Genomic DNA, 71,230 nt, shown 5'->3' with positions numbered 1-71,230 from the left:
TTAGGATTAAATCTAGGGTTAGGTCAGGGATAAGGTTAAGGCTACTGTTAGGTCTTGGTTTAGGTTTAGGGTTATGGTTTTGTTTTGTGTTAAGTTTAGGGCTAGAATTACATCTAGGGCAAATGTCAGGTCTAGGATTATGGCTAGGGATAGATTTAGGGTTAAGTTTATGGCTACAACTAGTATAATGGTTAGGTTTAGTGGTAGGGTCAAGATTAGAGCTAGGTATATTATCATGGGGAGGGGCAGAGTTAGAATTTGGGTTGGGTTAAAGTTTAGGGATAGGGCTTGAATTAGCATTAGGGTTGGAGTTAGGGTAATGATAGGGTTAGGTTTAGAAATCAGGTTAGGTTTAGGTTAATGAAATAGGATAGGGTTAGGGATAAGTTTAGGGTTAGGTCTAGGGTTACCATTAGAGTTACGGTTATGGTTAGGGTAATGGATAGGGTTAGAGCTAGTGATAGGGCTAGGGTTATGGTTAAAATTCTGGCTAGTGTTAGGGTAAAGTTTAGGGCTACGTACTTGGTTAGGGTTAGGTTTAGGGTTAGGTTTAAAGCTAGGGTTAAGGATCGAATTAGGGCATGGTTTTGGGTTTGGTTAGGGCTAGGATTAGGGCTATGGTAATGTATGAACTAATGTTGCAATTAGTGCTAGTTTTGGGGTTAGGTTTAGGGCTAGGTCTAGTGTGATGATTAGGTTTAGGGTTAGGGTGATGTTTAGAGCAAGGGTTATGTTAGGGTTAGTGTCAAAGTCAGGGTTAGTTTTCGGGTTAGTGTTAGAACTCGAATTAGGGCAAAAGTTAGTACTAGTTGTATGGTTAGGGTTTGGTTTAGGTTAAGGTTTAGGGACATAGGTTGGTTTTGTTTTAGGGCAAGGGCTATGATTATGGCTAGATTATGGATTAGCATCAGGGTTAGGGCTAGTGTTAGGTTCAGGTTTAGTTTTAGGGTTAGTGTTAGATTTTGAGTTAGGATTGTATCTAGGGTAAGGGCTAGGGATAGGGCTAGGGCTAGGGTTAGGTTTAGGATGAGGGGTAGGGGTATGGTAAGGAATATTGTTAGAACTAGGGATACGGCTAGGTCGAGTATTTTCATTAGTTATAGTAGTAGTCTTAGGATTAGGGTTAGAGTTAGGACTAAATTAGGGCTAGGATTAGGGCTTGGTTTAGGGCTAAATTTGGCCGAGGATTAGGGCTAGGGTTAGTGTTAGAGTTAGGGCTAAATTAGGGCTAGTGTTAGGGTTAGATTTAGGGTTAGGGTTAGAGCTAAATTAGGATTTAGGATTTGGGCTAGTGTTAGTGTTAGGGTTAGGGCTATATTAGGGCTAGTGTTAAGGCTAGGGTTAGTCTTATTGTTAGACTAAGGGGTTGGGCTAGAGTTAGGGTTAGCATTGGTATTAAGGTTAAGTTTAGGGGAATGGGTGGGGTTATAGCTAGCTTTAGGTATAGGGTGAGCTTTAGAATTAGGGGAGCCTAGAGGTGCAACTTAACAGATGAATCTTGTGCACTATCAAAGAAATTTGATGATAAATTGGGGGAAATATTTTATATTTGTTCATATTAAGTACATTCATATTTTACAGTTTTTTCTTAGAGTGCTCATGGATAAATTGTTTTTCATGCTTCAGCTTAATGTACTTTCACAAAGAAAAACCAAAGAGTTCCCACAGAAAGCTGACTGACTGTGTGAAGTTTCATGCAGCTAGCACCAACCCTGTTTTATTTCTAGCTCCATTGCATTCACACCTATAGGCCATATGAAGTGAAACCTAAAAATTCAAACTATTCCTGGCACTGAACCATTGAAACTTGAAGGCCCAAACTTGGGGAGCCTACTAATCCTGTACAGTATCAAAATAATCCAACCAAAAACTATTTGAAGCTCTTTCAGTACATGGGTATTGTGTATGCTCCTAAAACCCTCAGAGATAAAGCTGTTACTTTCTACTTCATGTTAGTGCTAATTCCATGGCAAACACCAAATTATGCTCACTGAAAATTGATGGAGTATGTGAAGTTTAAGCAGCTAGCCCAAACCCTATTTGATTACCAGCTTCATTTCCATTCATGCCTATAGGGTAAAAAGAAGGGAAAAATGAAAATTAAAACTGTTCCTGAGGGAAAATCCTTTATGTATGAGGGCCAAACATTTGGAGGACAGTCAAACAGGAAAAAAAATGAATCCTGCACAGTGTCATAGATTTGAAAGTAAAACTAACCTTAACCTGCTTAGAGTTCTTTGATCCTAGAAGTCCCACACTTGGGGAGCCAAGTTGGGTAGGCTAAAACATGAATCTTTCACACTTATCAAATAAATCTGACCAAATAATTGGGGAGGTAGTTCAGTACATGCATATTGTCCTGTTTTATCCTAAAATGCTCTCACATAAAGTTGCTTTGTATGCTTCAGCTTAGGGCTACTTTTACAAGGAATAAACCAGAGAATGTCCATAGAAAACTGATTGAGTGTGTGAGGTTTGAAGTAGCTAGCACCAACTCTGTTGGATTTCCAGCTCCATTTCCATTTACACGCATAGGTCAAAATGAAATGAAAACTTAAAATACAAACTGTTCAGGAGAACAAACCCTTGACCCAAGAGGCCCACACCTAAGGAATACAGTAAAGCTAGGTAAAAGTTGAATCCTGCCTATTATCCAAAAATTTCAACAAAACTAAATCTATCAAACACTAGCTGTAACCCTAGCCCTAATCTAATACTAAATCTAACCTAACCTGTTTAGAAAACCATTGATCAAAGTAGTCCCCAAATAAAGGAGCCCAGTGGGGCAAGCGAACAGATGAATCCTGTGCATTATCAAAGAAATCTGACCAAATAACTGGGGGATGTATTTCAGTACATGCATATTGCCCTGTTTTCATCTAAAGTGCTCTTGGATAAAGTTGCATGCTTCAGCTTATGGACACTTTTACAAGGAAGAATCCAGATAGTGCCCAAAGACAACTGATTGAGAATGTGAAGTTTCAACCAGCTAGCACCAACCCTCTGATTACCAGCTTCATTTGCATTTACCCATGTAGGTCAAAATGAAGTGAGACATTAAAAACAAACTGTTCCAAACAGTGAACCATTAAACCAAGAAGGCCCCAAACTGGGGCACATAGTAAGGATATGAATAATAAATCTTCCCAGTATCAAAGAAATTTGAACAAAACAAACTCTAACCCTAACACTAGCTCTAAAACTAGCCCTAACCCTAACTGTAACACTAACCCTTACTTGTTTTTTTTTTAATTTTTTATTGTTGGCTGTTCAAAACATTACATAGTTCTTGATATATCATATTTCACACTTTGATTCAAGTGGGTTATGAGCTCCCATTTTTACCCCATATACAGATTGCAGAATCACATCTGTTACACATCCATTGATTTACATATTGCCATACTAGTGTCTGTTGTATTCTGCTGCATTTCCTATCCTCTACTATCCCCCCTCCCCTCCCCTCCCCTTTTCTCTCTCTGCCCCCTCTACTGACATTCATTTGTCCCCCTTGTATTATTTTTCCCTTTCCCCTCACTTCCTCTTGTATGTACTTTTGTATAACTCTGAGGGTCTCCTTACATTTCCATGCAATTTCCCTTCTCTCTCCCTTTCCCTCCCACCTCTCATCCCTGTTTAATGTTAATCTTCTTCTCATGCTCTTCGACCCTACTCTGTTCTTAGTTACTCTCCTTATATCAAAGAAGACATTTGGCATTTGTTTTTTAGGGATTGGCTAGCTTCACTTAGCATAATCTGCTCTAATGCCATCCATTTCCCTGTAAATTCTATGATTTTGTCATTTTTTAATGCAGAGTAATACTCCATTGTGTATAAATGCCACATTTTTTTTTATCGATTCATCTATTGAAGGGCATCTAGGTTGGTTCCACAGTCTTGCTATTGTGAATTGTGCTGCTATGAACATCGATGTAGCAGTGTCCCTGTAGCATGCTCTTTTTAGGTCTTTAGGGAATAGACCGAGAAGGGGAATAGCTGGGTCAAATGGTGGCTCCATTCCCAGCTTTCCAAGAAATCACCATACTGCTTTCCAAATTGGCTGCACCAATTTGCAGTCCCACCAGAAATGTACAAGTGTACCCTTTTCCCCACATCCTCACCAGCACTTGTTGTTGTTTGACTTCATCATGGCTGCCAATCTAACTGGAGTGAGATGGTATCTTAGGGTGGTTTTGATTTGCATTTCTCTGACTGCTAGAGATGGTGAGCATTTTTTCATGTACTTGTTGATTGATTGTATGTCCTCCTCTGAGAAGTGTCTGTTCAGGTCCTTGGCCCATTTGTTGATTGGGTTGTTTGTTCTCTTATTGTCTAATTTTTTTGAGTTCTTTGTATACTCTGGATATTAGGGCTCTATCTGAAGTGTGAGGAGTAAATATTTGTTACCAGGGTGTAGGCTCTCTATTTACCTGTCTTATTGTTTCTTTTGCTGAGAAAAAAACTTTTTAGTTTGAGTAAGTCCCATTTGTTGATTCTAGTTATTAACTTTTGTGCTATGGGTGTCCTATTGAGGAATTTGGAGCCCGACCCCACAGTATGTAGATCGTAGCCAACTTTTTCTTCTATCAGATGGCGTGTCTGTGATTTGATATCAAGCTCCTTGATCCATTTTGAATTCACTTTTGTGCATGGCGAGAGAAAGGGATTCAGTTTCATTTTGTTGCATATGGATTTCCAGTTTTCCCAGCACCATTTGTTGAAGATGCTATCCTTCCTCCATTGCATGCTTTTAGCCCCTTTATCAAATATAAGATAGTTGTAGTTTTGTGGATTGGTTTCTGTGTCCTCTATTCTGTACCATTTGTCCACCCTCCTGTTTTGGTACCAGTACCATGCTGTTTTTGTTACTATTGCTCTGTAGTATAGTTTGAAGTCTGGTATCGCATTACCGCCTGATTCACACTTCCTGCTTAGCATTGTTTTTGCTATTCTGGCTCGTTTATTTTTCCATATGAATTTCATGATTGCTTTCTCTATTTCTACAAGAAATGCCGTTGGGATTTTGATTGGCATTGTATTAAACCTATAGAGAACTTTTGGTAATATCGCCATTTTGATGATGTTAGTTCTGCCTATCCATGAACAGGAACCTAACCCTTACCTGTTTAGAGAACCATTGATCTTAGAAGTGCCAACCTTGGGGAGCCTAGTGCAGCAAGCTAAAAGATGAATACTGTGCAGTATCAAAGAAATCTGATCAAATTGTTGGGAGTCTTATTTCAGTACATACCTGTTTCTCTGTTTTCTGCTTAAGGGCTCTCGGATACAATTTCTTTTGCATGCTTTATCTTTGGCCTACCTTCAAAAGAAAGAAACCTGAGAGTGCCCACTGAGAACTGATTGTGTGAAGTTTCAAGCACCTCCTGCCAACCCTGTTGGCCAGCTCAATTTTCATTCACATCAATAAGCCAAAATGAAGGGAAACCTTAAAATACAAATTGCTCCTGACAGTGAACCATTGAACCGAGAAGGCCTAAACCTGTGGAGCATAGTAAGGCTAAGTAAAAAAGTTAATCCTGCCCAGTATTATAGAAATTTGAAGAAAACTAGGGCCCCATGGGTGCTCTCAGCTCAGATGGAAGGCTCGGCTGTGCAGTTTCTCTGGGCGCAGATAGCAATCTCAGCCGCATTGGCACTCACTTCGCAGACAGAAGGCAGCACAGAACACAGAGACTTTGCTTGAGAATCACCAGAACAAGCTCTGGACACAGCACAAGGTCAATCCAGAACCACCCACTTCACCAAACACCATACATGCGTAACATATGGAATCCATCTTTCAAAACCTTACTCCACATCTATCACTGGGCGTGGCTACCAGCTGGGTTCTGCAGCTTATCAGGTAAGCAGTTTCCAACTCTCCTGCCTCCAGCTGTGATAACTCAAGATTTTTCTCACAAGCTTTTGGGGGTGCAGCTATCAATGAGAAACAGCAACTGTACAGGCACCTGGTTTCCAATTCAGAGACTAAGAGGAGGAAGGCTCCAGGAAGAAGCTCAAGCTCTCTCACCCTGGTTACCTCCACCACCCTGAGCACAGAGACTCAAGCTAGGAATAGACAACTCCACCTACTGCAAGAAAAGAAAACAGAGTTCTGAGAGCCTATTTTTTCTTACTTTTCTCATCCATTCTCCTCTACTCTTCCCCTCTGGTCCTCACAAACTCAACATATGTGAAAACAAGAACTTTCCATGAAATTGGACTTTAAGAACTGAATCAATATAATAGTATAATATAGAGGAATTACATAGGCCCCACATAACCACCTCGTTATTTGCTCTTATTTTCTTTCTCCCTCTATTTACTTGTTATTTTTCTTCTTTTTTCTTTCTCCCTCTATCCCACTTTCAGCCTCCTAACTTTTACTATTTATACATAGGGTAATTTTATGAATACAGATAAGGAGTTTGAATTTATACCTTCTTCCATAAATTCCCCCTGTGTATTCATTAGAGTTCTCCTTCAAAGTTACTAAGTTACATTAATCACACTCCCTCATTCCTTTCCCCCTTAACATAGTATCCTTCCCCTGACCCTCAGTTCTGTATACACCACCAGAAATGGTATGCATTTTATGTAACTAATGACTATATTCTAAATAATAATTTAAGCCAACACTTGTAGACACAGTGTTTAAATATAAATATCTTTATAATGCTTAGGCTTAGGCTTCGTGTTAGGGTTAGATTTAGCGTGAGATTTTGATCTATGGTTAGTGCTAGGGCTAAAGATAGGGCAAGGGTTAGGACTAACATTTGGATTAGGTTTAGTATTATGGTAATTTATAGGGTTAGAACTAGTGATAGGGCTAGTATGAGAGTTAGAGTTAGTCTTAGGGCTAGGGTTAGGATTAGGGTTAGGGATAGGACTAAATTAGGGTTAGTGTTAGTATTAGGTTTAGGCCTTGGGTTAGGGTTAGGGTTAGAGTTAGGGATACGTTTAGGGTAAGGTATTGTGTTATATCTAGGCTGAGTGCTAGGGCAAAGGTTAGTATTTGGGTTAGGGCTAGGGTTATGTTTAGGGTTAAGATTAAAGCTAGGTTTAGGTCTAATATGAGGGCTAATGTTTGTGTTAGGGTTAGGGCTAGTATTAGGGTTAGGGCTAATGTCAGGTCTGGGGTTACAGTTAGGGATAGATTTAGTGTTAGGTTTATGGCTTGGTCCAGTGTAGGCGTTAGGTTTATACTAAGGGTCCATTTAAGAACGAGGGTTATTATTAGGGTCAGGATCAATGTGAGGGTTTGAGTTAAGTTAGTGTTTAGGTTTAAGGCTTGAATTATCATTAGGGTTTATGGTTAAGGTAATTAAAGTGTTAGGTTTAGGATTTAGATGTGTTTTAATGTAATGGATAGGGTTAGGGTTAGGCCTAGGGTTAGCATAAGAGTTATTATTAGGGTAATAGATAGGGTTAGACCTATGATTAGGGGTAGGGTTATGTATAGGATTAAGGCTTTTTTTTGGATTAGGGTTAGGATTAAGGTGTGGTTTAGTTTAATGGATAGGGTTAGGGTTAGGCCTAGTGTTAGCATAATGGGTTATCATTAGGGTAATGGATAGGGTTAGAACTATGATTAGGGGTATGTTTATGTATAGGATTAGGGCTGTTGTTTGGGTTAATGTTAGATTTATGTTTAGGGTTATAGCTAGGTTTAGCGGCTGGGGATGTGGCTCAAGAAGTAGCGTGCTCGTCTGGCATGTACAGCGGACTGGATTTGATCCTCAGCACTACATACCAATAAAATAAAGATGTTGTGTCCACCAAAAATTAAAAAAAAATAAATCTTAAAAAAAGGCTAGGTTTTGGGTTAGGTTAGGGCTAGGGTTAAGGCTACAGCTAATGTACAAAGTAGTGATATGATTAGAGCTATTGATAGGGTCAGGATTAGGGCTAAGTCTACTGTTAGGGTTAAGTTTATGGTTATGATGATGTTTAGAGCTAGGTTTAATGTTAGAGTCAGAGTCAGAGTCCAGATTAGTTTTCAGGTTAGGTTTAGGACTTGAATTAGAGATAGGTTTAGGGCTAGATGTAGGGTTAGGGTTTGGTTTCGGTTAAGTGTTAGGGTTAGGGTTATGATTCAGTTTTGTTTTAGGGCTAGGGGTAGAGTTAGGGCTAGTTTTAGGATTAATTTTAGGATTAGGGCTACTGTTAGTGTGAGGTTTAGGAGTAGGTTTAGGGTTAGATTTAGAGTTAGGGTTAGATCTAGGCTTTGAGCTAGTGGTAAGGGTAGGACTAGGATTAGGGCTAAGTTTAGGGCTAGGTATAGGGTGATGGTAAGGGATAGGTTTAGAACTAGGTATAAGGCTAGCATGAGAGTTTGAATTAGTCTTGTGGTTGGGTTATGGATGAGTTAGGGATAGGGGTAAATTAGGGCTGGGATTAGGACTAGGGTTAGTGTTAGGGGTAGGCCTAGATTTAGGGCTAGGTTTAGTGTTAGAGTTAGGGTTTGTGTTAGGTTTAGGTTAAGGGATGGGATGATAGCTAATTTTAGGACTAGAATGAGGATTCGATTTAGGGTTATAGTTAGGGATAGGTTTATGATTGAGGTGAGGTATATGGCTAGAATGTGGGTTAAGGTTTGTGTTAGGATTTGGACTAGGATTAGAGCTAGAGCTAATGTCAGGTCTAGGGTTACAGTTGGAGAGAGTTTTAGGGTTAGGTTTATAGCTAGATCTATTGTAAGGGTCAGGTTTCTTGTTAGGTTCAGGTATAGAAATATGGGTATTATTAGGGTCAGGGTCAGAGTTAGGGTTTTTATTAGATTAAGCTTCAGGGATAAGGCTCGAGTTATCACTATGGTTAGGGATAGGTTAATGATAGTTTTAGGTTTAGAGTTGAGGTTAGGTGTAGGGTAATGGATAGGGTTAGGGTTAAGAATAAGATTAGGGTTCAGCCTAGGGTTAGCAGAAGTGTTAGGGTTATCATCAGGGTAATGGATAGGCTTAGACCTAGTCATAGGTCTAGTGTTATGCTTAGGATTAGGGCTATGGTTAGTGTTATGGTTAGCTTTAGGGTTAAAGCTAGGGTAGGGCTTGGGTTAGGGCTATGTTTTGCAATAGTTTAGGGCTATGGCAAATTTAAGAACTTTGCTATGATAGGGCTATATTTAGGGTTAATGTTAGACCTAAGTATAGTTTTAGGGTTAAGTTTAGGGTTAGGGTGGTGTTTAGAGCAAGGGTGAGTGTTAGGATGTGAGTCAGAGTTAGGGTTAGTATCAAGCTAAAGATTAGGACTCGAATTAGGGCTAGGTTTAGGTCTAGGTGTAGTGTTAAGGTTTGGTTTAAGTTAAGGTTTAGGATTAGGGCTATTGCTCAGGTTTGTTTTACTGTAAGGGTTAGGGTTAGTACTATTTTTATGATTAGCATTACGGCTAGGGCTAGTGTTAATGTTAGGCTTAGGCTTAGGTTTAGATTTCTAGTTAGGGTTAGATCTAGGGTTAGGAGTAGGAATAAAGATTAGGCCGTGGTTATTGCTAGGTTTAGGGCTAGGGTTAGGGCTAGAGTTAGGATTATGATAATGGATAGGGTTAGAAGTAGAGATAGGGCTAGTGTGAGAGTTAGAGTTAGTCTTAGGGTTAGGGTTAGGGTTAGAGTTAGGGCTAGGATTAGGGTTCTGGTAAGGAATAGGGTTTGAACTAGGGATGGGGCTATGGTGGGAGTTACATTTAGTCTTAGGGCTAGGGTTAGGAATAGGACGAAATTAGGTCTAAGATTACAGCTAGGTTAATTTTGGGGTTAGGCTAAAGTTAGGTTTAGGTTTAGGATTAATGCTTGGTTTCGGGCTAGGATAAGGGCTAGGGTTTGTGTTAGGTTTAGGACTAGGATTAGAGCTATGGCTAATGTCAGGTCTAAGGTTAGGGTTGGGGATAGTTTTAGGATCAGGGTTGTGGCTAGGTCTAGTGTAAGTGTTAGGTTTAATGTAAATTCAGCCTTAGAGCTAGGAGACTTATTAGGTTTACGGTCATTGTTAGAGTTTGCTTGAGGTTAGTGTTTATATTTAGGGTTTGAGTTAGCACTACGGTGTGGGTTAGGTACTGATAGGGTTTTGTTTAGTGTTTACATTAGGTTTAGGGTAATTGATAGGTTTAGGGTTAGTGATAGGCTTAAGATTAGGCCTAGGGTTCGCATTAGGGTAAGGGTTATGGTTAGTATAATGGATGGAATTAGAGCTAAATTTAGGGCTAGGGTTTCTGGTTAGAAATAGGTCTTGAATTAGCATTAGCGTTACAGTTAAAACTAGGGTTAGGCTTAGGTTTATGTTTAGCAATAGGATTAGGTTTTGAGCTAGGGTTAGGTTTAGGGTGAGGGTTAGGTTTAGGGTTACTTCTAGGAATAAGATTATAGTACTCATAGGGTTAGGGTTAGGATTAGGGCTAGGGACATCATTATGGATAGGGTTAGTGTTAGGGTAATGTATATGATTATATGTAGATTTAGGGCTATGTATAACATTAGATTGAGGTTTAGGCTTAGATTTAGGGCTAGGGCTATGGTTATGTTTAGGTTTACAGTAAGGGTTAGGGTTTTAGCTAGGGTTAGGTCTATGGCAAGTGTGAGATATAAGGTTATGTCTAGGGTTAGTTTTCCAGTTAGGTTTAGGTTTAGCATTAAGCCTACAATTATCAATAAGTTTAGGTTTAGGTTTAGGTTTAGGTTTAGAGTAATCGGTAGGTTTAGAGCTAGGTTTAAGGCTAGGGTTAACGTTAGGATTAGGGCTATTGTTAGGGTTAATTTGAGGGATTGGTGTAGGTTTATGTTTAGAATAATATTTAGGCTTTGAGCTAGGATTAGGACTAATGCGAGAGTTAGGTTAGATTTAGGGCTAGGTTTAGGGTTATGGTTACGCTTAAGGCTTGATTTAGGCTTAGGATTAGCTGTAGGTTTTGTGTTAGGTTTAGGGCTAGGGTTAGGGCTCTGGGTAATATACAAGCTATGGTTATGTTGAGGGCTGGTTGTAGGGCTAGGGTTATGGCTAGGTCTAGTGTTAGGTTTAGATTTTCAGGTAGGGTCAGATTTAGAGACAGGTTTATTCTAAAGGCAGAGTTGGTGTTTGGGTTAGAGTTAGTGTTAGGATTACAGCCAGAATTAGGACTATGTTTATGTCTAGGGTTATGTTAGTGTTTGAGTTAGGGTAAGGATTATTGTTAGGGCTAGGGCTAGGTTTATGTTTAGGTCTAGGGGTAGAGTTAAGGCTAGATTTAGGATTTGCTTTAGGTCTAGGGGTGGTTTTAGGGTTTCGTCTAGGGTTGGGGTCAGTTTTAGACCTAGGGTTAAGGTCAGAATACGGTCAGGGTTAGCGTTAGAGTTTGGGATATGGTTAGAGCTAGAATGAGGGCTAGGGTTAAGACTATTAATAGGGTTAGAGTTTTGGTTAACCTAAGAATTAGAGATCGGTCTAGGGTTACCATTAGGGTTAGGATTATTCTTAGGTTAAGGAATAGCCTTAGAGGTAGGGTTAATTCTAGAATTAGGGTTAGGGTTAAATATAAATTTTGAGCTCGGATTAGGGCTAGTTTTTGTATTAGGATTAGGTCTAGATGTTTGCATTGGCTAATGTAAAATCCAGGGTTACAATTAGGGTTAGTTTTAGGGTTAGAGTTAGGGGTAGGTCTAGTGTTAGGTTTAGGTTTAAGGTTAGGGTAATATTTAGAGCTAGGGCTATTGTTAGGATATGAGAAAGCATCAAGTTTAGTTTTAGGGTTAGGATTAGCACTCAAATAAGGGCTAGGGTTACTGTTCAGTTTAAGGTGAGGTCTGTGTTTAGAGCTAGGGTGACTGTTAGGATATCAGTCAGGTCAGGGTTTGCTTTAAGTTTAGGGTTATGACTTGAATTAGGGCTAGGATTACTTTTAGGTTTTGGTTTAAGTTTAGGGTGGCCTTTAGAGCTAGGGTCAATTTTATGATATGAGTTGGGGTCAGGGTAAGTTTTAAGGTTAGGGTTAGGACTCGAATTAGGGCTAAGGATACGACTAGGTGTACTGTTAGGGTTTGGTTTAAGTTAAGGTTTAGTGTTAAGGCTGTTGCTCAGTTTTGTTTTATGTTCTAGGTTTAGGGTTTGGGCTAGTTATAAGATTAGCATTAGGGTTAGGGCTCGTATAAGTGTTAGGCTTAGGCTTTGGGTTAGGTTTAGATTTGGATTTAGCATTAGATCTAGGATTAGGGATAGGCCTAACTATAGGGAAAGGGTCAGGGCTAGGGTTATGGTTACAGTAACAGATAGGTTTAGAACTAAGTCTAGGACTAGGGTGAGGGTTAGAGTTAATCTTAGGCCTAGGGTTCTGGTTATTTTTAAAGATAGGGTTAAGTTACGGCTAGGATTAGGGCTAGGGTTAGTGTTCAGCTTAGGCCTAGTGTTTAGGCTAGGGTATAGTTAATTTTAGGGTATGGTATATTGTTATAGCTACGTTTAGAGGTAGGGTGAGGGTTAGAATTTGGGTTAGGACTAGGGTTAGGTTTAGGGTATGATTAAGGCTCAGTTTAGGGCTACAATGGGTCCTAGGGTTAGTTGTACTGTTAGATCTAGAATTAGGGCTAGGGCTTATGTCAGGTCTAGTGTTACAGATTGGGGTAGATTTAGGGTTAGATTTGTGTCTAGGTCTAGGGTAAGTTTTATTCTTAGGGTGAGGGTCAGGTTTAGAGCTAGGTGTAATTTTAGGGTCAGGATCAGTTTAGGGTTTGTTTTAGGTTAAGGTTTAGGGATAGGGCTCAAATGAGCATTAGGGTTAGGGTTAGGGTTAGGGCAATTGATTGTGTTAGGTTTAGGTTTCAGGGAAGTTTTAGGGCAATGGAGAGCTTTAGAGTTAGCAAAAAGGTTAGGGTTATGCCTAGGGTTAGCATTAGAATTAGGGTTATCATAAGAATAATATATAGTGTTAGAGCTATGGTTAGGGCTAGGGTTAGGTTATGATTAGGGCTAGAGTTAGGTTAGGTTTTGAGTTAGGGCTAGTAACCCTAGCTTCGGGTAGGGTTAGGGTTTGATTTAGGGTAAAAATTAGGTTTTGTGCTAGGGTTCGGTCTAGGATGAGGGTTAGGCTTAGTGTTATGCTCAGTGCTTTGTTTAGGGTTATTGTAGTGTTTTCATTAGGGTTAGCATTAGGTTAAGGGTAATAGATTTGGTTAGATGTAAGGTTAGCTTTATGGTTAAGGTTAGGTTTAGATTTAAGTTTAGTTTTAGGGCTAGGTTTACTGTTGGTTATAAGGTAAAATTTAGGTTTTGAGTTAGGGCTAAGGCTATGGCAAGTTGTAGGTTTAGTATTAGGTCTAAGGATCTGTTTATGGTTTCGGTTAGCGTTATGGTTAGGGTGATTGAAAGGGTTATTATTAGGGTTAGGGTTAGAGTTAGGCTAATGCTTAGGATTAGAACTAGTGTTAGGTTTAGGGTTAATGTTAGGTTTAGGGCTATGGTTAGGTTTATGTTTAGGAATAGTGCTAGGGTCATGTTTGGGCTAAGGGTTAGTCTTTGAGTTAGGGATAGGACTAAGGTGAGGGTTAGGGTTAGGGTTAGGACTAGAGTTAGGGTTAGGGTGAGTGTTATGCTTAGGGTAGGTTTAGGCCTTGATTAGGGTTAGGGTTATTTAAGTTTTGTGTTAGATTTAGGCGTAGGGTTAGTGCTATGTGTAATGTAAGATCTAGGGTTCTGATTAGAGCTAGTTTTAGGGTTAGGCTTAACTCTAGGTCTAGTGTTAGGTTTAAGTTTTGGGTTATAGCTAGGTTTTGTTAGTGTCAGGGCCAGTGTTCAAGTTAAAGTTAGGGTTAGGGTGAAAGCCAGAATAGGACTAGGGTTTGGTCTAGTGGTAGGTTTAGTGTTTGGTTTAGGTTAAGGGTTATGGTTAGGCATAGGACTATGTTTTTTTTTTTTAGATCACGGGCTAGAGTAATAGCTAGATTTAGGATTACGTTTAGGTATGGGGCTAGTGTTAGAGTTAGGTTCAGGTATAAGTTTACTTGTAGGGCTATTTTCATGTTTCGGTTTCAGTTTAGCGTCAAATTTAGACCTATAATTAGTGTTAGGGTCAGAATAAGAGTGAAGGTTAGGGTGAGGTTTTAGGTTAGGGTTAGATCTAGAATGAGGCTAGTGTTAGGACTAGTAATAAGGTTATTGTTTGGATTTGGCTAAGGATTAGGATAAGGACTAGAGTTAGCATTATGAATAGAGTTTGTTTTGGTGTAATGGATAGGATTAGAGCTAGGGTTAGGGCTAGGATTAGAGTTAGGTTTAGGGCAAGTTTTAGTGTTAGGGTTAGGGTTAAATCTAGTGTTAGGGCTCGGACTTGGACTATTTTTGTGTTAGAGTTACGGATAGGGTTTGGCTAAGGCCAATGTAAGAACCAGGGCTATGATTAGGATTAGTTTTAGGGTTAGGGTTAGGGCTAGGTCTAGTGTTAGCATTAGTTTTAGGGTTAGGGTGATATTTAGAGCTAGGGTTTGTGTTTGGATATAAGTCAGAGTGACAGTTAGTTTTAGGCCTAGACTTGAATTAGAGCTCGGGTTATGGCTAGTTATGGGGTTAGGGTTTGGTTTTGATTAAGATTTAGTGTTAGAACAATGGCTAGGGTTAGGGGTAGGGTTAAGGTTAGGGTTCAAATAGGGCTAGGATTAGCGCTATGATTAGGGTGAGGGTTAGGTGTATGGTTAGGGCTAAGGTTAGGGTTAGTTTTAGGGGAAGGATTGTGGTTATAAAGATAGGTTAAGTGCTAGGGCAAAGGTTATATTTAGGGATAGAGCTAGGTGAGGGTTTCATTTAGGATTAAGTCTAGGTTTAGGGATAGGATGAGGGCTAGTGTTTGTGTTAGGGTTAGGGCTAGCATAAGGGCTAGGGCTACTGTCAGGTCTAGGGTTATGGTTAGGGATAGAGTTAGGGATAGGTTTATGGGCAGGTCTAGTGTAAGGGTTAGGTTTAGCATAGGGGTCAGATATATGGCTAGGTTATTATTATTATGGTCAGAGTATGGGTTAAGGATTGGTTTGGGTTAAGGTTTAAGGTTAGGGCTCAAATTAGCCTTAGGGTTAGGGTTAGGGCTAGAGTAATGGATAAAGTTAGGTTTACAGTTTAGGTTAGGTTTAGAGTAATATATAGGGTAGTGTTAGGTATAGGGTTCGGGTTAGGCCTAGAGCTAGTATTTGGTTTAGGCTTATATGTAGAGTAATGAATATGTTTAGTGCTAGTGTTAGGGCTTAGGTTAAGGTTAGGATTAGGGATAGGGTTTGGGTTCCAACTTGGGCTAGTGTAAGGGTTAGTTTTAGTGTAAGTGTTAGGGTTTGAGTTAGGGTTAGGGCTAGGGCGAGGGTTATTTTTAGAATCATGGGTACAGTTAGGGTTAGGGTTAGAGTTAGGGCTAGGTTTAGCATTAGGTTTAAGTTTATGTTTAAGGTAATGGATAAAGTTAGAGCTAGGATTTGGGCTATGGTTTCAGTTAGGAAGAGCGATAGGGTTAGAGTTAGTGTTAGAGCTAGGGTTATGTTTAGAGTAAGGGTTAGAGATTGAGCTAGGGTTTGATCTAGGGCAGGCATTAGGTTTTGGGTTTGTGCTAGGGTTAGGGTTAAGGTTATGCTTAGGTCTAGGTTTAGGGCTTGTTTTAGGGCTAGGTTTTGTGTGAGGTTTATGGGTAGTGTTAAAGCTATGGGTAATGTAAGAGCTAGCGTTATGGTTATGGCTAGTTTTTTGTGTTAGGGCTATACATATGTCTTGTGTTAGGTTTAAGTATTCAGTTAGGATAGGGTTTAGAGCTAGGGTTTATGTTAGCTTAAGCATCATTGTTCGGGCTAGCATTGGGTTTTGGTTAGGGTCAGAATTAGAACTAGGTTTAAGTCTAGAGCTAGGGTTAGTCTTTGCTTTAGGTTAATGGTTATTTTAGGGCTAGGGCTAGGTTTTTGTTTAGGACTAGGGCTAGAGTTATGGCTATATTTAGGATTAAGTTTAGGTCTAGTGCTAGTGTTATGGTTAGTTTTAGGTATATGTTTACTGGTAGGGCTAGTGTTAGGGTTTGGTTTATTGTTAAGTTCAGGCTTTGACCTATTGTTAGTGTTAGGGTCAGAATAAGGGAAGGGTTAGGTTTAGGCATCATGTTAGGGTTATTCACAGAATTAGGTCTAGGGTTAGGAATAGTAATTGAGTTAGAGTTTGGGGTAAGCTAAGGGTTATGGTTAGAACTATGGTAGCCTTAGGGTGAGAGTTTGGCTTCGGGTAATATTTTAGAGCTAGGTTTTGGGTTAGTGTTAGGGTTAGGGTTAGGGTTAGTGTTAAAGATAGAGTTGAGGATCAGATTAGCGCTAGGTTTTGTGTTAGGTTTAGGGCTCTGGCTAATATAAGAAATAGCTTTACACTTAGAGTGAGTTTTAGGGTTAGGATTATGGCTAGGTCTAGTGTTAGGGTTAGGTTTATGGTTAGGGTGATGTTTAGAGGTAGAGTTAGTTTTAGGGTCAGAGTCAGGGTCAGTATTAGTTGTAGGGATAGGGTTAGCACTAGGTGTAGAATAAGGATTAGATTTAGGTTAAGTGTTAGGATTAGGGCTATAGTTCCGTTTTGTTTGTGGGCTATGGCTAGGGTTAGGGCTAGTTTTCTAATTAGAATTAGGTTTAGGGCGAGTGTTAGGGTGAGGTTTAGGATTATACTTAGGGTAGATTTAGACTTAGGGTTAGTTCTAGGTTTAGGACTATGGCTAAGTTTAGGGATATGGTTAGGGCTAGTGTTAGGATTAAGTAATAGATAGGTCTTGGGCAACAGTTAGGTTTAGTCTTAGTGCTAAGGTTAGAGTTAGGATTCGAGTTAGTAAAAAATTAGGGCTAGGATTAGAGCTATGGTTAGTGTTATGATTAGGCCTAGAGTTAGGGCTAGTTTTAGTGTTAGTTATAGTGTTAGGGTTAGGGATAGGGGAAAGGATGTGGTTATACCTAGATTGAGAACTAGGGCGAGGGTTGAAATTAGGGTTTAGGCTACGGTTAGGGTTCAGGTTAGGGTTAAGGCTAGGTTTAGGGCTACGATGAGGGCTCTGCTTTGTGTTAGGTTTAAGGCAAGAATTAGGTAGAGTGCTAATATCAGGTCTAGGGATACGGTTAGGCATAATGTTAGTGTTAATTTTATGGCTAGGACTAGTTTAAGGGTTATGTTTAGGGTAAGGATCAGGTTTAGAGCTAGGTGTGTTATTAGAGTAAGTGTCTTGTTCAGAGTTTGAGTTAAATTTTGGTGTAGTTTTAGGGCTCGAATTAGCAATAGGATTAGGGTTAGGGTTCGACAAATTGATAAGGTTAGGTTTAGTGTACAGGTTAGGTTTAGGTAAGAATAAGGTTAGTGTTAGCTATAGGTTTAGGGTTAAGCCTAAATGAATAGGGTTAGATTTAGGTTTAGGATTAGGGTTAGTGTTAGGTTTAGTGTAACTGTTAGGATTTGAGCTAGGATTAGGACTACGGCAAGGGTTAGGTTTACCGTTCGGTCTGGGATTAGGTTTACAGTTAGGGTTAGTGTAGGTTTAGAGTTAGGACAAGGGTTAAGTTTACAGTTAGGGTTAGAATAGTTTTAGGGTTAGGGTTAGTGTTATCATGACATTTATAATTATGGTTAGAGTAATGGGTGAGGTTAGAACTATATTAAGCGCTTTGTTTGGGTTAGTCTTATGTTTAGGGTAATGGATAGGTTAGGGCTAGGTTTATATTAGGATTAGGGCTAGGGTTAGAATTAGGGTTAGGTCTAGGGTTACTGCTAGGGTTAGGTTTAGCATAAGTTTTAGGGTTTGAGCTATGGTTATGGCTAGCATGACAGTTAGGTTTAGTGTCAGGTCTAGGTTTAGGATTAGGGTTCGGTTTAGGGCTAGGGTTAGCATTAGGATTAGGGTTATGTTTAGGGTAATGGATAGGATTAGAGATAGAGTTAGGGCTAGGATTATGGTTAGGATTAAGTCTATGGTTAGGCTTAGGTTTAGGGCCAGTTTTAGGGTTAGGAGTAGGTTTAGGGTAATGATTCGGGTTAGGGTTAAAACGAGGTGTAGGGCTCAGTTTAGGGCTAGGTTTTGGGTTAGGTTAGGGCTAGGATTAGGGCTGAGGCTAATGTAAGAACTAGAGTTATGATTAGGGCTACTTGTAGTGTTACTATTAGGGCTAGATCTAGTTTTAGGGTTAGGTATACCTTTATTTGATGTTTGAGCTAGGGTTAGAGTAAGGTCAGAGTCAGGCCCAAGGTTAGTTTTAGGGTTAGGTTAGGACTGGAATTAGGGCTAATGTTACAGCTAGGTGTAGGGTTAGGTTTTGGTTTAGTTTAAGGTTTAGGGTTAGGGCTATGGCTTGGTTTTGTTTTAGGGCTTGAACTAGATTACGGCTAGTTTTAGGATTAGTGTTAGTGTTAGGGCTAGTGTTAGTGTGATGTTTAGGCTTAGGGTTAGGTTGGACTTAAAGTTATGGCTAGACAAGGGTTAGGGCTATGGCTACCGTTGGGGCTAAAGTTAGGGCAAGTGTTATGGTTATGTTAAGGAATAGGGTTAGATTGAGGAATAGGGCTAGGGTGAGAGTGAGAATTAGTCTCAGTGCTAGAGGTAGGGCTAGGGCTAAATTAGGGCTAGGATCAGGTCTAGCATTAGTGCAAGGGTTAAGTCTAGAGTCTGATTTAGGTTTAGATTTGGGTGAAGGGATGGGGTTATAGCAAGGTTCAGAACTAGGGCGAGGGATAGAATTAGGGATAGGGCTAGAGTTAGGGTTTGGGTTAGGATCAAGGTTAGTTATAGGGCTAGGATGAGGGCTAGCGTTTGTGTTAGGGTTATGGCAAGAATTAGGGCTAGGGTTAATATCAGATCTAGGGTTATGGTTATGAATAGTTTTTTGGGTAAGATTTATGGCTAGGTTTAGTGTCAGAGTTAGGTTTAGGGTGAGGTTCAAGTTGAGAGCTAGGGGTATTATAATAGTCGGAGTCAGGTTTTGGGTTTGGGTTAGGCTGAGGTTTAGTGTTTTGGCTCAAATTAGCATTAGGTTTGAGTTAGAGTTAGGATAATAGATAAGGTTATGTTTAGGCTTCAGGTTAGGTTTAGGGCTCAGGTTAGGTTTAAGGTAATGGATAGGGTTAGGGTTAGGCCTAGGGTTAGAATTAGGTTTATGGTTATCATTAGAGTAATGGATAGGTTTAGAGCTAGGGTTACGGCTAGGGTTATGTTTAGGATTACGGCTAGATTTAGGGTTAAGGTTAGGGTTAATGATAGGGTTAGGTTTAGGGTATGGGTTATGGTTTGAGCTACGTTTAGTGCTAAGGATAGGGTTAGGCTTAGGATTAGGTCTAGGATTAGGGTTACCATTAGGGTTAAGTGTATGAACAGGTTTAGATGTCGCATTAGGGGGGGTTAGGGTTAGGTTTAGATTTGGGACTAGGGTTACTGTTATGCTTAGCATAATTTTTAGGTTTTGAGCTAGGGTTAGGACTATGGGAAGGTTTAGGTTTATGGTTAGGTCTAGGGTTAGGTTTACAGTTAGAGTTAGAGTAGGTTTAGGGTTAGGGCTAAGGTTATCATGAAGTTTATGGTTATTGTCAGATGAATTGACAGGTTTAGAGCTAAGGTTATGTGTAGTTTTAAGTTTAGGATTAGGGCTAGGTCTAGGGCTATTGTTATGGTTAGGGTTAGGCTTATAATTTTCTTATGGTTAGGTTAAGGGTAAGGGTCAGGGATTGAGTAAGTTTTAGGGCTAGGTTGAAGCTTCAGGTTAGAAACAGTGCTAGGGATAGAGTAAGGGTTAGGGTTAAGGTTAGGGCTAGGTTTAGCATTAGGTTTAGTGTTATGATTAGGGTAATGGCTAGAGTTAGAGCTAGAGTTTGGGCTACTGTTACAGTTAGGATTAGGGCTAGGATTGGGGTTAGGGTTTGGGCTAGGGTTATGTTTAGGGTAACAGCTAGGGTTTGAGCTAGTGTTAGTGCTAGGGCTAGATTGAGGATTAGGTTCAGCCATAGGTCTAGGGACAGGATTATGTTAGGTGTAGGGTTAGAGTTAAGTTTAGGGCTAGGGTTAACTTTAGAGTTAGGATAAGGGTTAGGGTAATGGATATGGTGAGATGTAGGTTTATGTTTAAGTTTAGGGTTAGATTTAATTTTAAGATTAATGCTAAGGCTATGGTTATGTTTAGGTTTATAATACGGTTAAGGTTTTGAGCTAGGTTTAGGGCTATGGCGAGTGTTACTTTTAGGGTTAGGTCTATTGTTAGTTTTCTTGTTAGGGTTAGGGTTTCTTTTAGGGTTAAGGCTAGGGTTATCAATACATTTAGGTGTAGGTTTAGGTAAGGTGTAGGTTTAGAGCTAGGTTTAGGGCTAGGGTTAAGTTTAGGTTTAGGGCTAGGGTTAGGATTTAGAGTAAGTTATAGGTTTAAGTTTATATTTATGGTAGGGTTAGGCTTTGAGCAAAGTTTGAGACTAAGGCTAGGTTTAGGGTTAGGGTGAGGGCTAGGGTTAGGGTTGGGGTTTTGCTAAGGACTAAATTTAGGCCTAGAATTTTCTCCAGGTTTTGTGTTAGTTTAAGGCATAGAGTTAGACCTATGGGTAATGTAAGAGCTAGGATTATGATTAGGGCTAGTTGTAGGGTTAGGGTTATGGCTATGTCTATTGTTAGGTTTAATATTTTGGTTAGGGTAAGTTTTGGAGATAGATTTAGTGTTAAAGGCAGGGTCAGTGTTCAGTTTAGAGTTAGAGTTAAGGTTAAAGCCAGAAGTGGGACTAGGTTTCTGTCTAGGGGAGGGTTAGTCATTGCGTTAAGTTAAGGTTTATTGTTAAGGCTAAGGCTAGGTTTTTGTTTAGGTCTAGAGGTAGAATTAAGACTAGATTTAGGATTAGGTTTAGGCCTAGAGTTAGTGATAGGGTCTGGTTTAGGTATAAGTTTACTGGTAGGGCTAGTGTTATGGTTTGGTCTAGCATTAGAGTCAGGTGTAGACCTAGGTTAGTGTTATGGTCAGAATATGGTCAGGGTTATGTTTAAGGTTTGGGATAAGTTTTGAGCTACAATGAGGGCTAGGGTTAAGACTATTAATATGGCGAGAGTTTTCATTATCCTGAGGATTAGGGATAGGTATAGGGTTATCATTAATGTTAGTGTTTTTCTTAGGTTTAGGCATAGGGTTAAACCTAGTGTTAGGGGTAGGAGTAGGGTTAGGTTTAGTGTTAAAGCTAGGTTTAGGGCTCCAATTAGGGCTAGATTTGTGTCAGTGTTAGGGCTAGGTTTAGGGCAACAGCTAAAGTAAGAACCAGGGTTACAATTAGGGTTAGCTTTAGAGTCAGGGTTAGGGGTAGTTCTAGTGTTAGTGTTAGATTTACGGTTAGGGTGATATTTAGAGCTAGAGTTATTTTTAGAATAAGAGTCAGGGTCAGGGTTAGCTTTAGGGTTTGAATTAAGACTCAAATTAGGGCTAGGTTTACTGTTAGGGTTTGGTTTAAGGTTAGCATCATGTTTAGAGCTAGGGTGAGTGTTAGGATATGAATCAGGGTCAGTGTTAGTTTTAAGGTTATGGTTAGGACTCAATTAGGGATAGGATTAGTTCTTATAGTAGTTTCAGGTTTGGTTTAAGTTAAGGTTTAGGGTTAGGTCTATTGCTCGGTTTTGTTTTAGTCTAGGATTAGGGTTAGGGCTAGTGTTAGTTTTAGGCTTAGATTTAGGGTTAAGGTTATATTTATAGTTGGGTTTAGATCTATGATTGGCTAGAATTAATGATATGGCTAGGGTTAGGGCCAGAGTTAGAGTTATGGTAAGGGAAAGGGTTAGATCTAGGGATAGGGCTAGTGTGAGACTTAGAGTTAGTTATAGGGCTAAAATTAGAGTTAGGGATTTGCATAGGGGTAATTAGGGCTAGGATTAGGGCTAGGGTTAGTGTTCAGCTTAGGCCTAGTGATAAGAATAGGGTTAGGTTTAAGTTTAGGATAAAGAATGGTGTTATAGCTAGGTTTAGATGTATGGTGAATTTTAGAGTTACAGTTAGGGTTCGTGTTGAGTTTAGGGTTATGATTAAGGCAAGGTTTAGGGCTAGGATGAGGGCTAGTGTTTATTTTATATTCAGGGCTACGATTAGTGCTAGGGCTAATATCAGGTCTCAGGTTATGGTTAAAGATAGTTTTAGGGTTAGGCTTATGGCTACGACTAGTGAAGGGTTAGGTTTCGGGTAAGGGTTAGGTTTAGAGCTTGGGGAATTATTAGGATAAGTATTTGGCTTAGGTAAGGATTTAGGTTTATGGCTCAAATTAGAATTAAGGTTATGGTTAGGGTATAGTTAGGGTTTGTTTTAAGGTTCAGGTTTGGTTTATGGTAATTGATACGGTTAGCGTTAGTGATAGGGTTAGTTTAAGCTTAGGATTAGCATTAGGGTAAGTATTATGGTTAGGTTAATTTTTATGGTAGAGGTTAGATTAGAACTAGATTTATGGTTAGGAATATGCCTTGAGTTAGTGTTAGAGTTAGTGTTAAATTTAGAGTTAGGGTTAGAGTTAGTGTTATGTTTAGCATAAAGGTTATGTTTTGAGCTAGGATTAGGGCTAGGTTTAGGGATAAGATAATGGTAGGTTTAAGATTAGGGATAGAGTTAGGGCTAGGGTTATCGTTAATATTAGGGTTAGGGTTAAGGTAACGGATAGGGTTAGTTTAGGTTTATATTTGGTTTAGATTTAGAATTAGTGATAGTTTTAGGATTAGAGCTATGGTTATGTTTAGGATTATGGTTAGGTTTATGGTTTGATCTAGATTTAGGGCTATGCTGAATGTTAATTTTAGGGTTATGTCTCTGGTTAGTTTTCCAGTTACGGTTAGGTTTAACATAAGGGTTCTCACCAGTATTGTCAATAAGTTTAGGTTTAGGGTTAAGGTAATGGGTAGGTTTAGAGCTAGGTTTACTGCTTATGATTAGGGCTAGTTTTAGGGTTAGGGTTATGGCTGGGTCTAGAATTAGGTTTAGGTGTTGTTTAGTTTCAGGTTTGGAGGTAGGTTTAGTGTTAAAGGCAGGGTCAGTGTTTGGGTTAGAGGTAAAGTTATGGTTACAGCCAGAATTAGGACTAGGTTTAAGTCTAGGGTTTGAGTTAGTGTTTGGGTGAGGTAAAGGTTTTTATTAGCGGTAGGGCTAGGATTTTGTTTAGGTCTAGAGCTAGAGTTCAGGCTAGATTTAGGATTAGGTTTAGGTCTATAGATAGTGATAGGGTTAGGTTTAGGCATAAGGTTACAAGTAGGGCTAGTGTTAGGGTTTTTTTTAGGGTTAGGGTCAGGATAGACCTAGGGTATATGTTATGTTCAGAATAAAGGTCAGCGTTGGGGTTAGGGTTTGTGATAGTATTAGAGCTAGAATGAGATCTAGGGTTAGGGATATTAATATGGTTAGGATTTGGTTAGCCTAAGGATTAAGGATAGGTCTAGGTTTACCATTAGGTTTAAGGTTTTGCTCAGGGTATGGTATAGTGTTAGGGCTAGGGTTAGGTTTATGGTTAGGGTTAAAGCTAGGTTTAGGGCTCCGATTAGGACTAGTTTTTGTGTGAGGTTTAAGGCTAGGGTTAGGACAATGGCTAATATAAGAACTAGGGTTACCATTAGGGTTAGAGGTAAGGATAAGTCAAGTGTTAGTGTTAGGTTTAAGATTCGGGTGATATTTATAGCTAGTGTTAGTTTTAGGATATCAGTCAGGTCTGGGTTAGTTTTAGGGTTAGGGTTAGAACTCGACTTAGGGCTAGAGTTACTGTTAGGGTTCAGTTTAATTTAGGATGGTGTTTAGAGCTAGGATGAGTGTTAGAATATAATTCAGGTTCAGGGTTGTATTCAAGGTTATGATTAGGACTCGAATTAGGGCTAGGGTTAGAGCTAGGTGTAGTGCTAGGGTTTGTTTTAAGTTAAGGCTAGAGTTAGGCCTGTTGCTCGATTTTGTTTTAGTGCTATGGTTAGTGTTAGAACTAGTTTTATGATTATCTTTAGGGTTAGGGCTAGGGTTATGGTTAGGTTTACGATTAAGGCTAGATTCAAGGTTTGGTGTTAGATATAGGTCAAGAATTAGGGCTAGGACTATTGTCAGGTGAAGGTTTATATTAAGTGATATTTTTAGGTTTAGGTTTATGGCTAGGTAAAATTAATGTGCTAAGTTTAGGGAAAGGGTCAGAATAAAACTGGGGTATTATTAGGGTCAGAGTCAGGCTTCAGCTTTGGGTTAGGTTAAAGTTTAGAGTTAAGGCTCAAATTAGCATTAAGGTTAGAATTAGGGTTAAGGTAATGGATAATGTTAGGTTTAGGGTTCATGTTAGGTTTAAGATAGTGTTAGCTTTAGGGTTAGGCTTAGGATTAGCATTAGGGTTATGGTTATCATTACTGTAATTTATAGGGTTAGACCTAGGATTAGGGCTATGGTTATGGTTAAAATTAAGGCTAGAATTAGGTTTAGGGTCAGGGTTAGTGTGAGGGTTACAGTTAAGATTACGTTTAGGGTACGGTTTAGTTTCTGAGCTACAATTTTTGCTATGGCTAAGGTTTATTTAGAGTTTGGGCTAGGTTTATGGTCATGGTAGTGTTACAGTTAGGGTGAGGGTTATCATTAGGTTTAGGGTAATAGGTTTAGATATCAGTTTAAAGATAAGCTTAGGTTTAGGTTAGCCTTAGGTTTAGGTTTAGTATTAGGGTTAGCATTTGAGCTAACTTAGATTTAGGGTTAGGGTTAGGTTCACTGTTAGTTCTAGGATTAGGTTTTGGTTTAGGGTTAGGGTACGTTTACCTTTAGGTCTAGTGTTATCATAGGGTTAAGTTTAGGGTTAGGGTAATGGGGTGGGTTCAAGCTAGGGTTAGGGCTAGGGTTAAGGTTAGGATTAGGGCTGGGGTTAGAGCTATGGTTAGGCCTTGGGTTAGTTTTAGGGTTGGGTTAAGTGTAATGGTTAGGGATTGAGCTAGGTTTAGGGCTAAGGTGAGGGTTAGGGATACAGTCAGGGCTAGGGTAGGGTTAGGGTTAGGTTTAGGGCTAGGGTTATCATTAGTTTTAGGGTTATGGTTAGTGTAATGGATAGAGTTAGAGCTAGGCTTTGGGCTATGGTTACAGTTAGGATTAGGGCTAGAATTATTGAGGTTTAGGGTTTGTCTAGGGTTATGTTTAGGGTAAGGTTTAGGGTTTGAGCTAGAGTTAGGGCTAGAACAATGGTTAGGGTTACGTTTAGGGTTATCCTATTGTTAGATTTAGGGCTGTAATTATGGTTAGGTTTTGTGTGAGGTTTAGGGCTTGTGTTAGGGATATGGGGAAGGTTAGAGCTAGAGATATGGTTATGGCTAGATTTAGAATTCATCTAGTGTTAGGGTTAGTTTTGGGGTTAGGCTAAGCTTTATAGCTAGGGTTTTTGTTAGGGTAAGTGTCAGGGTTCAGGTTAGGATTAGGTTTAGTGTTAGAACCAGAATGAGGACTAGGGTTAGGTATAGGGTTAGAGTGAGTGTTTGGTTTGGTTAAGAGATATTGTTAGGGCTAAGGCTAGGGTTATGGCTATATTTAGGATTAGGTTTAGGTCTATTGCTAGTGTTAGTGTTAGGTTTAGGGTTAGGGTTACTGGTAGGGCTAGAGTTAGGTTTTGGATAAAATTTAGGTTCAGGTTTAAACCTACGTTTAGAGTTAGGGTCAGAATAAGGGTCAGGGTTAGGATTAGGATTTGGGTTAAGTTTAGAGCTAGAATGAGGGCTAAGGTTAGTACTAGGAATGGAGTTAAGTTTTGGGGTAGGCATAGAATTAGGGTTAGGACTAGGGTAGCAATAGGGTAAGGCTTTGACTAAGTGTAAGAAAATAGGGTTAGAGCTAGGATTAGGACTAGGGATAAGGCTAGGGTTAGGGCCAGGGTTAGGGATAGGGTTAAATTTAGGTTTAAGCTTGAATTAGGGCTAGGTTTTCTGTTAGGTTTAGGGCTATGGCTAATTTAAGTACTGGCATTACTATTAGGGCTAGTTTTAGGGTTAGGTTTAGGGCAAGGTCTAGTGTTAGGATTAGGTTTAGGGATGGGTGATGTGTAGAGCTAGGGTTAGTGTTAAGGTCGGAGTCAGTGTTAGTATTAGTTCTAGAATTAGGGTTAGGACTGAAATTAGGTCTAGGGTTAGGACTAGGTGTAGGGTTATTTTTCGGTTTAGGTTAAGGTTTAGAGTCACCGCTATGACTCTGTTTTGCTTGAGGGCTAGGGCTAGGGTTAGGGCTAATTTTCAAATTAGCATTAGGGTTAGAGCTAGTGTTAGGGTGAGGTTTATGTTTAGGTTTAGGTTTATATTTAAAGTTAGGGTTAGATCTAGGTTTAGGGCTACAGTGAAGGCCAGGGCTAGGGTTAGGTCTAGGGTTTGAATTATCATAAGGGATAGGGTAAGAACTAGGAATAGTGCTAGAGTGAGAGTTAGAGTTAGTCTTATTGCTAGGTTTAGATATAGGGTTAGAATTATGGCTTAATTAGGGTTAGGATTAGAGCTAGGGTTAGTATTAAGGCTGAGCCTAGGTTTATGGCTAGGGTTATGGTTATGTTTATGGTTAGGTATGATGTTATAGGTAGCTTTAGAAGTAGGGCAAGGGTTAAAATAAGGTTTAGGTCTATGGTTAGTTAGCATTAGGTTTAGGATTAAGGCTAAGATTAGGGCTAGGATTCGGGCTAGAGTTTGTTCTAATTTAGGGCTTCATTAGGGCTAGGGTTAATGTCAGGTCTAGGGTTATGGTTAGAGATAGTTTTAGGGTTAAGCTTATTAGTGTTAGGATTAGGTTTATGGATATGGTTCGGTTTAAGGTTCAGATTAGGTTTATGGTATGTATAGGTTTAGGGTTAGGAATAGGTTTAGTGTTATAGTAGGGTTAGCATTAGGGTTAGGATTAGGATTAGGGTAATGGATAGCGTTACAGCTGGGGTTAGGGCTAGGTTTATGGTTAGGATTAAGGCTAGGGTTAGTGTTAGGTTTGGGGTAATGGCAAGGGTTAGTGTTAGGGTTAGGTTTAGGGTAAGTGTTAGGGCTAGAATTAGGATTTTGGTTAGGGTTAAAGTTAGTGTTAGGGCTCTGATTAGGGATAGGTTTTGGGTTTTGGTTAGAGTCAGAATTAGAACTAGGTTTAAGTATAGAGCTAGGGTTAGTCTTTGCTTTAGGTTAATGGTTATTTTAGGGCTAGGGCTAGGTTTTTGTTTAGGACTAGGGCTAGAGTTATGGCTATATTTAGGATTAAGTTTAGGTCTAGTGCTAGTGTTATGGTTAGTTTTAGGTATATGTTTACTGGTAGGGCTAGTGTTAGGGTTTGGTTTAGTGTTAAGTTCAGGCTTTGACCTATTGTTAGTGTTAGGGTCAGAATAAGGGAAGGGTTAGGTTTAGGCTTCGTGTTAGGGTTATTCACATAATTAGTTCTAGGGTTAGGAATAGTAATTGAGTTAGAGTTTGGGGTAAGCTAAGGGTTACGGTTAGAACTACGGTAGCCTTAGGGTGAGAGTTTGGCTTCGGGTAAGGAATATGTTTAGAGCTAGGTTTTGGGTTAGTGTTAGGTTTAGAGTTAGGGTTAGTGTTAAAGATAGAGTTGAGGTTCAGATTAGCGCTAGGATTTGTGTTAGGTTTAGGGCTCTGGCTAATATAAGAACTAGCTTTACACTTAGAGTTTTAGGGTTAGTATTATGGCTAGGTCTAGTGTTAGGGTTAGGTTTAGGGTTAGGGTGATGTTTAGAGGTAGGGTTAGTTTTAGGGTCAGAGTCAGGGTCAGTATTAGTTGTAGGGATAGGGTTAGCACTAGGTGTAGAATAAGGATTAGATTTAGGTTAAGGGTTAGGATTAGGGCTATAGTTCAGTTTTGTTTGTGGGTATGGCTAGTGTTAGGGCTAGTTTTCTAATTAGAATTAGGTTTAGGGCGAGTGTTAAGGTGAGGTTTAGGATTATAGTTAGGGTAGATTTAGAGTTAGGGTTAGTTCTAGGTTTAGGACTATGGCAAGGTTTAGGCTTATTGTTAGGTGTAGGGTTAGGTTTACAGTTAGGGTTAGAGTAGGTTTAGGGTTAGGGTTAAGGTTATCGTGATGTTCATGGTTAGTGTCAGGGTAATTGATGGGTTTAGAGCTAAGGCTAAGTCTAGTTTTAAGTTTAGGAGTAGGGCTAGGGCTAGGGTTAGGTTTAGGGTTAGGCTTATCATTTTCTTATGGTTAGGTTAAGGGTAAGGGTCAGGGATTGAGTAAGTGTTAGGGCTAGGTTGAGGCTTCAGGTTAGAATCAGGACTAGGGATAGAGTAAGGGTTAGGGTTATGGTTAGGGCTAGGTTTAGTGTTATGATTAGGGTAATGGCTAGTGTTAGTGGTGAGTTTGGTCTATGTTTATAGTTAGGATTAGGGCTAGGATTGGGATTAGGGTTTGGGATAGGTTCATGTTTAGGGTAATAGCTAGGGTTTGAGCTAGTGTTAGTGCTAGGGCTAGATCAAGGATTAGGTTCAGCTTTAGGTCTAGGGACAGGATTATGATAGGTTTAGAGTTAGAGTAAAGTTTAGGGCTAGGGTTAACATTAGGTTTAGGATAAGGGTTAGGGTAATTGATATGGTTAGATGTAAGTTTTACATTTAGGTTTATGGTTAGATTTAGTTTTAAGATTAATGTTAAGGCTACATTTATGTTTAGGTTTGTGGTTCAGGTTAGGTTTTGAATGAGGGTTAGGGCCATGGCGAGTGTTACTTTTAGGGTTAGGTCCATTATTAGTTTTCTGTTTAGGGTTTTGTTTTGGGTTAAGGCTAGGGTTATCAATACTGTTAGGTATAGGATTAGGTAAGGTGTATGTTTTGAGCTAGGTTGAGGGCTAGGGTTAAGTTTAGGGTTAGGGCTAGGGTTAGGGTTGGGGTTTCGCTTAGGGCTAGGTTTAGGCCTAGAATTCACTCTAGGTTTTGTGTTAGTTTAAAGCATAGAGTTAGAGCTATGGTTAATGTAAGAGCTAGGATTATGATTAGGGCTAGTTGTAGCGTTAGGGTTATGGCTATGTGTAATGTTAGGTTTAGGTTTTTGGTTAGGGTAAGGTTTAGAGATAGATTTAGTGTTAAAGGCAGGGTCAGTGTTCAGTTTAGAGTTAGAGTTCAGGTTAAAGCCAGAATTGGGACTAGGTTTATGTCTAGGGCAGGGTTAGTCATTGTGTTAAGGGTTATTGTTAGGGCTAAGGCTAGGTTTTTGTGTAGGTCTAGAGCTAGAATTAAGGCTAGATTTAGGATTAGGTTTAGGCCTAGAGCTAGTGATAGGGTCTGGTTTAGGTATAAGTTTACTGGTAGGGCTAGTGTTATGGTTTGGTCTAGCGTTAGAGTCATGTTTAGACCTAGGTTAGTGTTATGGTCAGAATAAGGGTCAGGGTTATGTTTAAGGTTTGGGATAAGTTTTGAGCTACAATGAGGGCTAGGGTTAAGACTATTAATATGGCGAGAGTTTACATTACCCTGAGGATTAGGGATAGGTCTAGTGTTACCATTATTGTTAGAGTTTTTCTTATATTTAGGGATAGGGTTAAACCTAGTGTTAGGGGTAGGGGTAGGGTCAACTTTAGTGTTAAAGCTAGGTTTAGGGCTCCAATTAGGGCTAGATTTGTGTTAGTGTTAGGGCTAGGGTTAGGGCAACAGCTAAAGTAAGAACCAGGGTTACAATTAGGGTTAGCTTTAGAGTCAGGGTTAGGGGTAGTTCTAGTGTTAGTGTTAGATTTACGGTTAGGGTGATATTTAGAGCTAGAGTTATTTTTAGAATAAGAGTCAGGGTCAGGGTTAGCTTTAGTGTTTGAATTAAGACTCGAATTAGGGCTAGGTTTACTGTTAGGGTTTGGTTTAAGGTTAACATCATTTTTAGAGCTAGGGTGAGTGTTAGGATATGAATCAGGGTCAGTGTTAGTTTTAAGGTTATGGTTAGGACTCAATTATGGCTAGGAATAGTTCTTATAGTAGTTTCAGGTTTGGTTTAATTTAAGGTTTAGGGTTAGGTCTATTGCTCGGTTTTGTTTTAGTCTAGGATTAGAGTTAGAGCTAGGTTTACAATTAGTATTAGGATTAGGGCTAGTGTTAGTTTTAGGCTTAGATTTAGTGTTAAGGTTATATTTGTAGTTGGGTTTAGATCTATGATTGGCTAGAATTAATGATAGGGCTAGGGTTAGGGCCAGAGTTAAAGTTATGTTAAGGGATAGGGTTAGATCTAGGGATAGAGCTAGTGTGAGATTTAGAGTTAGTTATAGGGCTAAAATTATATTTAGGGAATTGCATAGGGGTAATTAGGGCTAGGATTAGGGCTAGGGTTAGTGTTCAGCTTAGGCCTAGTGATAAGAATAGGGTTAGGTTTAAGTTTAGGCTAAAGAATGGTGTTATAGCTAGGTTTAGATGTATGGTGAGGGTTAGAGTTAATGTTAGGGTTTGGGTTGAGTTTAGGGTTATGATTAATGCAATGTTTAGGGCTAGGATGAGGGCTAGTGTTTATTTTATATTCATGGCTACGATTAGTGCTAGGGCTAATATCAGGTCTCAGGTTATGGTTAAAGATAGTTTTAGGGTTAGGCTAATGGCTATGACTAGTGAAGGGTTAGGTTTCGGGTAAGGGTCAGGTTTAGAGCTCCGGGAATTATTAGGAAATGTATTTGGCTTAGGTAAGGATTTAGGTTTATGGCTCAAATTAGCATTAATGTTAGGGTTAGGGTATAGTTAGGGTTTGTTTTAAGGTTCATGTTTGGTTTATTGTAATTGATACGGTTATCCTTAGTGATAGGGTTAGTTTAGAATTAGGGTTAGCATTAGGGTAGGGGTTATGGTTAGGTTAATTTTTATGGTAGAGGTTAGATTAGAACTAGAGTTATGGTTAGGAATATGCCTTGAGTTAGTGTTAGAGTTAGTGTTAAATTTAGAGTTAATGTTTTGGTTAGTATTATGTTTAGCATAAAGGTTAGCTTTTGAGCTAGGATTAGGGCTACGTTTAGGGTTAGGTTTAGGGATAAGATAATGGTAGGTTTAAGATTAGGGTTAGTGTTAGGGCTAGGGTTATCATTAATATTAGGGTTATGGTTAAGGTAATGGATAGGGTTAGTTTAGGTTTAGATTAGGTTTATATTTAGAATTAGTGATAGTTTTAGTATTAGAGCTATGTTTATGTTTAGGATTATGGTTAGGTTTATGATTTGATCTAGAGTTAGCGCTATGCTGAATGTTAATTTTAGGGTATGTCTCTTGTTAGTTTTCCAGTTAGGGTTAGGTTTAACATAAGGTTTCTCACCAGGATTGTCAATAAGTTTAGGTTTAGGTTTAGGGTAATGGTTAGTTTTAGAGCTAGGTTTACTGCTTATGATTAGGGCTAGTTTTAGGGTTAGGGTTATGGCTGGGTCTAGAATTAGGTTTAGGTGTTGTTTAGTTTCAGGTTTGGAGGTAGGTTTAGTGTTAAAGGCAGGGTCAGTGTTTGGGTTAGAGGTAAAGTTATGGTTACAGCCAGAATTAGGACTAGGTTTAAGTCTAGGGTTTGAGTTAGTGTTTGGGTGAGGTAAAGGTTTTTATTAGGGGTACGGCTAGGATTTTGTTTAGGTCTAGAGCTAGAGTTCAGGCTAGATTTGGGATTGGGTTTAGGTCTATAGATAGTGGTAGGGTTAGGTTTAGGCATAAGGTTACAAGTTGGGCTAGTGTTAGGGTTTTTTATAGGGTTAGGGTCAGGATAGCCCTAGGGTATATGTTATGTTCAGAATAAGGGTCAGCGTTGGGTTTACGTTTTGTGATAGTATTAGAGCTAGAATGAGATCTAGGGTTAGGGATATTAATATGGTTAGGATTTGGTTAGCCTAAGGATTAAGGATATGTCTAGGTTTACCAATAGGTGTAAGGTTTTGCTCAGGGTAAGGTATAGTGTTAGGGCTAGGGTTAGGTTTATGGTTAGGGTTAAAGCTAGGTTTAGGGCTCCGATTAGGACTAGTTTTTGTGTGAGGTTTAAGGCTAGGGTTAGGGCAATGGCTAATATAAGAACTAAGGTTACAATTAGGGTTAGAGTTAGGGATAGGTCTAATGTTAGGTTTAGGTTTAAGATTCGGGTGATATTTATAGCTAGGCTTATTGTTAGGATATCAGTCAAGTCAGGGTTAGTTTTAGGGTTAGGGTTAGAACCCGAATTAGGGATAGGGTTACTGTTAGGGTTCAGTTTATATTTAGGGTGGTGTTTAGAGCTAGGATGAGTGTTAGAATATAATTCAGGTTCAGAGTTATTTTTAAGGTTATGCTTAGGACTCGAATTAGGGCTAGGGTTAGATCTAGGTGTAGTGCTTGCATTTGTTTTAATTTAAGGTTAGTGTTAGGCCTGTTTCTCGATTTTGTTTTAGTGTTATGGTTAGGGTTAGAGCTAGTTTTATGATTAGCTTTAGGGTTGGGGCTAGGGTTATGGTTAGGTATAGGATAAGGCTAGATTCAAGGATTGGGCTAGATTTTGTGTTAGGTATAGGTCAAGATTTAGGGCTAGAACTAATGTCAGGTCAAGATTTATATTAAGTGATATTTTTAGGGTTACGTTTATGGCTAGGTCAAATTAAAGTGTTAAGTTTAGGGAAAGGGTCAGAATAAGAGCTGGGGTATTATTAGGGTCAGAGTCAGGCTTCGGGTTTGGGTTAGGTTAAAGTTTAGGTTTAAGCCTCAAACTAGCATTAAAGTTAGAATTAGGGTTAAGGTAATGGATAGTGTTAGGTTTAGGGTCCAGATTAGGTTTAAGATAGTGATAGTTTGAGGATTAGTCTTAGGGTTAGCATTAGGGTTATGGTTATCATTAGGGTAATTTATAAGCTTAGACCTAGGGTAGGGCTATGGTTATGGTTAAAATAGGGCTAGAATTAGGGTTAGTGTCAGGGTTAGGGAGAGGGTTACAGTTAGGATTAGGTTTAGGGTTTGAGCTAGGATTTTTGCTATGGCTAAGGTTTATTTAGAGTTTGGTCTAGTTTTATGGTCAGGGTTAGTGTTACAGTTAGGGCGAGGGTTATCATTAGGATAAGGGTAATTTGTTTAGATGTCAGGTTAAAGATAGGTTTATGTTTATGTTAGATTTAGGTTCAGGTTTAGAATTAGGTTTAGGATTTGAGCTAACTTAGATTTAGTGTTAGGGTTTAGGTTCACTATTAGCTCTAGGATTAGGTTTCAGTTTGGGGTTAGGGTACATTTACCTTTAGGTCTAGTGTTATCATTAGGGTTAAGTTTAGGGTTATGGTAATGGGTAGGGTTCGACCTAGGGTTTGGGCTAGGGTTAAGGTTATGTTTAGGGCTGGGGTTAGGGCTATGGTTAGACCTTGGGTTAGTGTTAGGGTTAGGTTAAGTATAATGGTTAGGGATTGAGCTAGGTTTAGGGCTAAGGTGATGGTTAGGGTTAAGGTCAGGGCTAGGGTAGGGTTAGGGTTAGGTTTAGGGCTAGAGTTAGCGTTAGTTTTACGGTTATGGTTAGTGTAATGAATAGAGTTAGAGCTAGGCTTGGGGCTTTGTTTACAGTTAGGATTAGGGCTAGAGTTAGTGAGGTTTAGAGTTTTGGCTAGGGTTATATTTAGGGTACGGTTTAGGGTTTGAGCTAGAGTTAGGGCTAGAACAAGGGTTAGGGTTAGGTTTAGGGTTACGGCTAGTTTTAGGGTTAGGGTTATGCTTAGGGTTAGGTTTAGGCTGTAATTATGGGTAGGTCTTGTGTGAGGTTTAGGGCTTGTGTTAGGTATATGGGTAATGTAAGCGCTACAGTTATGTTTATGACTAGATTTAGAGTTCGTCTAGTGTTAGGGTTAGTTTTTGGGTTAGGATAATTTTTAGAATTAGGGTTTTTGTTAGGGTAAGTGTCGGGGTTCACGTTAGGTTTAGATTTAGTGTTAGTCTAGAATGAGGACTAGGGTAGGTCTATGGATAGAGTGAGTGTTTGGTTTGGTTAAGGGATATTGTTAGGGCTAAGGCTAGGTTTATGGCTACATTTATGATTATGTTTAGTTCTATTGCTAGTGTTAGTGTTAGGTTTAGGTTAGGGTTACTGGTAAGGCTAGTGTTATGTTTTGGATAAATTTAGGGTCAGGATTAAACCTAGGTTTAGTGTTAGGGTCAGAATAAGGGTCAGGGTTAGTGTTTGGGTTAAGTTTAGAGCTAGAATGAGGGCTAAGGTTAGTACAAGGAATGGAGTTAAGATTTGGGGTAGGCATAGAATTAGGGTTAGGACTAGGTTAGCTATAGGTTAAGGGTTTGAATAAGTGTAAGACATAGGGTTAGAACTAGGATTAGGACTATGGATAAGGCTAGGGTTAGGGCCAGGGTTAGGGTTAGGGTTAAAGTTAGGTTTAAGCTTGAATTAGGTTTAGGTTTTGTGTTAGGTTTAGGGCTATGGCTAATTTAAGAACTGGCATTACGATTAGGGCTAGTTTTAGGGTTAGATCTAGGGTGAGGTCTAGTGTTAGGATTAGGTTTAAGGATAGGGTGATGTGTAGAACTAGGTTTAGTTTTAAGGTCGTAGTCAGTGTTAATATTAGTTCTAGAGTTAGGGTTAAGTCTAGGGTTAGGACTAGGTGTAGGGTTAGGTTTTGGTTAAGGTTAAAGTTTAGAGTCACTGCTATGGCTCTGTTTTGCTTGAGGGCTAGGGCTAGGTGTAGGACTAATTTTCAAATTAGCATTAGGGTTAAAGCTAGTGTTAGGGTTTAGTTTAGGTGTAGGTTTAGGGTTATATTTAGAGTTAGGGTTAGATCTATGTTTAGAACTACATGAAGGTTAGGGCTAGGATTAGGTCTAGGGTTTGAAATATCATAAGGGATAGTGTAAGATCTAGGGCTAGTGCTAGAGTGAGAGTTAGAGTTAGTCTTAATGTTAGGTTTAGATATAGGGTTAGAATTATGGGTTAATTAGGGATAGGATTAGAGCTAGGGTTAGTATTAAGGCTGACCCTAGGTGTATGGCTAGGCTAATGTTTATGCTTATGGACAGATATGATGCTATGGCTAGCTTTAGAACTAGGGCAAGGGTTAAAATTAAGTTTAGTTCTATGGTTAGTTAGGGTTAGGTTTAGGATTAAGGCTAAATTTAGCGCTAGGATTCGGGCTAGAGTTTGTTCTGGTATTAGGGCTTCATTAGTGCTAGGGCTAATGTCAAGTCTAGGTTATGGTTAGAGATAGTTTTAGGGTTAAGCTTATTAGTGTTAGGATTAAATTTATGGATATATTTAGGTTTAGGGTTCAGGTTAGTTTTATGGTAATGACAGGTTTATGGTTAGGAATAAGTTCAGGGTTATCCTAGGGTTAGGATTAGGATTAGGGTAATGGATAGGGTTACAGCTGGGGTTAGGGCTAGGTTTATTGTTAGGATTAAGGCTAGGGTTAGGGTTAGATTTTGGGTAATGGCAAGGGTTAGTTTTATGGTTAGGATTAGGGTAAGTGTTAGAGCTAGAATTAGATTTTTGGTTAGGGTTAATGTTAGTGTTAGGTCTCGGATTAGGGATAGGTTTTGGGTTAGATTAGGGCTAGATTTTGGGCTTCAGCTAATGTAAGAACTATGGGTATGAGTAGAACTTGTTTTAGGGTTAGGGTTAGGGCTAGGTATAGGGTTAGGTTTAGGTATAGGTTTTGAGTGATGTTCAGAGCCAGGGTTAGTGTTAGGGTCAGAGTCAGGGTCAGGGTTTGTTTTAGGGTTAGGTGTAGCACTCAAATTAGAGTTAGTTTTAGGTCTAGGTGTAGGTTTAGGTTTTGGTTTACGTTAAAGGTTATGGTTAGGGCTATGGCTTGGTTGTTGATTAGGGCTATTACTAGGTTAAGTAAAGTTTTAGGATTAGCATTATTATTTCAGCTTGTTTTAGTGAGAGGTTTAGCTTAGGGTTAGGGTTTGATTTAGAGTTAGGCTTAGATATAAGATTAGGGCTAGAGCTAGGGTTAGGGCTAATGTAAAGGCAAGTGATAGGAATATGGTATGGGATAGTGTTAGCACTAGAAATATGACTAGGGTGAGAGTTAGAGTTAGTCTTAGGGCTAGGTTTACGTTGGGTTTAGGGGTAAATTAGGGCTAGGATTACGTCTAGCATTTGTATTAGGGTTAGACATAGGTTTAGGTTTGGGGATAGGTTTAGGTTTATAGGAAGGGATGGGGTTAGAGCTAGTTTTAGAGTTAGGTTGAAGGTTAGAATTTTGGTTAGTTCTAGGGTTATGGTTTGGTTTAATAATAAGGCTTGTTTTAGGGCTAGGATGTGGGCTCATGTTTGTTTTATGGTTATGGCAAGAATTAGGGCTAGGGCTCCTATCAGGTCTAGGCTTACATTAGGCATAGATTGAGGGTTAGATTTATGGCTAGGTCTAGTGTAAGGGTTAGGTTTAGGGTAAGGGTGAGGTTTAGAGCTAGGGGTATTATTACAGTTAGAATTAGTTTTCAGGTTTGATTTATGTTAGGGTTTAGGTTTAGACTTGAATTAGCATTAGGTTTTGGTTAGGGTAATGATAGGTTTAGGTTTAGGGTTCATGTTAGGTGTAGGGTAATTGATAGGGTTAGAGTTAGCAAAGGGTTAGGGATAAGCTTTTGGTTATGTTTGTGTTAGGATTGAAGCATGATTTGTGGTTTGGATGAGGGCTAGGTTTTGTGTTAGGGTTAGGGCAAGTTTTAGAGATAGTGATAATATCAGGTTTAGGGTTACAGCTATGGATAGTTATATGGTTAGATTCATGGCTAGGTCTAATATTATGTTTAGGGTAAGGGCCAGGTTAAGGGTAAGGTGTATTTTTAGGGTCAGGGACAGGATTCAGTTTTGTGTTAGGTTAATAATTAGGATTACACCTCAAATTAGCATTAGGGTTAAAATTAGCCTTAGGTTAATGAATAGGTTTAGGTTTAGGATTTAGTTTTAAAATAGGGTAATTGGTAGGGTTAGGGTTAGTGATAGGGTTAGGGTTAGGCCTAGGGTTTGCATTTGGGTTAGGGTTATATTTAGGGTAATGAATAGCAGTAGAGCTAGGGTTAGGCATAGGGTTTTGGATAGAAATAGGGCTAGAGTTAGGGTTAGGGTTAGGGCTAGGGCTATGTTTAGGTTTCAGGGTACAGGATATGTTTTGAAATAAGGTTAGAGCTAGGGTGAGTGTTAGGTTTAGGATTATGTCTAGGGTTAGATTTATGGTTAAGGTTAGGGTTAGTGTTAGGGTTAGGGCTAAGGTTATCTTTAGAGTTAGGTTAATGGATAGGGATAGATATCAGGTTAGGATTAGGCGTAGTTTTAGGTTTAGGGTTAGTGTTAGGGTTAGGGCTAAGATTATCATTAGAATTAGGGTAATGGATAGGTTAGATTTCAGGTTAGGGTTGGGGTAATTTTAGGTTTAGGGTTAGTGTTAGGGTTTGGGCTAGGGTTAGTGTCAGAGTAAGCATTAGCTTTTTATCTAGGGTTAAGTCTACAATGAGGGTTAGGTTTAGGGTTATGTGTAGTATTAGGTTTACAATTAGGATTAGAGCTAAGTTTATCATTAGGGTTAAGGTTTGGTTTAGGCTAATGGATAATTGTAGAATAGTATTAGGGCTAGTGTTAACATTATGATTAGGGCTAGGTTTAGGTTTAGGTTTATGGAAAGGGCTAGGGTTATGTTTAGTGTTTGATTTTGGTTTTACCTAGTGTTAAGATTAAGGCGAGTTTTAAGGTTAGCATGAGGGTTAGGCTTAGGATAAGGAATAAGTTTTGGTTAGGATTAGGGTTACACTTTGGGCTACATTTAGGCCTAGGATTAGGGCTAGGTATTTTGTTAGGTTTAGAGCTAGTTTTAGTGCTGTGGTTAAGTAAGGGTTATGTTTACCATTTTGGCTAGGCCTAATGGTAGATTTAGGTTTCGGTTAGCGTCAGTTTTATAGCTAGGATTAGTGTTAGTGTCTGGGTCTGTCTTTGGTTAGTGTTAGGGTTATTGCCTGAGCCAGAATTAGGATTGGTTAGGTCTAGAGGTAAGGTTGGTGTTTGGCTTAGGTTAAGGGTTATCATTAGAGCTAGGGCTATGTTTTTGTATTGGTCTTTGCTAAAGATATGTCTGGATTTAGGATTAGATTTAATCTAGGTCTAGTATTAGGGTTACCTTTAGATATAGGGTTGTGGATAGGGCTAGTGTTAGGGTTTGGTTTAGATTGAGGGTCAGAATAAGGGTCAGGGATAGGTTTAGAATTTGGGTTATTGTTATAACAAGAATGAGTGCTAGGGTTAGGACTAGTAATAGGGTTAAATTTTGGGTTAGACTAAGCATTAGTTTTAGGACTAGGGTTAGCATTAGGATTGGGGTTTGGCTAGGGTAAAGATAAGGTTAGAGCTAAATTAGAGCTAGGGTTTGGGTTAGGTTTAGGGCTAGTGTTAGGGTTAGGGTTAGGGTGAAAGCTAGGGTTAGGTCTCAGATTTGGGCTAGGTTTTGGTTAGTATTAGTTTTAAGATTATCGTTAGTGTATGATCTAGGGTTTTGATTAGAATTAATTTTAGAATTAGGGTTAGGACTAGGTCGCGTGTTAGAGTAAGTTTTAGGTTTAGGGTGATGTTTAGAGGTAGGGTTAGTGTTAATGTCAGAGACAGGTTCAAAAGTAGTTTTAGGGTTAAGATTATGAGTAGAATTAGGGCTAGTCTTAGGGCTAGAGGTAAAGTTAGGCTTTGGTTTAGGTAAAAGTTTAGGGTTAGTGTTATTGTTCAATTTTGTTTTAGGGATAAGCCTTTGATTAGGGCTTGTTTTAGGATTAGCGTTAGGGTCAGGACTGGTGTTAGGTTGAGGTTTAGGTGTACATGTAGGGTTAGATTTAGTGTGAGGTTTAGATCTAGGGTTAGGGCAAGGTTTAAGGTGAGGGCTAGTGTTATTCTAGACTATGGCTAGGAATAAGGTTATAGTAAGTGATAGGGTTAGAATTAGGGCTAGGGCTATGGCGGAGTAGTCTTGAAACTAGGATTAGGATTAGGTTTAGAATTCGTGGGAGTGTTATTGTTGGGGTTAGTCCTAGAGTTAAGGTTAGGGCTAGAGTTAGTGTTAGGGTTAGGGTTTGGGTTAGGTTTACGGTAAGCAATGGGGTTATAAATAGGTTTAGGGATAGGGAATATGTTAGAATTAGGGTTAGGGTTATGATTAAGGCTAGGTTTTGATCTAGGATGAGAGCTAGTGTTCGTGTTATGGTTAGGGCTACAATTAGGGCTGGGCTAATGTCAGGTCTAGGGTTACAGATAGGAATATATTTTGAGTTATGTTTATGGTTAGGTCTAGTGTAAGGGTTAGATTTAGAGTAAGGGTCAAGTTTAGTGCTATGTGTATTATTAAGGTCAGTGTACAGCTTATTGTTTGGTTTAGGTTAAGGTTTAGGTTTACGGCTCGAATTAGCATTAGTGTTAGAGTTAGGGTTAGGATAATGAATAAGCTTAGGCTTAGGGTTCAGGTTAGTTTTAGGGCAATGGATAGGTTTAGGGATTGTGATAGGCTTAGGGTTAAGCCTAGGCTTAATATTATGGTTAGGATTATAGTTAGGTTAATGGATATGTTTAGAACTAGGATTAGGTCTATGGTTAAGGTTAGGATTAGGGCTAGTGTTAGGTTAGGGTTTGGGATAGGACTTGGGTTATGTTAAGGGTAAAGTTTAGGCTTTGAGCTACGGTTAGGTCTAAAGCAAGGCTTAGGGTTAGGGTTAGGGTAGAGTTAGATTTAGGGTTATGCTTAGGGCTATGTTCAGGCCTAGGATTAGGGCTAGATTTTGTGCTAGTTTAGGCCTAGGGTTAGGGCTATGGGTACTGTAAGACATAGGGTTATGATTAGGGCTATTTTTAGGGTTAGAGTTATGGCTAGGTGTAGTGTTAGGTCTAGGTTTTGGGTGAGTGTCAGGTTTATAGCTAGGTTCAGTGTTAGAATCAGGGTCAAGTCTTGGGATACTGTTAGGGTTAGTGTTAGAGCCAGAATTAGCACTAGGTGTAGGTGTAGGAGTAGGGTAAGTATTTGTTTTATATTAAGAGTTATTGCAGGGCTAGTGCTAGTTTTTTTTTTTTTGTTGTTGTTGTTGTTGTTTGTTTGTTTGTTTTTTAAGTCTAGGGCTAGAGTTAGGGTTAGCTTTGGGTCTAGTTCTTGTGTTAGGCTTATGTATAGGTATAAGGTTACCAGTAGGGCTAGTGTTAGTATTTGGTTTAGGGTTACAGTCATGTTTAGACCTAGGTTTACTCTTAGGGCCAGATGAGGGTCAGGGTTAGGTTTAGAGGAAGAATGAGGGCTAGGGTTAAGACTAGTAATATAGTTAGTGTTTAAGTAAGGTAAGGATTAGGATTAGAACTCACATTAGCCTTTGGGTTAGGGTTTGGCTTAGTGTAAGTAATAGGGTTAGAGTTAGGGATAGGGCTAGTGTTAGGGTTAGAGTTAGGGCTAGTATTAGGGTTAAACCTAGGGTTAGGGCTCGGATTAGGGGTCGAATTTATGTTAGGGTTAATGCTATGGATAGGACAATGACTAATGTATGAACTAGGGTTTTGAATAAGGCTAGTTTTAGGATTAGGTTAAGTCTAGATGTAGTGTTATTAATGTTATTAATGTAAGGGTGATTTTTAGAGCTAGGATTAGTGTTTCGGTCAGTGTCAGAGTCAGGATTAGTTCTAGACTTAGTTTTAGGACTATTTGTAGGGTTAGCATTTGATTTAGGTTAAGGGTTAGGATTAGGGCTGTGGCTTGGTTTTGGTTTATGGGTAGTGCTATGGATAGTGCCAGTTTTACAATTAGCATTATGGATATGGGTAGTGTTAGGGTTTGTTTTAGGCTTATTGTTAAAGTTAAATTTAGAGTTAGGTTTAGATTTAGACTTAGGCTTAGATCTAGGGTTAGGAATAATGCTAAGGGTAGAACTAGGACTAGGGCTAGGGCAAGAGTTAGAGTTAGTCTTATGGCTAGGTTTAGAGTTAGGATAGGATTAAATAAAGGCTAGGATTAGCATTAGGCTTTGAGTTAGGCCTAGGTTTAGGGCAAGGGTTAGAGTTAGGTTCTGTGTTAGGGTTAGGGCTAGGTTTAGGGCAATGGTTAATATAAGAAATAGGGTTACCATTATGGTTAGTTTTAGTGTTAGGATATGTGTTAGATTTAGTGTTAGGGTTAGGTTTAAGGTTAGGGTGATATGTTTAGCTAGGTTTTATATTAGGATAGGATTCAGGGTCAGGTGGAATGTTAGGGTTATTGTTAGGACTCGAATTAGGGCTAGGGTTACTTTTAGGGTTCAGTTTAAGGTGAGGGTGGTGTTTAGAGCTAGGGTGAGTTTTGGGATATGAGTCAAGGTCAGGGTTGGTGTTAAGGTTAGGGTTAGGACTCGAATTAGGGCTAGGGTTAGGTCTAGTTGTAGTGTTAGGGTTTGGTTTAAGTTATGGTTTAGGGTTAAGGCTAAAACTTGGTTTTGTTTTAGTCCTAGTGTTAGATTAGGGCTAGTGTTAGTGTTAGGCTTAGGCTTAGTGACTGGGTTAGGGTTAAATTTGGATATAGAGTTAGATCTAAAGCTAGGGACAGAACTAAGGATAGGGCAAGTGTTATGGCTATGTTTAGGCTTATGGTAAAGGATAGGGTTAAAACTAGGGATAGGGCTACGGTGAGAGTTTGTCTTAGGTCTAAGGTTAGGGTTAGGGTTAGAGATAGGGCTCAATTAGGGCTAGGATTAGGGCTAGATTTAGTGTTTAGTTTAAGCCTAGGGTTAGGGTTAGGGTTAGGGTTTAGAGTTTAGGTTTAGAATTAGGCCAAATTTGGGGTAAGGGATGGCTTTTTAGCTATGTTTAGAGGTAGGGTGAAGAGTATAATTAGGATTAGGATTATGATTATTGTTAGCATTATGATAAAGGCTAGGTTTATGGCTAGGATGAGGGATAGGGTACATTTTTTTTAGGGTTAGGGCTATGATTAGTGCTAGGGCTAATTTCAGGTCCAGAATTATCGTTAAAGATATTTTTAGGGTTAGGATTATGATCACGACTATTTGAAGGGTTAGGTTTATGGTTAGTGTCAGGTTTAGATCTAGGGGTATTATTAGGGTCAAGTTCTGAGTTAGGGTTTGGGATAGGTTAAGGTTTAAATTTAGGGCTCAAATTAGCATTAGGGTTTTGATTATGGTTATGGTTATGGTAATGGATAGAGTTAGAAATCAGTTTAGGGCTTGGGTCATGGTTATGATTAGGGCTAGGTTTGGGTTAAGTAAGTGCTAGGGTTAGGGTTATGGCTTATGTAAGTACTAGGTTCATTATTATGGCTAACTTTAGTGTTTTAGGGCTAAATTTAGTGTTAGGTTTATGGTTAGGATTAGGGTGATGTTTAGACCACGGGTTAGTGTTATAGTCAGAGTAAGGGTCAGGGTTAGCTTTACAGTTTGGCTTAAAACTCGAATTAAGGAAGGGGTTAGGGCTAGGTGTAGGGTTAGGGTTTGGTCTAGGTTAAGGGTTAGGGTTAGAGCTTTAGCTCAGTTCAGTTTTAGGGCTAGGGTTATGGTTAGGGCAAATTTTAGGATTAGTGTTAGGGTTAAGGCTATTCTTAGAATTAGGCTTAGGCTTCAGTTTAGGGTTTAATTAAGAATTAGGTTTTTATCTGAGGTTAGTGCTAGGGCTAAGGATAGGGCAAGGGTTAGGACTAGGATTTGGCATAGGGTTAGTTTTATGGGAAGGGAGAGGATTAGAATGAGTGATAGGGCCATTGTGAGATTTAGAGTTATTCTTAGGGCTAGGATTAGGGTTAGGGTTAGGGATAGGGCTAAATTACAGCTAAGGTTATAATTACAGCTAGGGTTAGAGCTAGTTTTAGAATTAGTATCAGTGTTTGGGTTAGTTTTAGGCATAGGCATCGAGTTAGGGTTAGATTTAAAGTTAGTTTTCAATCTAGTGTTAACGCTAAAGGTAAGTATAGGGCAATTGTGAAAACAAGGGTTAGGGTTAGGGTTACATTTAGGGTAAGGGATGTGATTTTGGCTAGGTTTAGGGCTAGGGCAAGGGTTAGTATTAGGGTTAGGGCAGAGTGTTGGCAGCAGGTCCACCCTGGCCCCTGGAGCCCAACCTCCACTAGTTTGTTCTGCATGCCAGTGTGGCCAGCTCACAAGGCCATGGCGAACTTGCGGTTTTTCTGTTCCTGCTTGTCCGTCTGAGACATATGTGTCCCATGGGAAGGCCTTTACCTTTTCCGGTCTGATGGACTTCTTGTTAAGGGAGGTTTCGGTACCTGACAATAATAGATGTTGAAACTAAATTTCTCCCCCCTCCCTCCTGCTTTTGGGTAGTTTTCCACTTCTGCTGCTTGGGGTATAAAAAAGGTGTGTTAGCAATAAAGGGTATTGACTCCTGGATGAAGAACCTTGGTGTCCTGTGTGTCTTTTAACCTTGCCGTCCCTCTCCGGACTCGGCTCCCTTGGCCGGACGCGGCAATTGGAGGTTCCCACCGAGATCCGGAAAGCAGGGGTAAGCGGACGGGGCTCACCTTCTAAGAAAGAAGGGGGAGGATTGGTTTAAAGATAATTTAAAGAGACAGGGTACGTACCATGGGTAACTCAACAGCGAAGGTTCGTCTGGCCAACGAACTGAAAGAGCTGTTAAATACACAAGGAACAGGAATAAAAACTAAGACTGCAACCGAATTCGTTGAAATTATTGCCCAGGCTTGTCCTTGGTTTCTGACAGGTGGATTTCTCAATAATAGTGACTGGGACCTGGTGAGACATGACCTTTAGAAATTATTGAGGGACCGGGGCTCGGGCAGTGTCCCAGTTGCCACCTTTTCCTTATGGAGGTTGGTAAAGGATGCTTTATTAACAGATAAAGTAAAGATCAAGGATCAGCTTGCTGAATGTGAACAGGCCCTTAATCAGGTGCAGGAAGAGCAAATGGCAGAATCCTTAAAGGATGAGGGTCCCCTTGAGGACTCAGGCTCAGGGGGTAAGAAACGCCTCCAGATTTCTAAGCCCGAAAAGGATCCTGAGGACCTCAGTTCTCTCTCTGAGGAAGAGGAGGGATTAGAAAGGGAGATGGAGGAACCAGAACATCGCCTTAAAAGGGCAAATGTGAGGGTGCCTAGGGCCCCCTCAATTGCCGCACCTCCTCCCTATAATCCTGATTGGAATGAGGATGCCCCTACTAGACGGGCGGGGGTCCACTGGAGTTCTAGAGTGGCTCAGGTTTTTCCAATGATTGAAAACGTCAATGCTGATGGACAGCCGGCCAGAGCCCATGTCCCCCTAGCCTTCAAGGACATAAAACAGCTTAAGGAGGCGGTCATTAATTATGGACCTCATGCCCCTTTCACATTGACCCTCTTCGAGTCCTTCTCAGCCAGTCAACTAATACCTAATGATTGGCAGCACCTTTGCAGGGCTGTGTTATCTGGAGGGGATTTCTCATTGTGGAAAATTGAATATCATGAAAGGTGCCGCGAGCTGGCTCAGATTAACCTGAATGCGGGCCATCAACGGCGAAATGCTGAAATGTTAACAGGAACTGGGCAGTATGCCACCATAGGCCAACAAATTAGTTACTACCCAGGTGTTTATGCTCAAATAGCCTCAGCTGCGGTCCATGCCTGGAAAGCCCTGCCCCTTTCTAAGACTGAAGCAAAAATTTCCAAGATCTCTCAAGGGCCCTCTGAACCTTATTCGGACTTTATAGCCCACCTAATGCAGGCGGCTGGAAAAATATTCCCTAATCTGGAACAGGCTATGCCACTTATTAGACAACTGGCATATGAAAACGCTAACACTTACTGCCAAAATGCTATTAAGTCCTCCCGGGCCAAAAGTATAGATGACATGATTCGAGCATGCAAAGATATAGATGGGCCTCATATTACTGGTCAGGTTTTGGCTGCTGGCCTTAAGACTGGAATACAAAAATCTGATAACAGGGGAACCTGCTCTAAGGGGTGTTTTAAGTGTGGGAAAGAGGGACATATAAGGTGAAACTGCCCGGAAAGGAGCGAGGATGCTGGCAGAGGGATGCCTGGAATTTGTCCTTGATGTCATAAAGGAAATCATTGGAGCAGTGAGTGCAGGTCAAAATTTGACATCCAGGGTAACCCAATACCGTCGGGAAAAGGGAGCAGGGGAAGGGATGCCTGTTTGATTTCCACCTGCATTTCCATTTACCCATAGGTGTTAAAATGAAGTGAAACCTTAAAATACAAAGTGTGATAGTGAACCATTGAATTGAGAAGAACATGCCTTGGTAGCATACAAAGGCTAGATAAAAGATGACTCCTGCCCAGTATCAAAGAAATTTGAACAAAACTAACTCTCACCCTAACATTAACTCTAATCATAGCCCTAGACATAACCCTAAACCTAATATTAACCCTAACCTGATTAGAGAACAATTGATCCTAGACTTCCCGCACTTGGGGAGCCTTATGGAGCAAGCTAAGTGATGAATTCTATCCAACATCAAACAAAACTGACCAAATAATTATAGGAGGTATTTCAATACATGAATATTTTCCTGTTTTCTCCTAAAGGGCTCTCAGATTAAGTTGTTTTTGCATGCTTAAGCATAGGCATACTTTTACAAGGAACATACCAGAGTCCCTAGAGAGAACTGATGGAGTGTGTGAAGTTTCAATAAGCTAGCACAAACCCTGTTTGATTTTTCAACTCCATTAAGTTTCCCATATAGTTCAAAATGAAGTGTAATCTTAAAATACAAAATGTTTCTGACAGCGAACCTGTGAAAGGAGAAGGCCTGAATCTAGGAAACAGAGTAAATCTAGCTAAAAGATAAATCCTGCCAAGTATCAAAGAATTTTGAATAAAACTAACTCTAACCCTAACACTAGCTCTAACCCTAGCTCTTCCCCTAACCCTAACATTTTTATGAAACTTTGACCTTAGAATTTCCAAACTTGGGCAGCCTAGTGGGGAAAGCTAAGGGATGAATGCTGTGCAGTATCAAAGAAATCTGTCCAAAAAGTTGATGGAGTATATCAGTACATGCATAATTCCCAGTTTCCTAAAGGACTCTTGGATAAAGTTGTTTTTACAGGCTTCAGCTTAGGCCTACTGTCACAAGAACAAACCAGAGTTTGCTCACAGAGAATTGATGGAGTGTGAAGTTTCAAACAGCTATCACCAATGCTGTTTGATTTTAAACTCCATTTCCATTTACCTGTACAGGACAAAATGAACTAAAACTTTAAAATACAAACTGTTCATTACAGTAAACCCTTGAACCTATGAGGCCCAAACAGGTGGAGTATAGTAAGAAAATAATGAATCCTGCCCAGTATCAAAGAATTTTTATTAAAAAAGTACCTTGAATCCTAATACTATCTTTAACACTAGCCCTAACACTATCCTTAACATAAACCCTAACCTGATTGAAAAACTGATGATCCTAGAAATCCCAAACTTGGGAAGCCTAGTGGGCTAAGCTATCAGATGAATCCTATGCAGTATCAAAGAAATATGACCAAATAGTTGAGGTGGTATTTCAGTTCATGCATATTTCTCTGTTTTCTGCTAAAGGGCTCTCAGATAAAGTTGTTTGGCCATCTTCATCATAGGGCTACCTTCATGAAGATCCAGAGAGTTCCCACAGAGAACTGATTCAGTGTTTGAAGTTTCAAGCAGCTAGCACCAACTCAGTTTGATTTCAACCTCCATTTTCATTTACCTATATAGGTCAATATGAAGTAAAACCTTAAAATACAGAGTTTCCCTGTTAGCAAACCATTGAAATGAGAAGGCCCAAACCTGAGGAACATATTAAGGCTAGGTAAATGATGACTCCTTCCAAGTACCAAAGTAATTTGTACAAAACTTACTCTCACCCTAACACTACATCTAAACCTAGCCCTAACTCTAAATCTAACAAAACCCCAACCTGATTAGAAAACCATTGATCCTAGAAGTCCCGGTCTTGGAGAGCTTTGTGGGGAAAGCTAATTAATGAATCCTACTCAGTATCAAACAAATCTGACAAAATAATTATGGGAGGAATTTCAGTGCATGCATATTCCCTGCTTTCTCCTAAAGGGCTCTCGGATAAAGTGTCTTTGCATGCTTCAGCTTAGGCCTACACTCACAAGGAACATACCAGAGTGTCCCCCACTAAGAATTGAGGGTGTGTGTGCAGTTTCAAGCAGCTAACATAAACTCTGTTTGATTTCCAGGTCCATTTACATTTACTCGTATAGGTCAAAATGAAGTCAAATGAAAACATTAACTGTTTCAGACACAAAACAGTTGAACCAAAAGGACTAAATCTGGGAAACAGAGTAAGGTTATTTAAAGATGAATCCTGGATTGTATCAAAGAAATTTGAATAAATTAACTCTAACTCTAATTCTCCTCAAAACTGAGCCCTAATCCTAACCCTAAACATTAACATAGCCCCATCCCTAACCCTAAATTTAACCCGAAATTTAACTGTAATCATTGGCCAAAGCCTTGATCTAACTGTATCCATTACCATAACCCTAACCCTAAACCTAATGCTAAATGTATCCCTAGCCCTATTATTTACCCTAGACCTGCTCTAACCCTAACCCTCTCCCTAGCCCTAAATCTAGCTCCAACCATAACACTTACGCTAAACCTAACCCTAACCCATTCCCTAAAAGTAACACTTTAATTTGACCTTGCCATAAACATAATCCTAAAAAAAACAGTAACTATAAACCTAGACCTGACATTGTTCCTAGCCCTAATTGTTACCCTAAACCTAACACAAAAACTAGCCCTAATGCTATCCTTAAATCTAGCTTTAATCCTAAACCTAACAATAACCCTAGCCCTAACCCTAAAGCTAATCATAAAACTAGCCCTAACCCTAATCATAGCACTAAAACAAAACCGAGCAACAGGCCTACACTAACCTTAACTTAAACCAAACCCTAGCACTACACCTAGATCTAACCCTAGCCCTAATTCAAGTCCTAATCATAATGTTAAAATTAACCCTGTATATGATTTATATCCTAACACTCATCTCGTTCAAAACACCACCATAAACCTATACCTACTGTAATCCTATCCCTAGACTTAACCCTAAACCTAGACCTAACCCTAGCTCAAAACCTAACCTTTATGCTAAACATAACTCTATACCTAACCCTAAACCTAGTTCTAACACTAACTCTAACACTAACTCAAGGCATATTCCTAACCATAACTCTAGTTCTAAACCTATCAATTACCCTAACCATAACCCTTACTCTAATGCTAACCCTAAGCCTAACCCTAGCCCTAGCCCTATCTCTAACTCTAACCATATAAATTACCCTAAACCAAACCTGAACCTTTAAACAAACCCTAACTATACCCTAACCCTAACACTAATGCTAATTTGAACCATAAACCTAAATCCTTACCTAAGCCAAATCCTAATCCTAATAATTCCCTGAGCTCTAAACCTGACATTTACCCTAAACGTAACCCTTACACTAGATGTAGCCGTAAGCCTAAGTTTAAGATTAGGGTAAGAGATGGCATTATTGCTAGGTATAGAGGTAGGGTGAGGGTTAGAATTAGGGTCAGGTGTATGGTTAGGGTTAGGGTCATGATTAAAGCTAGGCTTAGGGCTAGGATGAGGGCTAGGGTTTGTTTTAGGTTTAGGACTAGGATTAGGGCTAGGCCTAATTTCAGGTCCAGAATTACGGTTAAAGATAGTTTTAGGGTTAGGATTATGGCTACATCTAAAGTAAAGGTTAGGTGTAGGGTTATGTTCAAGTTTAGAGCTAGGGGTTTTATTAGGGTCAATATCAGGGTTAGGGTTTGGTATCGGTTAAGGTTTAAAGTTAGGGCTTGAATTAGTGTGTTAGGGTTAGGGTAATGATAGGTTAAGTTTAGGTTCAGTTTAGGTTCAGGGTAATAGATTGCGTTAAGATTAGGGATAGGTTTAGGTTCATGCCTAGCGTTAGTGTTAGGTAATGGTTTTCATTATGGTAATGGATAGAGTTAGATATCAGTTTAGGGCTAGGTTTATGGTTATGAATAGGGCTATGGTTAAAGCTAGGATTAGGGCTATGTTTTGGATTAAGTTAGGGATAGGGCTACAGATAGGGCTAATGTAAGTTCTAGGGTGAAGTTTAGGGCTAGTTTTAGGGTTTTAGGCCTAGAGTTATTGTTAGGGTTAGGTGTAGGGTTAGGGTGATGTTTAGATCTAGTAGTGTTAGGGTCAGTGTCAGGTTCAGGGTTAGTTTAAGGGTTTGGCTTACAACTCATATTAGGGTTAGTGTTAGGGCTAGGTTTAAGGTTAGGGTTTGGTTTAGGTTAAGGGTGTTAGTATTATAGCTATAGCTCAGCTTTGTTTTAGGGCTAGGGCTAGTGTTAGGGCTAGTTTTAGGATTAGTGTTATGGTTTGGGCTAGTGTTAGGGTTTGGGTAATCTTCGGGTTAGGGCTCAATTTGTAGTTAGGTTTTGTCTAAAGTTAGTGCTAGGGCGAAGGATAGGGAAAGGGTTAGGGCTAGGGTTAGGGCTAGGGTTAGGGTTGTGGTAAGGCTTAGAACAAGTAAAAGGTCTCATGTTAGATTTAGAGTTAGTCTTAGGACTAGGGTTAGGGATAGGGCTAAAGAATGGCTATGATTAGGGCTAGGGTGTCAGGGTTAGGCCTAGAGTTTGGGTTAGGGTTGTAATTAAGGATATGGTTAGGGCTAGGATATGGTCTAGTTTTCTGTTATGGTTAGTGCTAGAATTATGGCTAGGACTAATGTCAGGTCTAGGGTCACAGTTAGCAATAGTTTTAGGCAAATTTTTATGACTAGGACTATTGTACTGGTTAGGTATATGGTAAGAGTCAGGTTTTGAGCTAGGGGATTTATTAGGGCCAGGGTCAATGTTAGGGCTTGATTAAGGTTTGAGTTTATGGTTACAGCTGGAATTAGAGTTAGGTTTAGGGTTAGGGTAAACATAGGGTTAGATTTAGTGTTTAGGTTAGTTTTAGGGAAATTGATAGTTTTGGGGATAGTGATAAGGTTAGGTTTAGTCCTAGGATTACCATTAGGCTAAGGGTTATGTTTAGGGTAATGGATACAGTTAAGGTTAGGGCTAGCATTTTGGTTAGGATTAAGTCTTTGGTTAGAGTTAGGGTGAGAGTTAGGATTCAGGCTAGGTTTACAGCTCGGATGAAGGTTTGTGTTAGGATTAGGGCTAGAGTTATGGTTACAGCTAATGTCAAGTCCAGGGTTACTGTTAAGGACAGTTTTACAGAAAGGTTTATGGCCAGGTCTATAGTAAGGTTTAGGTAGAGGGTAAGAGTCAGTTTTAGAGCCAGGGGAATTATTAGGACCAGGATCAGTGTTAGGGCTTATTTTAGGTTTGAGTTTAGGGTTACAGCTCGATTAGGGTTAGGTTTAGGGTAAAGATAGGGTTAGGTTTAGGGTTCAGGTTAGGTTTAGGGTAATTGATATTTCTGTGGATAGTGATAGGGTTAGGTTTAGTCTTAGGGTTAGCATTAGGATAAGGGTTATGTTTAGGGTAATGGATACAGTTATATTAAGGTTAGGTCTAGGGTTATGGTTAGGATTAGGTCTTGGGTTAGGGTTAGTGTGAGGGTTAGGATTAATACGAGGTTTATGGCTCAGATGAGGGTTTGTGTTAGGGCTAGGGCAACAGGCCTAACACTAACCTTAACTTAAACAAAACCTTAGCACTACACCTAGATCTAATCCTAGCCCTAATTCAAGTCCTAATCATATTCTTAAATTTAACCCTTTATCTGACTTATATCCTAACACTCCTCTAGTTCAAGACACCACCGTAAACCTAAACCTACCGTAATCCTATCCCTAGACTTAACCCTAAACCTAGCCCTAACCCTAGCTCAAAACCTAAACTTTATCCTAAACATAACTCTAATCGTAACTCTAAACCTAGTTCTAACACTAACTATAACACTAACTCAAGGCATATTCCTAACCATTACTCTATTTCTTTCTTTTTTTTTTAAATATATTTTATTTACATTTTTTTTAGTTCTCGGCAGACACAACATATTTGTTTGTATGTGGTGCTGAGGATCGAACCCGGGCCGCAGGCCTGCCAGGGGAGCGCGCTACCCTTGAGCCATATCCCCAGCCCCATTACTCTATTTCTAACCCTATCAATTACCCTAACTATAACCCTTACTCTAATGCTAACCCTAAGCCTAACCCTAGCCCAATCTCTAATGCTAACTGTATCAATTACCCTAAACCAAACCTGAACCTTTAAACAAACCCTAACTATACCCTAACCCTAACACTAATGCTAATTTGAGCCGTAAACCTAAATCCTTACCTAAGCCAAATCCTAATCCTAATAATTCCCTGAGCTCTAAACCTGACCCTTACCCTATACCTAACACTTACACTAGATGTAGCCATAAGCCTAACTCTAAAAATATCTTTAACCATACCCTAACCTGATATTAGCCCTGAATCTAAAATGAACACTATCCCTCATCCTAGTCCTAAACCTAGCCTTAATCATAACCCTAACTCCTACCCTAGCCCTAACCCTAACTCTAACCCTCACCCTACATCTAAACCTAGCTATAACACCATTCGTTATCCTAAACTTAAACCTAACATATTCCTATCGCTAGGCCTTAACTAAACCCTAACTCTAGCCCTAATCCTAGCCCTAATTTAACCCTATCAGAAACCCTAAATCTAATTTTAGCCCTATCACTAATTCTAACTCTCACACTAGTCCTAACCCTAATGTTAATCCTAAAAGTAGCCCTAACCCATGCCCTAGCCCTAAAATGAAACTGAACGATATCCCTAACCCGAAACCTTAACCTAAACCAAACCATTAACCTAACCCTAGCCCTAATTTGAGTTTTAAACTGAACACTAAAACTAACCCTGACCCTAACTCTGACCATAACACTAACCCTAGCTCTAAACATAACCCTAATCCTAAACCTCAACCTTAGACTAGACATAGCCCTAACTTTAAATGCAAATTTAGCCCTAAACATAACCCTGGTACTTACATTAGCCATAACCCTAACTCTAGCATTAACTTAACACAAAACCTATCCCTAATCTGAGCCTAACCCAAGTTTTAACCCTAATCTTAACCCTAAACTAGCTCTAATCATAAACATAACCCTAGCCCTAACCCTAGCTCTAACCCTATGCATTGCCATAAACAGGACCCTACCTATAATGCTAAACCTAGTCCTAAACCTAACCCTATCGCTAATCCTAACCCATTCCATTACCCTAACCAAAACCTAGACTCTAAACCTCACCCTATCATTAACATAACACTAACCCTAATGCTAATTTGAGCCCTAACTTTAAAACTTAACCTATCTCAAACCCTAAACGAGACCCTGACTGTAAAAATACTTCTAGCTCTAAACCTGACTTTAACCCTAAAAGTAACCCTTACACTACATGTAGCCATAAACCTAACACTAAAACTATCTTTAACCATAACCCAAGACCTGATATTAGCAATAGCCCTAATCCTAGCCTTAAACCTAAATCAAACCCTAGCCCACATCCTAGCCCTAAACCTAGCCCTAATCATAACTCTAACCCTAACCATAGCCCTAACCTAATTCTAACCCTCACCCTCCCACTAAACCTAGATATAACACCATCCCTTACACTAAACTTAATCCTAACCCTAACCCTAACACTAGACCTAAGATGAACACTAACCCTAGTCCTAATCCTAGCCCTAATTTAACCCTATCCCTGATTCTAACACTAACCATAGCCCTAAGACAAACTCTACCACTCACACTAGCCCTATCCCTATTTCTAATCATATCCTTTAACTTAACCCTAACCCTAGCCCTAAACATAGCCATAAATCTAGGCATAACACTTGCAAAATCCTTATTTCTAGTCCTAACCCTAGATCTAACTCTAACTCTAACTCTAACTCTAACACTAACAGTAACCCTAGCTCTAAACACCACCCCAAACCTAAACCTAAACCTAAAACTATACCTAGCCCTAACATTAACCCTAAAACTAGCCTGAATCATAACAAGTTCTTTCATTAGCTGTAGCCCTAACCTATTGCAAAACCTAGCCCTAATCCAAGGCCTACCCTAGCTTTAACCCTAAAGCTAATCCAAATCCTAACCATAGCCCTAAGCCTAAGCCTAAGCCTAAGCCTAGACTTAATCCTTTGCATAAACCTAGCACTAACCCTAGCTCTAACCTATCCATTACTCTAAAGATAACCCTAAACCTTATGCTAACCCTAGGCCAATCCCTAATCATATACCTAAACTTAACCCTATAAATTACTCTACACTTAACCTGAACCCTAAACCTAAAACTATCATTACACTATCCTTAACAATAATGCTAATTCGAGCCCTAAACTTAAACCTTAACCTAACAAAAACCCTAAACCTGACCCTAACCCTAATAATACCATAGCTCTAAACTTGACCCTAACCATAAACCTAACCTTTAAATTGGACCTAGCTGTAAACCTAACCCTAAATTATCCCTAACTGTAACCCTAGACCTGACTTTTGCACTAGCTCTAATCCAAATCCTACACCTAACACAAACCTTAGCCCATATGCTAGACATAAACTTCACCTTAATCATAAACATAACACTTACCCTAATTATAACCCTCACGCTAGCCATAAAACTAGCTGTAATCCCAACCCTTACCCTAAACCTAACCGTAACCCTAAACCTAATATTAACCCTAGCCCTTACCCTAGGCCTAACCCTAACACTAACCCTTGCCCTAAGACTAACTCTAACTCTCGCCCTAGCCCTATAGTGAGTTCTAAACCAATCCCTTACCATCACTCTAAACCTAGCCCTAAACTTAGCCCTAACCCTAACCCTATCCTTCATCCTAGCTCAAACCCTAGATCTAAACCTAACTCTAAATCTAACCCTAAACCTAAGCGTAAACCTCACAAAAACACTAGCCCTAACCCTAGAACTAATCCTAAAACAAGCCCTAACCCTACCCCTAGTCCTAATACAAAACTGAGCCATAGCATTAATCCTAACCCTTAATCTAAAACAAACCCTAACCTTACACCTATCCCTACACCTATCTCTAATTCCAGTCTTAAATCTAACCTAAAAGGTTATATGGACACTGACTCTGAACCTAACACTAAATCTAGCTCTAAATATTTTCATGGCCATAAACCTAACACTAACACTAGACCTAGCCCTAACTCTAACCCTATAACTAGTGCCATTCATAACCCTACTTCATACATTACCTGGAGCCTTAACCTTAGCCCTTACCTAACCCAAAATCTAGGCTTAATCCTAGTCCTAAATCTAGCTTTAACCCTAAATTTAAACCTAACCCTAACCTAAACAAAATCCCTAATCCTATACATATTCCTAGCCCTAATCTTAGCTCTAACCCTATACATTACCCTAATGATAACCCTAACCATTATGCTAAACATTAGGCCTAACCTTAACCCTATCCATTACACTAAACCACATCTAAACCCTAAACCTAACTCTGTCATTAACTCTCACTCTAAACCTAATACTAACTCAAGCCCTAAACCTCTAAAATAAACCAAACCCTAAACCCTAAATTTGAACCTGACCCTAATAATAACCCTAGCGCTAAAAATAACCCTTACCCTAAACCTAACCCTTACACTGGACCAAGCCATAAACCTAACACTAAATCTATCCCTAACTGTAACCCTAGACCTGGCATTAGCCCTAGCCCTAATACTAGCCCTAACCCTAACACAAACACTAGCCTTCATTCTAGCCCTAAGACTAGCCTTAATCATAACCATAACCCTAACCCTAGCCCTAACCCTAATACTAACCCTCACGCTTCCCCAAAACTTACTTATAACCTACTCCCTTAACCTGCATATAACCCTAACTCTAACCCTAACCTGAGGTCTCAACCTAACACTAAACCTAGCCCTAATTTACCCTATCCCTAAACATAACCCTAGCCCTAGCCCTACGACTAACTCTAACTCTCACACTAGCCTATCACTAGTTCTAACCCTATAGCTTACCATAACCCTAACCCTAAACCTAACCCTAAACCTAGTCCTAACCCTTGCCCTATCCTCAGTCCTAGCCCTAACCATAGATCAAATCCTGACTCTAAATCTAACCATAACCCAAAGCCTAAGCCTAACCATTATAAATACATTTATATTTAGATTCTATATCTACAGATGTTGGCTTCAATTATTATTTAGAATATAGTCATTAGATTCATAAAAGACATACCATTTCTGGTGGTGTATAGAGAACTGATGGTCAGGGGTAGGATGCTAAGTTAAGGCGGAAAGGAGTGAGGGTATGAGATTAATCTATCTTAGTAAATTGGAGAGAACTGTAATGAATAGACAGGGGTAATTTATGGAAGAATGTATACATTCAAATTCCTTATCAGTATTCATAAAATTACCCTATGTATAAATAGTAAAATTTGGAGGTTGAAAGTGGGATAAAGGGATTAAAAAAAAGAAGAAAAAAAAAAAAAAAGAAAGAGAGGGAGAATGAAAATAATATAAAATAAAGCCTGGGGGGGTGAGGTGGGCCTATGCAATTCCCCTATATTAAACAATTCTGATGATTCAGTTCTTAAAGTCCATTTTCATGCAAAGTTCTTGGTTTCACATATGTTGAGATTGTGAGGGCCAGAGGGGGAAGGGTAGAGGAGAATAGATGAGAAGAGCGAGAATAGAAAAGTCTCTCAGAACTCTGTTTTCTTCCAGTAGGTGGAGTTGTGTATTCCTAGCTTGAGTCTCTGTGCTAAGGGTGGTGGAGGTAGCCAGTTTGAGAGGGCTTGAGCTTCTACCTGGAGCCTCCCTACTCTTAGTCTCTGAGTTGGAAACCAGGTACCTGTACAGTTGCTGTTCTGCATTGATAGCTACGCCCCCCCAAAAAAAAATCTCGTGAGAAAAATCTTGAGTTTTCACAGCTGGAGGTAGGGGAGTTGAAAACCTACTACCTGAGCAGCCTCAGAACTGAGCTGGTAGCCATGGTGGTCACTGATAGATGGTGAGTAAGGTTTTCCAAGATGCATTCCATCTGTTACCTGTGTAGGGTGTTCGGTGAGGTGGGTGGTTCTGGGGTGACTTTTGGCCATGTCCAGAGCTTGGCCTGGTGACCCACAAGCAAAGCTTCTGTGTTCTGTGCTACCTGTCCTCTGTGCAGAGAGCACTTGCACAGCCGAGACTTCTGTCTGAGCTGAGAGCGAACCTGCAGCCAAGAGCTCACACAAGGCTGAGATTTCCATCTGAGCTGAGAGAACATGTGCAGCCAAGACCTTTGAGTTCCCACTGAGCCGAGAGCAAGCACACAGCAGAGCCTTCCATCTGCACAGAGAGCTCCAGTGTGGCCCTAGCTTTCTTCAAATTTCTATGATATTGGGCAAGGCAAGTGTGAGGGTTAGGGCTAGGGCTAAAGTTAGGATTAGGCTTACAGCTAGTTTTAGTGCTACATTTGGGGCTAGGTTTTGGGAGGAGGTTTATGGTTAGTGTTAGGACTATGGGTGATGTAAGAACTAGGATTATGGTTATGGCTAGTTTTAAGGTTAGGGTTATGGATAGGTCTAGTGTTAGGGAAGGTTTGGGCTAGGATAAGGTTTAGAGCTAGGGTTTGTGTTAGGGTAAGGGTCAGTGTGCAGGTTAGCATTGGATTTTCGGTTAGGAGCACAATTTTACTAGGGTTAGTTCTAGGGGTATTGTTAGTCATTGTGTTAGACTAATGGCTATTGTTAGTGCTGGAGCTAGGTTTTTGTTTATGGCTATGGATAGAGTTATGGCTATATTTAGGATTAAGTTTAGGTCTAGTGTTAATGTTACAATTAGTTTTAGCTATAGTTTTACCCATAGGGCTAGTGTTAGTGTTTGGTTTAGGGTTAGGGTCAGGCTTAGACCTAGGGTTAGTGTTAGGGTCAGAATAAGGGTCAGGTATAGGCTTAGGGTTTGGCTTAGGGTTAGAGATAGAATGAGGCCTAGGGTTAAGACTACTAATAGAGTTAGGGTTTGCGGTAGACCTAAGGATCAGGGTTAAGACTAGGATAGCATTAGGATGAGGGATGGTTTAGGGTATGAGATAGGGATAGAGCTAGTGTTAGGGGGTTAGGGTTAGTGTTAGCGTTAGGGTTAAAGCTAGGTTTAGGGTTCAGATTAAGGCTAGGTTTTGTGTTAGGGTTAGGGCTATTGCTAATGTAAGACCTGGCATTACGATTAGGGCTAGTTTTAGGATTAGGGTTAGAGCTAGGTCTAGTGTCCAGGTTAGGTTTAGGGTTAGGTTAATGTTTAGAGCTAAGGTTTGTTTTACGATCAGAATCAGGGTCATTCTTAGTTGTACAGTTAAGTTTAGGACTCAAATTAGGGCTAGGTTAATGGCTAGGCATAGTGTTAGGGTTTTGTTTAGGTTAAGGTTTAGGATTAGAGCTGTAGCTCAGTTTTGCTTGAATGCTATGTCAATGGTGAGGAATAGTTTTCAAATTAGCATTAGGATTAGGGCTAGTGTTAGGGTGAGGTTTAGGTTTTAGGTTAGGGTTAGATTTAGAGTGAGGGTTAGATCTTCGTTTAGTGCTAGGGCTAATTTTTGGGCTAGGGTTAGTGCTAGGCTTTGGGTCATGGTAAGGGATAATGTTAGAACTAAGGCTAGGCCTAGGGCAAGAATTAGAGTTAGTCTTAGGGCTAGGGATATGATTAGATTTAGGGTTAGGGATAAATTAGGTCTAGGATTAGAGCTAGGTTTAGTATTAGGGCTAGGCCTTGGTTTAGGGCTAGGGTTAGAATTCGGGTTAGGGTATGGTATAATATTATAGGTAGGTTAAGGGCTAGGGTGAGGGTTCACTTAGAGTTAGACCTAGTGATAGGGTTAGGGTTCGGATTAAGGCTAGGTATAGGGCCAGGATTAGGGCTTTTTTTTTTTTTTTTAGCATAAGGGTAATATTAGGGCTAGGGGTAATGTTAAGTCTAGGGTTATGGTTAGGGATAGTTTCAGGGTTAGATTTAGGGTTTGTTTAGGTTAAGGTTTAGGGTTAGGGCTCAAATTAGGTTAGATTATGTTTAGGGTTATGATAATGGATATGGTTAGATTTAGGGTTCAGGTTAGGTTTATGGTAATGAATACGGTTAGGGTTATGGATAGAGTTAGGGTTATCCTAGGATTAATGTTAGGGTTAGGGTTAAGGTAATAGGATTAGAGCTAGAGTTAGGGCTAGGGTTATGGTTATGATTAAGGCTAGGGTTAGGATTAGGTTTAGAATAAAGTTAGGGTTAAAGCTAGTGTTAGGGTTAGGGTTAGGGCTAGGTTTTAGATTAGCTTAGGGTTAGGGTAGGGCTATGGTTAATATAAGAACTAGGGTTACGTTTAGGGCTAGTTTTAGGGTTAGGGTTAGGGCTAGGTCTAGTGTTAGGGTTAGGTTATGATTAGAGTGATGATTTGAAATAGGGTTAGTGTTAGGGTCAGAGTCAAGGTCAGTGTTAGTTTTAGGGTTAGGGATAACACTAGAAATAAGGCTAGAGTTATGGGTAGGTGTAAGGTTAGGTTTTGTGTTAGGGTTAGGGCAAGAATTAGGGCTAGGTCTAATGTCAGGTCTGAGGTTACAGTTAGGTTATTGTTAGGGTTAGGGCTAGGGCTCAGTTTTGTTTTAGAGCTACAGCTAGGTTCAGAACTAATTTTAGGATTAGTGATAGTGTTAGAGCTAGTGGTAGGGTGAGGTTCAGGCTTAAGGTTAGGGTTATATTTAGAGTTATGGTTAGATTTAGGGTTAGGACTTGGGCTAGGTATAGGGGTTAGGTTAGGGCTAGTGTTAGGGTTATGGTAACAGATAAAGTTAGTACTAGAAATAGGTCTAGGGCAAGAGTTAGAGTCAGTCTAAGGGGTTGGGTTAGAGTTAGGGTTACGATTAGCCCTCAATTAGGGCTAGGATTAGAGCTAGGGTTAGTGTTAGTGTTAGGGTTAGGGTTAGCATTAGTGTTAGTTTTGGATTAGAGTTAGGGTTAGTGTTAGGGGAAGGGATGTGGTTATACCTAGGTTTAGAACTAGGGCGAGGGTTGAAATTAGGGATTGGGCTAGGGTTAGGGTTCAGGTTAGGATTAAAGCTAGGTTTAGGGCTCCGATGAGGGCTTGGGTTTGTGTTACGTTTAGGGTGAGAATTAGGTCTATGGCTAATGTCAGTTTGGGTTACTCTTAGGGTCAATGTTAAGGTTAGGTTTATGGCTAGGTCTATTGTAAGGGTTAGGTTTCGGGAAAGGGTCCGGTTTAAAGCTAGGTGTATTGTTAGCGTAAGTGTCTTGTTTAGGATTTGGTTTAGGTTATGGTTTAGGTTTACGGCTTGATTTAGCTTTAGGGTTAGGGATTGGGTTAGAGTAATTAATAGGGTAGTTTTAGTGTTCAGGTTAGTTTTAGGAAATGGATAGATTTAGTGTTAGAGATAGGTTTAGAGTTAGGCCTAAGGTTAGCATTTGGATTTTATTGTTGGTTGTTCAAAACATTACATAGTTCTTGACATATATTTCACACGTTTTATTCAGGTGCATTATGAACTCCCATTTTTACCCCTTATACAGATTGCAGAATCGCATCGGTTACACATCCACTGTTTTACATTTTGCCCTACTAGTGTCTATAGTATTCTGCTGCAATAGACACTAGAGAGAAGATGGGAGGGTAGGGGAGGGGAGGGGGGATAGTAGAGGATAGGAAAGGCAGCAGAATAGGGTTAGCATTCGGATTAGGCTTATGCTTAGTGCAATGGACAGGTTTAGGGCTAGGGTTATGGTTAGGATTAGGGCTAGGGTTAGGGTTAGAGTTAAGCCTAGGGTTAGCGTTAGGGTTAGGTTTAGGGTAAGTGTTAGGGTTTGAGCTATGGTTAGGACTAGGGCAATGGTTAGGTTTAGTGTGACATCTAGGTTTAGGGTTAGGATTAAGTTTAGAGATAGGTTTAGCTTTAGGGTTAGGGTTATGTTTAGCATAATGGATAGAGTTAGAACTAGGGTTTGGCCTTGGTTATAGTTAGGATTAGGACTAGGCTTAGAGTTAGGTCTAGATTTATATTTGGGCATGGTTAGTGTTTGAGCCAGGGTTAGGGTTAAGGCAACGGTTAGGGTTAGGATTAGGTCTAGTGTTAGGTTTAGGGTTACACTTAGAGCTAGGCTTTGTGTGAGGTTTGGGGCTAACATTAGGGCTATATGTAATATAAGACCTAGAGTTAGGGTTATGGCTAGTTCTAATGTTAGGGTTATGGATAGATTTTGGGTTAGCATATTTTTTAGAGCTAGGATTTGTTTTACAGAAAGGGACACTTTTTGGGTTAGGGTTATGGTCAGAATGAGGACTAGGTTTAAGTCTAGATGTATAGGTAGTCTTTGGGTTAGGTTAAGGGTTATTGTGAGGGCTAAGGCTAGTTTTTTGTTTAGGTCTAGAGCTAGAATTATGTCTAGATTTAGGATTAGGTTTTTGCCTACATCGAGTGTTAGGGTTAGTTTTAGGTATAGGGTTACCCATAGGGCTAGTGTTAGGGTTCAGTTTAGGGTTAGGGTCAGGTTTAATCCTAGGGTTAGAGTTAGGGTCAGATTAAATGTCAGGATTAGGGTTAGGATTTGGGTTAATGTTAGAGTTAGAATTAGGGCTAGGGTTAGTACTAGTAATAGTGTTATGGCTTGGGGTAGGCTAAGGATTTGGGTTAGGAGTAGGGTAGCATTAGGGTGAAGGTTTCCCTTAGGGTAAGGAATAGGTTTAGAGCTAGCTTTAGGTCTAGGTCTAGGTTTTGTTTAGGGTTAGGTTTAAAGCTAGGTTTGTGTCTCAGATTAGAGCTTGCTTTTCTGTTAGCACAGGGCTATGGCTAATGTAAGAACTGGTGTTACGATTAGAGCTAGTTTTAGGGTTAGAGGTAGGGCTAGGTCTAGTGTTAGGGTTAAGTTTAGTGTTAGTGTGATGTTTAGAGCTAGGGTTATTTTTAGGGTCTGAGTCAGGGTCAGAGTAAGTTCTAGAGTTAGGTTTAGGACTCAAATTACGGCTGTGGTTAAGGCTAGATATAATCTTAGGGTTTTAGTTTAGGTTAAGAATTAGCATTAAGCCTATGACACGGTTTTGTTTGAGTGCTAGGTCTAGAGTTAGGGCTAGTTTTCCAATTAGCATTAGGGTTAGGGCTAGTGTTAGGGTGAGGTTTAGACTAAGCATTAGGATATGATTGAGGTTAGAGTTAGGTCTAGGTTTAGGGCTAGGGCAAAAGTAGGAATGGGGTTGGGTTAGGTTTAGGTTTAGGGTTTGTGTTATGGTGAGGGATAGATTTAGAACTAGGGTTAATGCTAAGGTGAGAGGTAGGGTTAGGTTTACAGTTAGGGTTAGGTTTAGGACTAAATTTGTGCAAGGATTAGCACTAGGGTTAGTGTTAGGGCTAGGCCTACGTTTAGGGTTAGGGTAAGTGTTAGGATTAGTGTAAGGTATGATGATATAGCTAGGTTTAGGGCAAGGTACAAAATAGGGTTAGGGCTAGGGTTAGTGTTAGGGTTAGTATGAAGGCTAGGTTTAGGGCTGGGATTAGGGCTAGGTTTAGGGCTAGGATTAGGGTTCAGTTTTGTGTTAGGGTTAGGGTTAGAATTAGTGCTAGGCCTAATGTCAGGTCTAGGTTTATGGTTACGTTTAGTTTTAGGGTTCAGTTTATGGCTAGTTCTAGTGTAAGGTTTAGGTTGAGGGTTAGGGTCAGGTATAGAGACAGGGTTATTATTAGGGTCACTGTCATGATTAAGGTTTGAGAAAGGTTAAGGTTTAGGATCAGGGCTTTCATTAGTGTTAGGGTAATTATTAAGGTTAGGGTAATGTTTATGCTTAGTTTTAATTTCAGGTTAGGTTTAGGGTAATGGACAAAGGTAGGGTTTGAGATAGGATTAAGGTTATCCTAAAATTAGCATTAGGGTTAGGGTTATGGTTAGGGTATGGATAGGGTTAGAGCTAGGGTTAGGGCTAGGATTATGGTTAGGATTAAGACTAGGGTTAGGTTTAGGGTTAGTGCAAGTTTTAGTGTTAGGTTTACGTTTATGGTAATGTTTAGGGCTCTGGTTAGGGTTAGGATTAAAACAGGTGTAGGTCTCAGATTAGTGCTAGGTTTTGGGTTAGGTTAGGTCTAGGATTAGGGCTACAACTAACGTAAGAACTAGGGTTGTGATTAGGGCTACTTTTAGGGTTAGGGTAGGGGTAGGTGTAGTTTTAGGGTTAGGTATAATTTTAGGATGATCTGAGAGCTATAGTTAGTGTTAGGGTCAGAATTAGGGTCAAGGTTAGGTTTTGGTTTAAGTTAAGGGTTAGAGTTAGGGCTATAGCTCGATTTTTTTTTAAGGCTGGGACTAGGTTAGAGCTAGTTTTAGGATTAGAGTTAGTGTTAGGGCTAGATTTAGTGTGAGGTTTAGGTTTAGGGTTGGGGTTAGTTATAGAGTTATGGTTAGATCTAGGGTTACTGATAGGGCTATTTTTAGGGCTAAGGGTAGAGCAAGTGTTGGGGTTATGCTAAGGGATAGGGTTAGAACTAGGAATAGGGCTAGGGCGATAGTTATAGTTAGTATTAGTGCTAGTGTTAGGATTAGGGTTAGGGCTAAATTAGGGCTAGGATCAGGTCTAGGATTAGTGTAAGGGTTAAATCTAGGGTTAGAGTTAGGGTTAGATTTAGGGGAAGGGTTGAGGTTATATCTAGGTTCAGATATAGGGTGAGGGATAAAATTATGGATAGGGCTAGAGTTAGGGTTCGCGTTAGGATCAAGACTAGGTTTAGGGCTAGATTGAGGGCTAGCATTTTTGTTAGGGTTATGGCAAGAATTAGGGCTAGGGATAATATCAGGTCTATAGTTACAGTTAGGGATAGGTTTAGGGTAAGGTTTATGGCTAGGTCTATATTCAGAGTTAGGTTTAGGGTAAGGTTCAGGTTTAGACCTAGGGGTATTATAATGGTCAGGTCAGGTTTTGGGTTTGGATTAGGTTGAGATTTAGGGTTAGCACTCAAATTAGCATTAGGGTTAGAGTTAGGGTTAGTGTAAGGGATAGGGTTAGGTTTTGTCTTCAGGTTAGGTTTAGGGTTCATGTTAGTTTTAGGTTAATGGATAGGGTTAGGGTTAGGCCTAGGGTTAGCATTAGTTTTATGGTTATTTTTTGGGTAATTGATCGATTTAGAGCTATGGTTAGGGCTAGGATTATGTTTAGGATTAGGGCTAGAGTTAGGGTTAGGGTTATGGTTAAGGCTAGGTTTCGGGTTAGGGTTAAGATTAGGATATGGGTTAGGGTTTAAGCTAGGGTTAGTGCTAAGGCTAGAGTTAGGTTTAGGTCTAGGTCAAGGGTTAGGGTTAGTATTAGGGTTAGGGCTAGGGTTAGGGTTAGTATTAGGCTTAGTGTTTTCCTACCGGTAGGTTAAGGGTAAGGCTCATGGATTTAGTAAGTGTTAGGGCTAGGTTGAGGGTTCAGGTTAGAATCAGAGCTAGGGATAAAGGTTGATATAAGGTTATTAGAGCCAGGTTAGCATTAGGTTTAGGGTTATGGTTAGGGTAATGGATAGAGTCAGAAGTAGGGTTTGGGCTATGGTTGCGGTTAGGATTAGGGCTAGGATTAGGGTTAGGGTTTGGGCTAGGGTTTGTTTACCATAAGGATTAGGGTTTGAAATAGAGTTAGAGCAAAGGCTAAGTTTTGAGTTAGGTTCAGCATTAGGTCTAGGGATAAGATTATGGTAGGTTTAGGTTTAGGGTTAGGGTTAGCTCTACATTTATCATTAGGGTTAGGATAAGGGTTAGGATAATGGATATGGTTATATGTAAGTTTAAGTTTAGGTTTATGGTTAGATTTAGTTTTAGGGTTAAGGTTAAGGTATGGGTAGGTTTAGGTTTCTATTACAGGATAGGGTTTAAGCTAGAGTTAGGGCTATGACAAGTGTTAGGTTTAGTGTTAGGTCTAGGGTTATTTTTCTGGTTAGGGTTAGTGTTATGGCTAGGGTTATCAATAGGGTTAGGGTTAGGGTTAGGGTAATGTTTATGTTCAGAGCTAGTTTTAGGGATAGGGTTAAGTTTAGGGTTAGGGATAGGGTTAGTGTTAGAGTTAGGGATAAGTCTAAGTTTATATTTACGGCAAGAGTTAGGCATTGAGTAAATTTAGGACTAAGGCTACAGTTCGGGTTAGGATTCGGGCTAGGGTTAGGGTGAGTGTTACACATAGGGCTAGGTTTGGGCCTAGGATTCACTCTAGGTTTTGTATTAGGTTAAGATGTAGGGTTAGGGCTATGGTAATGTAAGAGCTAGGATTATAATTAGGGCTACTTGGAGTTTTAGGGTTATGGCTAGGTCTAGTGTTAGGTTTAGATTTTCAGTTAGGGTCAGGTTTAGAGTTAGCTTAGTGTTAAATGCAGGGTCCATGTTCAGGTTAATGTTAGGGTTAAGGTTAAAGCCAGAATTAGGACTAAGTTTATGTCTAGGGTTAGGGTTAGAGTTTGCATTAGGTTAAGGCTTATTTTTAGGGCTAGAATTAGGTTTTTGTTTAGGTCTAGGGCTAGAGTTAAGGCTACATTTAGGATTAGGTTTAGGTCTAGGACTTGTGGTAGAGTCAGGTTTAGTATAAGTTTACTGGTAAGGCTAGTGTTAAGGTTTGGTCTAGGGTTAGAATCAGATTTATACCTAGGGTTAGTGTTATGGTCAGAATAAGGGTCAGGGTTAGCGTTAGGGTTTGGGATAGGTTAGAGCTCGAATGAGGGCTAGGTTTTGGACTACTAATAGGGTTTGGGTTTTGATTAGCCTAAGGATTAGTGATAGGTCTAGGGTTACCATTAGGGTTAGGGTTTTGCTTAGGTTTAGGGATAGAGTTAGGGGTAGGGTTAGGATTAGGGTTAGTGTTAAAGCTAGGTTTATGGCTCAGATTATGGCTAGATTTGTGTTAGCATTAGGGCTAGGGTTAGGGCAATGAATAATGTAGGAATCAGGATTACAATTTAGTTAGATTTAGGGTTAGTGTTTACAATCAGTGTTGATGGTTAGGTTTAAGGTTAGGATGAATTTAGAGCTAGGGTTATTGTTAGGTAGGAGTCAGGGACAGGGTTAGTTTTAGGATTAGGACTCAAATTAGGGCTAGGATTACTGTTAGGGTTTGGTTTAAGGAAAGAGTGGTGTTTAAGAGCTAGGGTGAGTGTTAGGGTATAAGTCAGGGTCAGGGTAAGTTTTAATATTAGGGTTAGGACTCGAATTAGGGCTAGGATTTGTTCTAGGTGTAATTTATGGTTTGTTGTAAGTTAAGGTTTAGGGTTATGTCTATTGCTCGGTTTTGTTTGAGTTCCATGGTTAGGGTTAGCACTAGTTTTATGATGAGTATTCGGGTTAGGTCAACTGGTAGTGTTAGGCTTAGGCTTATGGTTACAGTTATATTTAGAGTTAGGCTTAGATCAAAGGTTAGGCTAGGACTAAGGATAGGGCAGGTTTAGGGCTAAGGTTAGGGCTAGGTTTACAGTTAAAGTAAGGTATAGGGTTAGAACTAGGAATAGGGCTAGTGTGAGAGTTAGAGTTTGTCTTAGGGCTAGGATTAGGGTTAGGATTTGGATAAGGGTTAAGTTAAGGCCAGGATTAGGGCTAGAGTTAGTGTTCAGTTTAGGCCTAGTGATAGAGTTATGGTTAGGTTTATGTTTAGGATAAGGGATGACGTTATAGGTAGGTTTAGAGGTAGGGTGAGGGGTAGAGTAGACATAGGGATAGGTGTAGAGTTAGGGTTATGATTAAGGCTAGAATTAGGGCTAGGGCTAATATCAGGTCTAGGGTTATGGTTAAAAATAATTTTAGGGTTAAGTTTAGGTCTACATCTAATGTAAGGGTTAGGCATAGGGAAAGGTTCAGGTTTAGAGCTAGGGGAAATTTTAAGGTTAGGGTCAAGGTTAAGGTTTTGTTGAAGTTAGGATTTAGGTTTAGGGCTCGAATTAGCATTAGGGTTAGAGGTAGGGTAATGATAGGGTTTAGTTTAGGGCTCAGGTTAGGTTTAGGGTAATTGATAGGGTTAGTATTAGCAATAGGGTTAGGGTTAGGCTTAGGGTTAGCATTAGGGTAAGAGTTATGGTTATGGTAGTGGGTCAAATTAGAGCTTAGGTTAGAACTAGGGTTAATGTTAGGAATAGATCTTGAGTTATGGTTAGGATTAGGTTTAGAACTAGGGTTAGGTTTAGGGTTATGGTTAGTGTAAGGGTTCGGTTTTGAGCTAGAATTATGGCTAGGGAGAGGGTTAGTTTTAGGGTTAGGTCTAGGGATAAGATTATGGTAGAGTTAGTGTTAGGGTTAGGGCTAGGGTTATCATTAAGCTTAGGTTTAGGGTTAGGGTAATGGATAGGGTTAGATATAGGGTTAGGGTTAGGGTTAGATTTTGGTTTAGGGTTAGGATTAGGGCTATGTTTATGTTTTAGGTTTATGGTTAGGATTAGGGCTATGTTTATGTTTAGGCTTATGGTTAGGTTTAGTGTTTGAGTTAGGGTTAGGGCTATGCTGTTAAATTTAGGATTGTGTCTAGGGTAAATTTTCCGGTAGTTTATCCTAATACTAGACCTAGTCCTAACCCTAATCCTATAACTAGCCCAAATCGTAACCCTAGTCCATACATTGGCTGTAACTTTAACCCTAGCTCTAACTCTAACCTAAACCTAGCTCTAAACTGAGAGCTAACCGTAGCTTTAATTCTTACACTAACTCTAACACTAACCCTAACCCTAACCCTATACATAGACCTAACCCTAGCTCTAACCCTATACCTTACCCTAAGTTAACCCTAACCTAATGCTAACACTAGTCTTAACCTTAATCCTTAATTTAACTCAAACCCTAAACCTATTAGTAGTCCTAACCTTAACCCTCATTCTAGCTCTAACCATAACCCAAACCTGACACTTATTCTGACCCTAACAGTAACCATAGGTCTAAACCTGACCTAACCTTAAAGTGAATCTTAACACTAGCACTAGAAATAAACCTATACATGAACCTAACCCTAACACTAGCCCTAACCCTAACCTTAACCCTACTACAAATCCTATCCCTTACCCTAAGCCAAACCCTAAACTTAATGCTAACCCTATTCCTAACCCTAATTCTTAGCTTAACACAAATCCTAACTTTATTACTAATCCTAATCCTAGCCATCATTCTAGTTATAACCATTACCATAACACTAACCCTAGCCCTGATCCTAACCATAAACCAAACTCTCACATTAGCCCTACCCGTAAACCTATACCTAAACCTAACGCTAACACTTGCCCTAGACATAAACTTAATCATAAATCTAGCCATCTCTCACCCACGACCGAAACAAAAACCTAGCCCTGGCCCTAATGATAACCCTTAACCTAACCCAAACACTAACCCTACATCTAGACCTACCCAATCCTAATTTAAGCTCTATCCCTAACCCTATTCCTAATCCAAATACAGACCCTGACACTAACACCAATTAGCTTTAAAACTGATCCTAACCAAACAGAAACCTAACACTAGACATAGCCATAACTCTAACCATAATCCTAGTTCTTATATACCCATAGCCCTAACCCTAGCTCTAAACCTAACACAAAATCTAGCCCTAATCCCTGGCCTAAACCTAGCCCTAAGCATAACCCTACCACTAATCATATCCTCACGCTAATCCTAACCCTCCACTTAGACCTAAACCTAGCTAAATCCCTAACCCTAACTCTAAACATAACCCTAGCCCTATCCCTAAACCTAACGCTAACCCTAGCCCTAATCATAATGTTAATACTAACCCTAATGCTATCTCTATAATTATCCATTACAATAAACCTAACCCTAATCCTAATGATAACCCGAGCTCTAACTCTAACTGTAAACCTAATCCTAGACCTAACCCTAAACCTAACCCTCATCATATCCCTAACTGTAGATCAAATCTTATACTATACTCTAACTAACCCTAGCCCAAACCCTAACACTAACCAAAAACCTAAAACTAATCCTAACCCTAACTTGAAATCTATTCCTATCCATTAACCTAACTCTAAAGGTAACCTTAGCCCTAACCCTAACTCTAACCCCTAATCTTAACTGTAAATCTAACCCTAGACATAACACTAAACCTAAATTTCACCCTAGCACTAAACCTAGTTCAAAACCTAATCTATATCCTAAACCTAACCCAAACACTAACCCTCGCCCTAGCCCTAACCCTAACCCTAACTCTAGCCCTAATCCTAACCAAAACGCTAGCCCACACCCTAGCTGTAATGCTATCCATTGCCCTAACAATAACCATAACACAAATGCTAACCCTAGGCCTAAGCCTAACCATATAACTAACCCTAACCATACCCATTATCCTAATCTTAACCTGAATCCTAAATTTAAACCTTTCCATTACCCTAAATCTAACTCTAACCCAACCCTAATTTGAGCCGTACCCTAAAACTTAACCTAACCCATAACTGAAACCTGAAGTTGATCTTAAAGAAACTCCTAATCCTAAACTTGATCTGTACCCTAAAACTAACCCTTATAAAAGACCTAGCCATGAAACTAAACTTATAACTACCCCTAGCCATAACCATAAACCTCACATTATCCCTATCCCTAAAAATTGCCCTAAACCTAACAAAAACTGTAGCTCTCATCCTAACACCAAATCTATCCTTAATCCTTATCCAATCCTATCCCTATCCCTAAACATAATTCTAATCATCTCTCTAGCCCCTAAACCTAGCTATAACCCCATCTCTTCCCCTAAACCTAACCCTAAACATAGCCCTAAAATTAGGCATAACCGTAACACTAATCCTAGACCTATTCCTAGGCCTAGTTTAGCCCTAACCCTAATCCTAACCCTAGCCTTAAGATTAAATCTAATTCTTGCCTGGCCCTATTTCTAGTTCTAACCCTATCCCCTTACCATAACCTTAGCCTTAGCCCTAAAACATAACTGAGCTATAGCACTAACCCTAATCCTTAACTTAAACCAAATCCTAACCCTACATCTAGTCCTAAGCCTACCCCTGATTCAAGTCCTATCCCTAACCTAAAACTAACCCTAACCTAACACTAATTGTAGCTCAAAACATCACCCTAAACTTAAATCTAATCCTAAAACTAGACTTAGTCCTAATTGTAACCCTAAAATTAGCCCCAATCATAACCCTAGTTCTTACATTAGCCATATCACTAACACTAGCCCTATCAAAACCCAAAACCTAGCCCTAATCTGAGCCCAAACACTAGCTTTACCCCCATCTCTAACCCTAAATGTAGATCTAACACTTACCCTAAACCTAATCATAACTTAATTCCTTACGCTAAATCTAAACCTAACCCTAACAAAAACCCTAGACCTAACCCTAGATCTAACCCTATCCAATACTCTAACCCGAACCCTAACCCCAATTCTAACCCTCCGCCTCACCCTAACACATTCCCTAACCCTAACCTATCCATTATCCTAAACATAACCCTAATCCTAAAGCTAACCTAATACTAGACCTAGACGTAACAATAACCCTAAAACTAGCCCCAATTGTAACCCTAGTTCTTACATTAGCCATAGACCTAAAGATAACACCAAACCTAGCCCTAATCTGAGCCCTAACACTACCTTTAACTCTAACCCTAGCCCTACCCCTAACCCTGACCCTAAGCCTAGCCCTAACCCTAGCCCTAACACTAGCACTAACCCTGTCCCTTAACCTAAGCCAAACTCTAACCCTAAAGCTACCTAGTTTTAACCTCATCCCTAGCCTAACCCAAAACCTAACTCGATTGCTAGTCCAAACACTATCTCTCAATCTAGCTCTATCCCTATCCAAAACCCTAAATCTAACCCTGACCCTTATTCTGACCCTAATACTAACCATAGGTCTAAACTTGATCCTAACCCAACCGACCCCTAACATTGGTGCTACCTGTAACCCTATACCTATACCTTACCCTAACACTAGACCAAGATCTACACCTAATCCTTCATCTAGTGATAACTCTAGCCATAGCCCTAAACAAAAACCTAGCCCAAAGCCCTAACAACAACCCTTATCCTAACCCAAACACTAACTCTACCCCTAGACCTAACTCTAGTCCTAATACTGGACCTAATCATAAACCTAACCCTAACCAAAACACTAACCCTTACCCTAACACAAACCCTAGCTCGAAACCTTTTTCTAACAGAAAACCTAACCCTTACCTAGACCTAGCCATATCACTAGCACTAAAACTAGCCATAACCATAAGCCAAAGCCTACTTCTAACTCTATACATTACCCTAACCATAACCACAATCCTAATGCTAACCCTAACCCTAACCCTAACCCTGACTTTAACCCTAAACCTTGTCCTAGTGAAAATCTTAGCTCAATCCCAAATCCTTAAATATAACCTAATGCTAACACTAACCCTTGGCCTAAACCTAAACCTAACCTTAACCCTAACCCTAATCCTAACCTTAACCCTAGCCGTAATTCTAGCTCTAACCCTACACATTACCCTTACCCTAATCCTTACCCTATCCATTACCCTAACCCTAATTCTAACATTAATGCTAATTTGAGCCCTAAACCTAAACCTTATCCTAACCCAAACCCGAAGCCTGACCATGACCCTAATAATATGTCTAGATCTAAACCTGACCCTTCCCCTAAACGCAACACTTAAAGTAGACCTAGCCATAAACCTAACCCCTAGACTCTCCCTAAATGTAAACCTAGACCTGACATGAGCCATAACCATAATTCTTGCCCTAAAGCTAACACAAAACCTATCCCTAATCCTAGTGTTAAACCTAGCCTTAATCATAACCCAAACCATAACCCTAGCCCTAACACTAAAGCTAATCATAAAACTAGCCCTAACCCTAACCATAGCACTAAAACAAAACTGAGCAACAGGCCTAACACTAAACCGTAGCTTAAACCAAACACTAGAACTACACCTAGAACTAACCCTAGCCTTAATTCAAGACATAATCCTAACCTTAAAAATAACCCAGAACCGGACTCATATCCTAACACTCACCCTAGCTCTAAACAGCACCCTAAACTTACACCAAACCCTAAGAGTAACCCTAGCCCTAATTCAAGTCCTAACACTAACTGTAAAATTAACCCCGACCTGACTCATATCCTAACACTATCTCTAGCTATAAATATCAATCTAACCTTAAACCTAAAGTTAACACTGACCTATCCCTAACCTAACCCTAAAACTAACCCTAATTGTAACCTTAGTTCTTATATTTGTCATTGCCCTAACCCTAGCCTTAAACCTCACACAAAAACTAGCAGTAATCTGAGCCCTAAACCTAGCTTTAACTCTAACCATATCCTTAACCCTCACCCTAAACCTATGTCTAACCCTATCTCTTACCCTAAGCAAAACCCTAACCTTAATGGTAACCCTTGACCTATTCCTAATTCTTAGGCTGAACAAATATTAACCCTATTAATAGTCCTAACCCTAGATCTAATTCTAGCTCTAA

The sequence above is a fragment of the Marmota flaviventris genome, unplaced genomic scaffold (assembly GCF_047511675.1).
Source record: "Marmota flaviventris isolate mMarFla1 unplaced genomic scaffold, mMarFla1.hap1 Scaffold_58, whole genome shotgun sequence".
NCBI classification, from domain to species: Eukaryota; Metazoa; Chordata; class Mammalia; order Rodentia; family Sciuridae; genus Marmota; species Marmota flaviventris.
This window is presented reverse-complemented; position numbering follows the sequence as displayed.